Genomic DNA, 62,782 nt, shown 5'->3' with positions numbered 1-62,782 from the left:
CTAGTTTCTCAGCCTTCTTTTTGAAATTGATATCCAGAAGTGATTGCATCAGATTAGGGGTAAGCACTGGGCTATATTTATTTCCTTAGCTATATCTGCACAGCACATCCAATGTATATCAACATAGTGTAGTCTCACATTAGGCATTTTAGCAACTGAGTCACATATTCTCCAGTGAAGAAACAAACAAAAGCCTCTTTCTTTGCTATGTTTTTAATATCTGTTTTTATGAACACCATCCCAAATGCAAATAGGAGGCGTCTGGAGCAGAGATCAAAGTTATTACTTACGTCAATAACTATCGGTTCCCTTGCCCAACACCCCAGGGTGACATGAGGAGAGCCAGATGGCACCCTGCATGTCCTGGGTTCTGGACTGCAGGGAGGAAGTTTCCCCTGCCGTAGCCCCTGGTTCCTGCAAGTTAAGAATCTGAGAGTTTCTGTGTGAGAGGACAGCTCATACAGAGCCTCCCTTCCCTGCCTGCTAAAGGGAGAGAAACCTTTGCTGCCCAGCGCATACTCCTTGTCCCAGGGAAGAGAAGGGAAAGGTCTGAGTTCCTATCTTTTGGAAAGTAAATTTGTCTGGAGGAGAAAGAAAAGAGAAGCCAGCTGTTCCTGGAATGTCACCTGGGTTCCAGGCTGTACCCCCACTTTGAAATGTAAACACACTCCAGGGAGGTAAATGTCTCCAGAGTTCTCTCACTATCCAGCCACAGTCATCATTTAACTTCCCAGGCTTGTTCTTTAACCCAGGTTCCAGGTTCTGATAAAACTTGCAGAGAGTCCTAACTTAGAAACAGGAAAATACTCACTGGGCTTGGGCTTGATCTGCACCTCTTCCGTAGGCACAGTCTCTCAGTTTCCTGTCTCTTTTTGTTTGGTTCATCAGGTTCTAGGGACTCAGCCTGAGTATCTGTCAGCATGCATTTGCCTGCAAGGATCAGAATGCCTGAGTAACAATCGGTTAAGTAATAAAAGCATTTTGTGGTCTCCCTTGACAAAATAGCTGGCAGTAGCAGGTCCTAGTTTGGTTTGCAGGTCAATGGTACCACCAAGGACCTGCTCTGACCCCTTTTCATCCTTCCACACTCTCTCCCCAGTGGGAGGCTTTTATCCGAGGACCTTTCGATCTGTGGTCACAGAATGGCTGTCACAAGTCTAAGAAACAGGTCTGTCTTCAGCAGTACCCAAAACGAGAAGTGAGGGCAGGGGACAGGAATTTCATGACAAGAAAAAAAGCAAGGTTTTGCTTCATAAGCTTCTTTTCCCTCAGGGATAAAAATGTTCCCAGAATCCCTTAGTAGAGTTCCCTGCAGGGGCCACAGCTGGGTTCTGTGCTCACCTCTAGAGCAGTCACTGGCCAAGAAGGCTTGAGTCAGTCATGATTTATTTCCAGACCAAACTAGGGTTCTGAAAGTGTAAATTTTAAAGTTGATTCAGGAATTTCTGGAGAGCATCTCCCTTCATCTCAAATTGAGAGGGGTTGTTTAAAGAGACCACTTAATATGTATCCTTTGAGTGAAGAAGAAAACCCTGAGTTCATGCCCTCTCAGAGTTGGTGGTATCTTTTCCACAACCAGCTGTGAGCCTCATGTGAGAGAAGATCATGGTTCCCGTACCAGATCCTGTGGGTCGGGTCCCTTCGCTCTCACTGCAGGCTCCTGGTGTGTCTTCCTGTGTGAGGCTGGAGAGCTAAGCTGAATCCATGTGTTTCACGGGCTCCCTTAAGCTGAAGTTCTGCCTCACGGGCACTCATATGAGACTTGCATTAGGAGCTGGATGAAGGAAGGAGAGCAGCAAGATATGAGGCATCCTTTTGGCTGGAGTGGGTAGTGGCAGAGGTAGTAGCATCAGGAGCTTCCTGCACATGGGTGGAAGCTCTGACAACAGAGGAGCTGTGACCCTGGGAGTGGGAGCTATTTCTAGATGCTTTGCCTAGGGCCTGTTCTTCTAGCCCTTCCAAACAGTTTTGTAGGCCTCCTACAGCCTAGCTCAGTCTCTTGTTTAAGCTATCTAGAGGGGTTTCTGTGGTCTGCCACTAAAACCTAGCAGAAAAGGATCCTAGCTAAGAAGGCCTCCAGGGAGGACAAGGAGTCTTCCAGAGAGAAGCAGGAGGTAGTGCTGGTTGCAGGGGTGGAGGAAGTGGTGTGAGATCCCTGGAAAGAGAAATACATTTACTCTTGTCAGGTGAGCTGCTAGTGATAGATCCTCAGAGAAGGGAGGGGCATTCCCAAAGCTCCCACAACAAAAGAGAGTCAGGTTTAACCATCTAGCAGGGCAGGAGAGCAGAAGCTCGTTCACTGAGATACTGTTGAGTAAGAACTCTCCTGCCCCTTTCCCTCCTCTCCCTCCCTTTGCAATCTGGGTAGAGGAGGAATGGAAGTTGGGAACTAGAAAAAAGGAGAGCAGTGACAGCTTCCCTTTTCTCTCTGCATGCAGCAGGCCCAACCTAGGGAAGGGTGGGAGCGCTGACCATTTAGCCACATTTAAAGTTTTGGTTATGACAGTGAACTAGACATTTTAATTACTGACCAAAGACTTACTCTATTTCAGAGACCAAAAAGGTCATGGGTTATGCCTGAATTATCATCCAGGGCAAGGAGAAGAAATGGATGTGAGGGGAAAAATGTATATTTTGAGCTATTCTGAGCAAACTATACTCACTATCTAATCCTTGAACATAAATACACTTGGGCCTTTCTCCCCTGCCTTAAAGCAGGGAAAACCACCCAAAGAGAGAGATTCTGATAGACAAATAGAACCTGCTTCACTTCACTCTTCCTAACTCACCAGTGTTGGATGATAACAACCAGAACTTTCAGAAATGTCCTCTGCGGAGACTTCAAACCTCCAGGAGATGGTGCAGGTGTATAGAAATGTTCAAGCAGAGTTGGAGAAACCAGTGGATGCCAAATATGTAATGGGATATTATGGGAAACTGGTGATATTTCAATGAATACTCTTAATTTTCCAGTTGACAAAATGCAAAGTCAAAATCGACGATGCTCCCTCACTCCACCCCTCTGCAGATGTGCCCTGGTTTCACTGGGAAGACCAAATCCTGGGCTGGATTCTCTGTGGGTCTGATCCAACACAGCACTTACTTTTGCTGCGTAGAGCTCCCATAGCACCCTAAGCTTCTTTCCCATCATTTAATACCCTGTATTCTAATTGATTTTTAAATTTATTTAGCACGATCGTGACTGTAACTCACACCACACCTCAGAAGTATGGAGAAATTGTAGTCCTTTTGCTAACTCCTCCAGCCTTCTTCCTCAGTCCTCACCTACTGGTAAGGAAGAAAAATAATTAATGTTTAAATCCTTCCTTATTCAAACTTAATCTGATCCAGTAATTTATTTATTTTTTACATTAATTAATTTTATTTTTAGAGAGAGAGAGGAAGGGAGGGAGAAAGAGAGGGAGAGAAACATCAACATGTGGTTGCCTCTTGCATCCCATACTGGGGACCTGGCCTGCAACCCAGGCATGGGTCCTGACCAGGAATCGAACCAATGACCCTTTGGGTCACAGGCCAGCGCTCAGTCCACTGAGCCACACCAGCCAGGGCTCTGATCCAATAATTTAAACAGTCCTTTTAGGTGATGTTACTCTGTCTAGGAAAACAAAAGCCTCGTTTGTCAGATTTCTTACCCTTTCAGCTCCAAGATGTTAACCGCATGTATGCCTGTGGGGAGGTGCGGGGTTGCCTGACCGTGTGGCCAAAGGGAAGACTGTGGTCCTTGGGAACCTCTTCTACCCTTGTCCACCTGGTTGCTCTTGCTGTTGCTGGCATTGCAGCTGAAGCTTGTGTCTGGTGTGACACAGGAACTTCCTCTCTTTCCCTCTGTCCCTCTCTCTCCTCCCCTGCCCTCCCCTTGGCTCCTCCCACTATTACATACTCATTTGACTCCCTCTGTGACTCTCATTTCATCCTGGCCCATCTTGCAGTTCCTTACCCACCTCACCGGCACAGTAGATCTCCGGCAATATTTTCAAGATATTCTCAGTCACAAGGGCCCCATGTGGTAGATGGAGGTGACTCTAAAGTTAAACCTCCTGACCTTCCTCCACCTGGGCATGCTGGCCCCACTAGGATTGATATGAGGCAGCCTGCAACGAGGCCTCTTCTCAGAGTCTCAGATAGGGGGTCAGGGAGAAGAACCCTCTTCTGCCGTGGTGGCTCCCCCGCTCACCTGGTACACAGGACACTCAGTAACACACCTTTTTATACTGTAGCATAGTTAGACCCCTCTGTGGAGTGTCTTCTCCACCCCAGCAGAGAACTCTCGTCCAAGCTTCGTTCTAATGGACGGAGGATGAAAGTGAATGAAAGAATTCAGAAAATCCCCCCCCAATTCAATAGCCTGGTTTCTGAAACTATTGGTTGGCTGTGCAATCCTATTTTGAGGGTCAGAAGCTGCATATTAATTCTGTCTCTCTTGCATTACAACTCAATTGCTTAGAACAGTGCCTGGCACCCCGTAAACAATCAATGCTCTCTTTTCATATCAAATCTCTTATTCCCCCTCTGAGACTAGTTGGTGTCTTGGGCCAAACAGAAAAAAATCATGTGCTAGGAAAAGCAAAAGAGAAAAATTATGTTAATTTATAAGATATTAACTTTATTAACATTTACATTTTACTATATTTCAAATCTTTCAATGAGTATATACTTATAGAGAAATTTAAACAATATGGAATTATCAAGATTACTGAGTGAAAGTCCCCATTTAACCTCTGATATTTTCCTGGCCCCGATTCTACTCTTTTCCCTAAAAGTTAATGACTGTAAGCATTTCGGTTGGATCTCTTTACTTATTCATCTTTCCCATTATACTGTGAGCTTTTTGAACTGGTCTCCGTAGTCCCATAGGCCATCAATAAATATTTGATGGATGAATAAATGATTAAATAATGAATACTCAACTAACATAGAGCAAATGAAATAGCTTTAAGAAAAAATTCACTGTTACATAAACTTGTTAAGATGTTACTTAATTTTCAGTTTTCTTGGTAGGATTACATCTGAGTAAAATAGAACCAAGATTAAATTAAGAGGACTCATTTTCCTAGGCTCTGGAGATAGAGAGGTGAATCGGAGGCAAGCTCCCTGCTTTCAAAGAGCTCACCGTCTAGCGGCGGGGTGTGGGAGATGGGAAACAAATGAGTAAAGATAAACAAGTGAGTAACTGGCCAGGAGATTATGAGGGCGATGTGAAGGAATGCGATGGGGTAACCTGAAAAGCAATGAGGGAGGAGGAGAGCGGCTCTCAGTTGGGTGGTCAGGAAAGGCTTCTCTGAGGAGCGGCGTGTGAGCTAAGATTTGAACGACAGCAAAGCAGACTTTCAGAGATCGGGGTCAGAGTATTTCAGGGAAAAGAAATGAACTTAGTTTAATGGGTCCATGGAACAGAAAAAAGGCATGGGTGACAGCAAATGAAGGTGAGAGGTAGCAGATGAGTTCAGAGAGGTAGGTGGTGATATCCAGGCTGCGTAGAGCCCTGTGGGCTGTGATAAGGAGATTGACTTTTTCTAAAAGCAACGAGGAGCCACTGAAAGGTATGGCAGATAGGATTTCTAAAGATAGCTACAGAAATATATAATGCCCCCCATGCTCTTCTTAGTTTCAGAGTGACTGGAACTCTGCCGTTGAGAGGTGGGGTCAATGGTTCCTCAGCGTGAGTCTAGGCATGAGGCCTGCCACTTCTCTGACAAATAGCGTACGGCGGGAGTGGAGCTATGTGACTTATAAGTAGATCATAACAAAAATAGTTTTCCCGTTTTTCTCACTCAGCACGTTCCCATGGAACCTAGACACCATGCTGTGACAGAGTCCAAACTAGTCTTCATAGCGAGATTACCTGCAGGGTCTCTACGGAGAGGTGGTGAAGCTCCCAGCCAACAGCCAGCATCACCACCAGCTGTATGAGTTTGGAGATCTGTATAGAATACGTTTATGGACAGTGGCTCTTGGTATGACCATCAGAATAATTTAACTCCCAAGTGTCTTTATTCTACCCAGTGTCACCCAGATCAAGATGCAGGTTTCTGGCGGAGGCAGAGAGTCTGATGGGTCCACCGGTAGTCGTCTGCCTGGTACTTGTGGAGCACGGGGACTGTGATGGATGCTCACCACGGTCCAGAGTGAGTCTACTGGGATCTAGGATGAGCAATAGTTCAGTTCATTTCTGGAGAACTGATAAATTTTATAGCCCCTGATGAGGAACAATGTAGTAAAAAGAAACCATGGTCCAAAGAAATGATCAAGAAGCAGGAAATTATTCACAGACAAGGGACCCTGACAATAAACACAGACATCACAATTCTTAGGATGGTGTCCTAGGGAGAAGCACGTCACTTTGGGCTTCATCAGCAAAAGTCAAAGTACTCTATCTATTATCCTCATTAAATATCCCTACTCTTTCTGTTAACCATGCAAATTTTGTGGTTTGATTAATCTTACAGCAGATTATACCACTTCAATAAGTAAATATGGAGATGAATTTTATGAGCATAGTTTATAAGTAGTATGCTTGTAACTATAGTTAAACTTGTTTTGCAAATTTCAAGTAAAGTTATAATAGTAAATTTTATTTAATTTTATTTTTTAAATTATTTCTTGTATTACTTTTAAATTTTCCCTTTAAATTTTTGTTTATTTTTATTTTTTTAGTTGTTCAAGTAGAGTTATCTCCATTTTCCCCTTGCCATGCCCCCCAACCCCACCCATCCCCACCTCCCACCCTCAACCCTACCCTGCCTTTGTCTTTGTCCATGGGTACTTTATACATGTTTCTTGGCGACCCTTTCTCTTCTTTCCCCCCTTATCTCTTCCCCTTTCCCCTCTGGTCACTGTCAGTTTGTTCTTTATTTCGATGTCTCTGGTTATATTTTGCTTGCTTTTTTTTTAATTTTATTTTTTTATTGTTATTCAATTACAGTTGTGCTTGCTTGTTTTACTGATTAGGTTCCACTTAATAGGTGAGATCATATGGTATTTGTCTTTCACTGGTTGGCTTATTTCACTTAGCATAATGCTCCCCGGTTCCATCCATGCTTTCACGAAAGGTAAGAGTCTTTTTTTCTGTTGCGTAGAATTCCATTGTGTAAATGTACCAGTTTTTTTATTCACTCATTTACTAATAGGCACTGAGGTTGCATCTAGCATTTGGCTATTGTAAATTGTGATGCTGTGAACATTGGGGTGTATAAGTAAATTCTTTTGAATTGGTGTTTCAGAATTCTTAGGGTATAATCCCAGCAGTGGAATTGCCAGGTCAAAAGGCAGTTCCATTTTTAGTTTTTTGTGGAAATTCCATACTGTTTTCCACAGTGGCTGCACCATTCTGCATTCCCACCAACAGTGCACTAGCGTTCCATTTTATCCACAACCTCTCCAACATTAATTGTTTGTTGATTTGTTTATGATGGCCATTCTGACCAGTGTGAAGTGGTATCTCATTGTGATAATAGTAAATTTTAATATAAACCAGTTCAAGAATTTTTCTTCTCCTATTAAATTTTAGAACCTACAAACTTTCTTATGAGAGCATGTGGTATTTTGGATTAAATGTTGTATTCCATTACTTAGAAATTCTTTTAGAAAGTTCTCTTTCTAAGTGCTATAATATTGACTGGTCAATACTGAGCTCAGAGTATTGCAGAGCATCAATATTGGCTTAGTTACAGCTTGGCAAGGCCAAGGGGGTGAGCTAATTAGAGCTACTGGACCAGAAAAACCATCTAAAGATAAAAAGCTCTTTTTAAAAATATAGAGATGCATGACACATTAAACTCTAATGAAACAATACAAAATTTCTTCCAAATTTCTTCAGTCTCCCTGTATATTTTATTTAAATCATCTACAAAACCCTTGATCAGTGATTGTGCTTCTCAAGACTCCAGAATTGTTAAATCACTTGCTTAAAGTTACCCAGGAAATTAGTGTAAAAGTTTGGGCAAAATTTTTTTCAGCATAAATTTAATCCACTGTACAATGAAAGTTAAATATAAAACCTCTGTATGTTACTATGAATCACAGTAACCTCTATATGTTAGAGGGATTTAAACATTTCCCCAGTGATTTGAATATATAGCAGGTTGAATTGCAACGGTTTATGCCAATATTGATTTTTCAGATTAGTCTGAACATGTTACTATTCTACAAAAGTGAGCTGTTAGCAAGGAAGAGTAGGCAGACCCCACATCCCACAGTGTCGACCAGAGGAACTTACAGAAGTAGGCTTAGAGAACCCTCCTCCCAAAGAGAGCATATCTGAGTTCTACAGAAGACATTGTTCTGTGAATTTAATTCATCAAGCATTTGTTGAACTTATACTACTTAAATGTGCAAGACTGCTATTACTATATGTGTATACTGTACAAACTGGCAGCAGAGCACAGTTTTTCTTTAGCCTCTGGGTTAATTCCTTATAACAATTCCTGCATTCAGCACCTGGGAGTATTAGTCTTTAATGTCCAGTTACTGATCACTTAAAGCAAGGCAGCAGATTAGGTACTGGGCTCAAGCCGTGAACAAAGCAGGGAGAGCCTCTGCCCCAATGGAACTTATGTTCAGGAGTACGGTCTGCTCTGGACATTGAAGGGATAGTAAAGAAATATGAGTGATAGTTTCCTCCTTCCATGAATCAACAATTCAGGTTTTACCTGTTCACTTTTTAAGGTCAACATTTATTAAGTACAATGTGCTGTTACACAGTGGTGAACAGAATGGTCTTTATCCTAGTCATAAAGCTTGCAGTCTAAATGGGGGAGACAAGATACCTAGGAAGTAAAAAGACAAATAAATATATTTCAAGTTATGGTAAGTGCCATGAAGAACAAGAACAGGCTCTTCTGAGAGAAGTACAGGGCAGTGTACTATAAATTACAGGAGATCAGGAAAGGCTGTTTAAAATTAAATGGGGGGGCAGTAACTTGGAGATCCTATTTGGAAACATGTTTGCTGCAGGGGTAGTGTACCAACCACAAGGAATGACTTTTCATGGACAAGCTAAATTGGCACTCAAGAGCAAGTGTCCTGGCTACAGTTCAAGATGGCGGAGTAGGAAGATCCTGAGCTCGCCTGCTGTCATTGACACCAAAACTACAACTCCATACAGAACAGCTGTCTCTGAGAACGGCTTGAAGACTAGCGGAACAGATTTTCTACAACTACAGTATAAAGAAAGAGCCACATTGAAATGGGTAGGAGGGGTAGAGACTAAGTCTCATCAGGACTTACCCTACCCCCCAAACCCCATGTGGTGATTCAAAAGTGGGAGGGCTATCAAAACCACAGAGGCCGTCCCCAAAGAACCAGGGATCTAAGCCCTACCCTAGGGAACCTGCACCAGGAAGAAGAGCCTCCATGGCATTTGGCTTTGAAAACCAGTGGGGCTGATGTCTGAGAGAGCCAAAGGGCTATTGGAAACCCAGGTTGTGCTCTTTCTGAGTCCTGGCCCAGACGCAGCAGTTTGAACAACATGTAGATCATATGTGAAGGTGATATATTGACTATTTTAGGGTGTGTGCTGGAGGGACAGGGATCTGTTGGAACCTTCTCTCAAGTCAGAGGGGCTGGGGGGCACTATTCCCCGTCCCCTCCCCGCCCGTTCTTTAATCTAGCTGGTCTGACACTGGCAGGTGCCATTTCTGACACTCTCCATTAACCTTGCTAATACTGCTCACCCCACCCTGGCATTTCCCTGAGGACCCAGCCAGGCTAGCACCCCTCCAAAGCAGCTCCTGACCTGCCACACCAAGTGTGTGGCCTCAATTGGCACCAGAACACAGCAGTGTCTACAACAGCATGGTTGGGCCTCACAGCCAGCCACACCAAAGTGTTGCCTTGCACACCAGTGAGCCTGCAGCAGTTGTGGGCACGCCTCACAGTCAGCAGACTAGGGACCAGCCTCGCCTGCCAATGTGCCCATAGAAGTTGTAGCCCTCCATAACTGGAGACCACACTAGTCCACCCAGGGAGCACCTCCGGAGCACCTGGCTCTGGTGACAAAGGGGGGTTCCACCACTGGCCTCCACAGGACACCTTCTAAATAAGGCCACTTTTTCAAGACCAGGAGATTTAGCTGACTTACCAAATACACAGAAACAAACAGAAGAGGAAAGAATGTGTTTCAAAGAAAAAAATAGGACAAAACCCAGAAAAAGAACTAAATGAAACTGAAGTAAGTTGTCTCCTAGAAAAAGGGTTCAAAGTAGTAGTCATAAAGATGCTCATCAGACCTGTAGACAAGTGGATAAACTCAGTGAGAACTTAAAGAGATAAAAATTTTTAAAAAAGGACTTCCCCGGGCTGGGTGGCTCAGTTGGTTGGAGCATGGCCCATGCACCAACAGGTTTGAGTTTGATCCCTGGTCAGGGCACATACCTAAGTTACAGGTTCGATCCCCAGTCAGGGTGTGTATGGGAGGCAACCAATCAATGTTTCTATCTCAAATCGATGTTTATCTCTCTTCTCCCTCTCTTGCTCTCTCTCCCCCTTCCCCTCTAAAATCAGCATATGTTCTTGGATGAGGATTAAAAATATATAAATAAATAAATATTTTAAAAGGACCTATTGGAACTGAAGACTATAACAACTGAAATGATAAATGCACTGGAGGGAATCAACATAGATCAGATGGCACAGAAAAGTGGGTCAGTAATCAGGAAGGCAGGATAGTGGAAATCACCCAACGGAAGATCAAACAGGAAAAAGAAAAAGAATGAGGATAGCATGAGGGACCTTTGGGACAGCATCAAGTGTACAAATATTCAAATCAGAGGGATCCCAGAGAGAGAAGGGGATAGAAAACCTATTTGAAGAAATAATGGCTGAAAACTTCCCTAACCTGGTGAAGGGAACAGACAACCAAGACCAGGAAGCGCAGAGTCCCAAACAAGATGAACCCAGAGACCCACATCAAAACATATCTTAATTAAATTGTTAAAAGTTAAATATAAAGAATCTTAAATGCAGCAAGTGAAAGACAACTAGTTACGTACAAAAGTCAGACTGTCTTCTGCCTTTTCAACAGAAACTTTGCAGGCCAGAAAGGAGTGGCATGGTATATTCAACGTGATGAAGGGAGAGAAACCTACAGCCAAGTATACTCTACCCAGTAAGGTTATCATTCAGAATTGAAGGAGAGATCTAAATTTCCCCAGAGTGAAGGAGTTTGTCATCACTAAACAAGAAATGTTAAAGGGAATTCTTTAAGTGGAAAAGAAAGACCAAAACTGGAAATAAGAAAATATATGAAAGAAAAAAACAACTCACTATTAAAAGCAAACATATAGTAAAGATAGTAGACCAACCACTTATAAACTTAGTATGCAAACAATTAAAATGGCGATAAGTACATTACCCATCAGCAATTACTTTAAATGTAAGTTGACTAAGTGCTCCATTAAAGAAAAAATGGGCTGACTGAATGGATCAAACACAAGACCCTTGCGCACGCTGCCTGTGTAAGACTCCAGACTGAAAGACAGACAGACGGAAAGTAAAAACGTGGACAAGATGTTTCGTGAAAATGGAAACGGAAAAAAAGGCTCTGGGATAGGGATACTTATATCAGACAAAAGAGACTTTAAAACAAAGGCTATGACAAGATATAAAGAAGTACCCAGCAGTTCTACTTCTAGGCACTTATCTGAACAACCACTGATTCAAAAAGAGGCGCCCTTGTGTTCATTGCATTGTTATCTGCACTCAATAGCCACACTATGAAAGCAACCTAGGTGATCCTCAATAGATGAGTGGATAAAGAAGAAGTAGACACATACACACACCCTGGAATATTACTCAGCCATGAAAAAGAATGAAATCTTGCCATTTGTGACAACATGGATAGACCTAGAAAGTATTATGTTAAGTGAAATAAGTCAGAAAAAGGCAAATACCATATCATTTCATGTGTGTGGAATCTAAAAATCTAAACAAGTGAACAAACAAAACAGGCTCATAAATGCAGAAACACTGATGCTTGCCAGAGGGTTGGGCGGTGGGAATATGAGTAAAAAAAGGTGAAGGAGATTAAAAGGTACAAATTTACAACTAAGTGATTTACAAGTAAGTGATGGGAATATAAAGTACAGCATGGGGGATACAGTCAATAATATTAAAACGACTTGGCATGGTGACAGATGGATAGAGGACTTTTTGTGGTGATCACTTTGTAAGGTGTGTGAATATGAAATCTCACTAAGCTATACACCTGAAACTAATATGATATTGTACATCAACTATACTTTTAAAAAGAGCTTTACATCCAGAATGAGAATTTTTAAAAATTTAAAAGGAGACAAGTATAAAATCCATATTAAAGCACATTCCTTCAATTTCTCAATTTCTTCTTTACTATCCTCTCCTCTGGCCAACTAGACAAAATATTTAACTTCTAGAAAGACCCACCGCCTTGCATAGACAATTTAAATTTATTGAGATGCTGATCTCAGAGAAGCTGCTTTCTCAAGACTGCCGGGCAAGCAATTTGCTCATATTGCTCACAGATTGGTGTCACTTTGTCTTGCTATATTCCCCATTGCTTCTTAGCAGCTGCTTTCCCCACCTTTTAAAAATATTTCTCTCCTGCTTCTCATCTTCCCCACTGCCTTGTGACCACTCCGCAATCCTCTTTTGAAAATATGAATCACTCCTAAATGCACTTAGTACAATACGTATTTAGGAGTTTGGGTAAGTGAGCATTATATGACAGTGCCACCAAGTTTGACACCCTGAGAACTCTTTAAACCACAAGCACTGATGTCAGCCCTGTCCTAAGGGATTGAAGAATAAATCATCCTGACTTGTTTGGGGTAGCAGTGATGGAACTCTACATTGTAAAGCTGTGCGTTTCAAACTGTGGGATACAGGCAGATAGCAGCACTGCTATTAGTTGGGATCCTGTTAGAAATGCAGCATCTTGGACCACACCGAAACCTGTTGAATCAGAATCTGCACTTCAACAAAATCCCCGCTTGTTTCAAATGTACACTAATAAAGTTTGAGAAGCACAGATGTAGAGGGTCCCAAAGGGGACAGTTACGAGAATTTGCAATCTTCTTTGACATCACTCTGATACTACATATTTAACTTTACTGGCATAGCCATTTTTTTTACTGTCGTAGTACTTTTCATCTACAGTTATTCTCTGAATTATCTTCAGTAGTTCAAGTCTTTTATGTTCCTGTTTGCCTATCCCTTCTAACAAACACTGGCATAGATCTTTAAGGTCTAGAAAACTATAGCTGGTGACAGTCATTTTACCTTTTAAGTAAGAGCCACACCACCTATGTGAGTGCAGATATTAGACAGTGTTTGGCCCTTAGATGTGACATACATTCATATCTGCATCATTTCTGCTGCGAGAAGAGGGAAAGGCCGGCGCTTGGAGAGGGACTTTGGTGCTGTGTGGGACATCAGCTCTGTTCATACTTGGTTTGGACCCTGGTCCAGCCACTGGCTTCCTTTGGCCCCAGATTGTCATCTTAAACGTTCAGGTTTTATTATATAGCAATAAAGATATACACACAGAAATATAATTTAAAGCTTTTAAATTAAATATTGAACTGATATAAAATAAGATTTATAGGGTATGTGTAAGGGATTAAAGTACCATGGTTCGGTGAAGTCCATGTGCCCACTGCCCGGTTTAGAAACATCACTCACATGCCTTTAAAACCCTGTGTGTCCCTGCCAGGTACCAACCCTGCCCTTCCGGCCCCCAATCACCCTTCCGGAATTTTGCCATCATTCCCTTGCTTTCTTTTTTGCATATTTGTAACTCTAAACAACATATTGTTTAATTTTGAAGGTTTTTGAACTTTTATATTAATATGCTCCCATTGTATTTACTCTTCTACTGATTTTTTTCATCTGACATTACTTTCCTGGCATTTACCTACACTATAATGTATAGTTAAAATTAATTTTTGATGTACTTGAATAACCAATACTACAATATTGATTACTGTATTCTATTTGTTGCCCTTGTTTTTTGTCCCTATAGTTGACTTCCATTCTTTTTGTCTTTCATGGATTTAACTAATTTTGATTCCATTTTCTCTCCTTTTTTAGCATATCAATTATACTTCTTTAAAAATTTTTTAAAGTGGTTGCCCTAGAGTTTGCAATATACATTTACAACTAATCCAAGTCTTTCAAACTACTCTATACTGCTTCATGAATAGTAAGCATGCTTATAAAAAAACCAAAATAATCCTAACCTCTTCCCTCTCATCTCTTGTTATCACTGCTGCTATTCATTTCACTTCTACGTGAGCATATGTGAATACATGTTTATGCATAAATAACTGAATACATTGTTGCTGTTATTGAGGAAACAGAATCTGCTAGATCAAGTAAGAATAGAGTTTTTATTTTACCTTCACTTACTCCTTCTTCAGTACTCTTCCTTTCTTTATGTAGCTCTGAGTTCCTGACCTGTATCATTTTCCTTCTCCCTAAAGCAGTTCTCTTAACATTTCTTGCAAGGCAGGTCTACTGACAACAAATTCTCTTGGTTTTCGTTTTTCTGAGAAAATATCTCTCATTCACTTCTGAAGGATAATTTCACAGGGTACGGAATTCTAGGTTGGCTGTTGTCTTAATACTATAAATAATTCACTCCACTCTCTTCTCACTTTGCGTAGTTTCTGAGGAGAAGTCAGGTGTATTCTTATCTTTGTTCCTCTACAAGTTAAGGGCTTTTTAAATTCTGGCTTCTTCAGGATTTTTTCTTTGATTTTCTATAGCTTGAAAATGATATGCATGGATGTAGTTTTTCAGGCACTTCTTCTGTTTGCTGTTCTCTAGGCTTCCTGGATCTGTGGTTTGGTGCCAGACATTAACGTGGCAAAATTCTCCATCATTATTGTCTTGAATGTTTCTTCTGTCCTTCTCCCATATTCTCATTACATGCATGTTACACCTTTTGTAGTTGTCCCACAGTCCTTGGATATTCTGGGGTTTTTTGGTGTTTGTCCTGTTTGCTTTTTGCTTTGGGAGGTTTCTGTTGATATACGCTGTACTTCAGAGCTTTTGCCCTCAGCCATGACTGGTGTACTAATAAGCCCATCAAAGGCGTTCTTTATTTGTTAGTGTTTTGATACTTTAGCATTTTCTTCTGGTGCTTTGTAATCTCCATCTCTCTGCTAACATTGCCAATCTGTTCTTACATGCTCTCTATCCATTACGGTGCTTAGAATATTAATCATTGTTATTGTAAATTCATGGTCTGATAATTCCAACATCCTTGCCATATCTGGGTCTTGTTCTAATGCTTGCTCTGTCTCTTCAAACTGTTTTTTTTTCCCCTTTAGTATGTCTTGCAATTTTTTCTGGATAGACATGATGCTGGGTAAAATGCAGTGCTGTAAACTGACCTGTAGTAATGCATTGCTGAAGTTGTTGGGAGAGGGTAGGTATTCTATAGTCCTATAAATAGGTCTGTCTTTCAGTGATGCTGTACCTCCGGACTGTGAACATCAGCAGTGGTTTTCAGTCCCCTTCCCCCCTTGGATGGGAAAGGATAGCTAGAGGGGGCTGAATTTTCCCATCTTCCATGTAGAAGTCCTCCGCCAGCTGGAGCTGGGTATATCCCTTCTCCCAGGTCAGTTAGGCTCTGGTTAAATAGTTTCTCCTGAGGACAGAACTTGTTCAAACCAGAATGCTCTGGCACATTTCAAAAGGGTTCCTTTCCCCTCCCCTGCCAGAGCACAGCTGTTCCTCTTGATACTGTGACACCTGGTAGAACTACAGGAGGTAAAACTCAAACTGTGTGGGGGGCTCCCAATGACTGGGTCCCCCTGGATTTTTTATTTCTCAGACTTATCCACACACAGCCTCCAGCAATTAGTCAATTACAGTTTCTCAGCTTTCCCCACCTCAGCACCGGTTCCTGTGGGTGTTTCAGCTCCATTAAATTGTTTCTCTGTATTCTCCTGCCAGTCTGTCCAGCTGTGGCAGTGGTTTGCCTTGTGACTTCACTTCTCTTGCAGATCTAAGAAGTTGATTTTTCAGTTTATTCAGATTTTATTTAAAAGAGAGGCAACGTTTTTTAAAAGATCTTATTTATTTAGCTTTAGACAGAGGGGAAGGGAGTCAGAGAGGGAGAGAAACATCAGTGTGTGGTTGCCGCTTGCATGCCCCCTACTGGGGATGTGGCCCACAACCCAAACATATGTCCTGACTGGGAATTGAATCAGCAACCTTTTGGTTCACAGGCTGGCATGCAATCCACTGAGCCACACCAGCCAGTGCAGTTTATTCATATTTTTATTTGTTAGGATGGAGAACTGACTTCCAAGCTTCTTACTTGCTGGGCTGGAAACTGGAAATCTGCACTGAATCTTTAAATTTGGAAATAACCACTATATCTACTATGTTCTCTGTTCTTATCCAGAAACATGAAATAGTCCTCCACTTACTTCAGCCTTCCTTAATATCTTTCATTAGTTTTACAATGTTCCCAAAAAGGTCTTATGTATCTTGTATTAGTCAGCTCAGGCTTCCATAACAAAATACCATAGACTAGGTGGCTTCAAAACCAAAAATTTTCTCAGTTTTTGAGACTGAAATTTTGAGATTAGGTGCCAGCATCCTGGGTTCTGCTAAGAACTCTCTTCCTGGCTTGCAGATGGCTGCCTTCTTACCATCTCTTCAAACATCAGAAAGAGGGCTCTGGTGTCTCTTCTCCTAAAGGCATCAATTCTATTGGATCAGAGCGTTACCCTAACAACCTCATTTAACCTTAATCACCTCCTTAAAGGCCCTATTGCTAATACAGTCACGTGGGGGGACTTCCATGTATGAATCTCAGGGAGAGATACAATTTAATCTATAGCAAGTTAGATTTAGCCCTAAATACTAAATATTTTATGCTATTATAAATTATTTTATTTTTCTTATTATACTTTTTTAAGAATTCCTACTTGAGGATATGTTTACTGATTTTTGAGAGAGAAAAATCAACCGGTTGCCTCCTGTACATGCTCCAACCAAGGACTGAACCTGCAACCTAGGTATGTGCCCTGAGTAGAAATCAAACCCGCAACCTTTTGGTGTATGGGATGGTGCTCCAACCAACTGAACCACTGGCCAGGACTTCTTATTATACTTTTAAGTGTTTTATAATAAATGGACATGTATTTTTGTGTATTGATTTTGTAAGAAGTTTTTTGTGTACTGATCTCTTAAACATGTAACAGATCTAATTTTCAACTTTTTTGAAAATTTCTTTATTTCAGAATCATCGCTACATAGTCACATGATCCTCAAAATCCACATTTACAACCGATCATTACAAGATCCCTTATCCATACACACATTAGACAGAGGGAAAAAGTCTGTACAACATTTAGTAGTTATGTGATTCGTAAGCAACAGTAAATTAGTGGAAGCTGAAAAACTCCTGATGCATTAATCACAGAATAACCGCTCACAAATACGAGAAGCTAGGCAATAAAGGAAAATTTCCTGTTCAGTCATAGAAAAATGCTAAAGGCATTTGTAAGATAAATGTTTTATGTTAGTACACAACCTATTGACCAAATAAAACTATTATATAAGTTGGTACTTTGTTGAATATTTGTAGCATGGTATTATCATTTATCTGACATTTAATACTGCATAAAAGTTCAAGTCTGGGATCTCAAAACAGTTGCTGATATTTTTTATAGTGTCTAGTATACTCCGTGTTTTCTTCATGGATCCCTTCTCCTTTTGTAAGGTTCAGTGGGACTGTGCAATGCTGGAGCAATAATCTAGGATGTCCTGAATAGTGAATTCCATGGTAACACCAGATCCAGGGTAACAGCGAGCTATCAAACCTTCAAAGTGCTTGTACTGGCGTATAAATTCATCTTGCATGGAGTGCCACACTACCTATTTTAAAAATGAAAATAAAAGTCATTAAACTATAAATGGAAATAATATATAATCAAATATGCAAAAATGTCAAGACATATGAGGTATGGACCCAAAAAAACCCTAGAATTATCTTCTGGAGGGCAGGCCCGTTGTAGTATAGGCATCCCCTGCTAGGTGACTGTTCTAGGAACTCATCTGTATCAGTGTACCAGCTGGCGTTGTTGTGAGAGGCTGTGTTCAGCTTCAGTGAATTTTTTTCTTAAGACTCTTTCAACGCATTTGCCCATTTCATGATGGGTGATTTACAAGAACACCTGCCCACACCGCACTCAGTATTGAGCATTTTTTGACCAAAAATGGCATGACCCCCAGGCTTCCCCCAATTCACCCTATCTTGCCCTGAGAGACGATTTTTGTTTCCCTGAATGAAAAAATTCCTCAAAGGGAAATGTTTTGCCAATGTGGATGATGTAAAACAAAAAACAGCAGAAGCTCTAAAAGGCATCAGAATTGGCTCTAGCTTGTGTGGCTCAGTGGATTGAGTGCTGGCCTGAGAACGGAAAGGTCACTGATTTGATTCCCAGTCAGGGTACATGCCTGGGTTGCAGGCCAGGTCCCTGGTTTGGGGGCATGCAAGAGGCAACCAATTGATGTTTCTATTGCACATTGATGTTTCTCTCCCTCTCTCTAAAAATAAAATCTTTAAAAAAGTAAGTTATTTCACACACAAAAAAAGGCATCAAAATTGACAAGTTCAAAAACTGTTTTGAGCAGTGGGAAAAACATCTTGATAGGTGTACTGCATCAAATGGAGAGTACTTTGAAGAGGACTGAAGTTTAAACATGAAGAATACACATACAATTTCTTATAAATAAATTCTGGGGGGTTTTGGGTCCCCCCCTCATTCTAAGAATTAAGCAAAGTGTAATAGTTAAAAATATGCATCCTAGCTCCTTCTACTTATAAGATATGTGACCTTGAGTATGCTACACCATCACTCCGTGCCTCAAGTTCTTCATCGGTAAACCGGGATAATAATAATACCTTCCTCACAAGTTTCTTGTGAGGGTTAGATGAGTGAATGTATGTAAAGTCCTTAGAAAAGTGTCTGGCACGGTGAGCACTCATTGTAGTAATGTCTACTATAATAGTAATGTCTACTACAATGACTTCCACTTTTCAAATAAGGAAATTGAGGCTCAGAGAGGTTAACTAACTTGCCCAAAGTCATGTAGCTTACTCTGGACAGATTATGAACTCATTTCTAAGTCCAACCCCCAAGTTCAGAGTTACTCCACTGTTCTGTATTATATTCCATTTACTCCTCCAAAGTATAAAAAAAATCCCCCCAAACCCACAAAAAAGTCCACCCCCAAACAAAAAGAAAAACAACTTAGTGGCTCAAAATAATAAAACATAAATATAAAATAAACAGGAAAAGACATATAAACTTATATAAATATTATTCCTTTTTTCCTCAGAATTCAGTAATCTGGTCTATACTTTATGGAACTTTCTTCCTGAAATTAGAAAATCTATAGCATTTCTAGAGGGATGTTTTGGAGGGAAGCAATGTATATAAGGATGTGCAATCCATGATGGTTAAAAGAACTAACAAGCACACCTGAAGTAGGTTCTCCTCTTCACATAAATGTTTGTCAACCTTCTTGTAGAGGTTATCTAGACCTTTCTTCACTTCCTTTCCAGGATACTCTTTAATAACTTTACGAAGTTCTTGTTTGTTAAATGCAAGTTGATAGCTTACTTCCTCCTCTCTTATGCCTTGTGCTACACGAGCTTCAACGCCTTCAAAGAAATGCTTCAAGGAAATGAAAGAAATAATGGCTAAGAACTGCTTGTATTTTCACTTAAATTTAAAAAAATCTGATTATAAAATAAGTAGTATATATTCACTATGTAAAAAACAGGCAATGTGTACAAGTATACGTGATAAAATAACAATCACCTATTATGTCACCACTCAGAGATAACCACTGTTAACATTTTAGATTTCCTTCTAATCTTCTGATGTGTGGGTATATAAAAGAGATTATAATTTTGCATGTTAAATTTTCCATTTAATATTTTATATTTTCCCCTAAATATAAATTTTAATGGCTGTATTGTATTCCATCCAATGACTGAACTAAAATTTATTTATTCATTCCTCCAGTATTGCATATTTAATAATTTTTACTTTTTTTTTCAGAGTTAGCAATATCAACTCAGATTTACAACAATCTATCATAAATACAATTGTCATAAATATCTTTTGTACATAAGTATTTACCCACATTACTGATTACTTTTGAGCATCAATTTCTAGGACTCTAATTCCTCAGCTGAAGAGTCTACTTGTAAAAGTGTTCTGAAGATTCTTCATTTACACACACTGCTTCTAAGAAAAGTTGAATCGATTTATATTTCTGTCAACAGTATATGAAACTGCTATCTTACCATAATACCATGAGTATTAGCACAATTAAAAGAAATTGTTTCCCACCAATCCAAAAGAACCTGTGCACCCCAATGTTCATAGCAGCACAATTTACAATAGCCAAGTGCTGGAAGCAACCGAAGTGCCCATCAGCAAACGAGCGGATCCAAAAACTATGGTACATTTACACAATGGAATTCTACGCAGCAGAGAGAAAGAAGGAGCTTATACCCTTTGCAACAGCATGGATGAAACTGGAGAGCATTATGCTAAGTGAAATAAGCCAGGCGGTGAGGGACAAATACCATATGATCTCACCTTTAACTGGAACATAATCAACAAAAGAAAAAAGCAAACAAAATATAACCAGAGACATTGAGGGGGGGAACAGTCTAGCAGTGGCCAGGGGGGAGTGGGGTGGGGACAGTGGGAAGAGGGGATTGCAGGAACTATTATAAAAGACACATGGACAAAATCGGGGGGGATGGTGGGGGTGGGGGAGGGAGGTGGGTTCAGCTGGGGTGGGGGGAGGGATGGGGAGAAAAGGCATACAACTGTAATTGAATAACAATAAAAAATAAATTAAAAAAAATTGTTTCCATTTTGATGAGTGAAAAATGTTTATTTGTTGTTTTACTTCACAATTCCTTGTTACCTTGCTTTCCTATGTTTAGTAGTTATATTCAGAATGCTTGCCCATTTATTTATTAGGGTCTTAGTATATTTCTTATTTTAAAAAGATCTTCTATATTAAATATACTGACTATTGTATTGTTATGCATTTCAGGTTGACTTTGCTTTTTTAAATATGTAATTTATATTTCCTTTTTTCTAAATATGTAATTTTATTGATCAGCATGCCTCTATTTGAGCATTATTTTATGATTTAATGCTGACAGGCCAAATCCACTCTCATTACTTTGCTCTAAAATTTTCTTAGCAATTATTGTTTATTCTTCATTAAGTGATTTTTTGATGATAATTTTTTGGCAAGTCTATTCCTGGAGCTTTTAAAATTTAAAATTTTGTTTTTATATAAACTTTTAATTGGTTATTATGACATAAAAAAATAAGTTGTTTTTCAATATACTTAATTTGAATCCTACCACTTTACCAGAGACCAGTCATTTCAGCACATTATGTACAGGTAATTATAATCTTGACTGTCTTGCCTTTGGTTTAAAGATTTTATTTATTTATTTTTAGACAGAGGGGAAGGCAGGGAGAAAGAGAAGGAGAGAAACATCAATGTGTGGTTGCCTGTCATGCACCTCCTACTGGGGACCTGGCCCTCAACCCAGGCATGTGCCCTGACTGGGAATTGAACTGGCGACTCTTAGGTTCACAGGCCAGCACTCAATCCACTAAGCCATACTAGCCAGGGCTTGACTTTCTTTTCTTTATCTTTTATTTATTTCATATCTTACTGCATTGGCTAGAGCTTCCATAATAATGTTAGGATCTAGCAATGCTTCTTCTTTAAATGTGATTTCTAAGGGAATGGTTCTGATGTTACAGTTACGTATCACATAACTGTAAGTCTGAGACAGACCTTTTCCCCTAAAGGAATATTTGTGCTTAACTTTTATAAGGTATTGACTTTGCATTTGGTTAAATGTCTCTTAAATATTTCTTTGAATTGTTGATAACAGATGCAGATTTTATTTGCCTCTAATTTCAAGTTAAAAATATATAGGAGATGACTAATCACACTGTGAACAAAGTTAGAAGGGTCCATTTCAGCTTATACATAGGTCTTAATGGTGTTGGTAAGTTCTATGACTAAATGAAACAATGCATCAACTAAGTGAAACCATGCATAACAAAGCTAATTTTACCATAGGCTAATCAATAGAAACGAGAATTCAGTTCCTGGCACCTCATCAACATTATAAAGAAACAACACTGAAAGAAACAATGTTGGTGGAGGGCCTGCTGTCCTATGTTGCAAAGTTTTCTAAAGTCATCATTTCTTAATTTTAATGATTGAACTTGCTCTGGAGAATGATTCCAGTCAGGAAAGGAAGGAAAAGGAAAAGGTAACACAGAAAACACTTTTTGGATTTTCTTTTACCTTGATGAAGTTTCAAAATCTTCATCTGAACTAGCGATAAAGATTAACCATTTATAAAGCAAGAAATGGCAACGTCTGGTAAGTGAAAAATTCTTACATCTAGGGTTCATCCTCCCACTTTGCTACTTGCCAGTTGTAACTTCAAGCAAATTTACTTTCAGTTTCTTCATTTTAAAATATGGATAAACTACCTTACCCCACATCACTGTCTGTAAGAATTACAAGAAACAATGCAAACAGTATGAACATCTAGCAGTGTCTTGGCAGCTTCAGTAACTGAGTCCCTCCTTCCTTAGCCTCCCGCATCCACACAAGAGCAAGTGTCTGTCGTGCTTTTCATATATAAACGTGTATGTGTTCAAAACCAGGAAAAATATACTAAGTGAAAATACACTTACATTTAGTTTTTCAAGAGGTTGTCCTAAAGAGTAAATGACATAAGACTGAAGGTGATCTGTGTATTTTTGTTTGGCTTCTTTTTTCTCAGCTTCTAGACATGAGATTTTCAAACGAGAAAGTGTTGCAAAAATATGGTGAAAGTTTTCCATCATAACTACATCCCTGGGGGTCTTCTGGCTTTCATTTGCAACCTTCTCCACTAAATAAAAATAGAAAGAAAAACCCATCCTGATATGAATATGACCATATTTAGCTATAAAAATATTAACATGGTGTTTTCATTTGTAATTTTAAGAAAAAGGTGCGTTTCTGGACTGAATAAAATATATTGCATTGAAGGATCTTCAGAGCCACCTAAAACTAATTAAAAAAATCATTCTAAAACAGTCCTATAGGTATTAGTATATAATAGAGGTGGCTTTTCTAATCTGTGGGGAAATGATGAATTATTCAGAACATGCTGGGACAATCAGCTGGTCCTTTTGAATACATTTGATTACTATTTCACATCTGTCAGCCAAATTCTAAATTGCTGAAGTACTTAAAATGTAAAAAGCAAATAAATAAAAATGTAAAAAGTAAATATAAAATCATAAGAACTAAGAAAAAACAAAGCTAATTAAAAAATAATTTTGTGACAGTATTTCCTTTCTAAGATGGCCCCTCAAACCTATAAGTCATGATGGGAGAGGTGGGTAAATTTGACATAAAATTTGAAAGCCCTGGCATGGTAAAAAATACCATAAGCAAAATAAATCTGTAGCTGTTAATCTGACGAAGATTAAAACAACTGATAATACTGTCCCAGTAATCTTCCTCACTAGTGCAGATGTGACAGAAACTCCCGCCAGCTGCTCAAACCAGCACTAAACTGGTGTAGCCTCTCTGGCGGCAGTTTGGTAAGAGCCTTGAGATACTTACAAACCTTTTCATCCAGTAATTACACTTCCAGTAATTTACCCTATGGGAATTATTGGACAAGTATATAAAAATATATGCAAGAAACTGGATACAAAATGCCTATTTACTAAATAATAATTATAAATTATCTGATTTTTAAAATCTGTCTTCTAATTTTGGGGGCTGTGTAATGAACATATGCTACTTTAAAAATCAGACAAAACAAAGCTACTTTGAATTTTAAAAGAAATATCAACCATACATTGAATCATGTAACTTATGTTACCTGTAATCGATGAGATAATCCTACTCCCTGTCAATTGTTTTAGCATTTAAAATTCCTGAATATGTGCAATCAGATCATTTATTCCAAATTAAAGGACATGTCCATGCTGTTTCTCTGTAACTAAATTGTGGGATCTGACACAGGAAGGCAGTGAACTATAGAAGCTTAGCATTAACCTACTTCACGTGACAGACGTGAAAACTGAGGCCTCCCGAAGTGAACTGATTTACTTCAGCTCACACAGACATCACTGTGACTATCTACCATCTAACTAAGACGCAAATGTAATCCGGCAGGTCATTTTTTTAAAAGTTCAATTGTGCATAGTGATAAGGCCATGTGAACTACGAAATCTGTGGTTCCTGACAAATATGAATAGATTTTACATACTGATGTTTTTCAATCTTAAGAAATCTTTAATTTCAGAAAACTTTAAAAAGACTATAGAATATGAAAAATGATGGACATATCCATCCTGCATCTTCTAAGTTACCAGAAATAATAAAAACCAACCCCAAATTCTTCAGAACATAACAAAAGCTTACCGTTAACAAATACTCCTCTGATGAGTTTAGTATATGCTTTATCTAGATCTCCACGACGCTCAGCGTTTTTAAAGATTGACTCTGCAAGTCCAGCAAATTCCTCAAATTCAGCAACAAATGGAAGAATTCCTACTTTACTCTTCTTTGAGATCTTCACTTCTTCCATTTGTCTTATTTGGTTGCTCTAAAGTTAGGCAGAAAGCAATGGAGAGAAATAGCCAAGCAACTTAGAAACATGTAATTATAACCAAATGTATACATCATAGAGGAAGGATATAATTTAGTACCTAGAACAATTTGGATGCTTTCTAATTAAAGATTAACATTTAAATAGGGATAACTAATAAAACTATTTCTATAGATTAAAAAGTACATGTATTTTATTTAAGAAAATAAAGTCAAGGAAAAAAGTCCAAATTATTTAAAGCAAGATGTAATCAAGGCCTATGAACCTCAAGTTCTTTGTTCTAAGGAAAAACAACCAATAACCGTTTTCTACCATTTATGAAAGGTAAGTATAGGCCGTCGCCCACTTTGGGACACAGCTGATACCAGAGCACACACAGGATCTCCTGGTTTCTTCTGGGTGGTGCCCGTGTGGCCAAGTCTGAGAACCACAGTCATTCTCACTCTCATCAGCCCAAAACTTGTCTTTCGATAGACAAGTTCTGTACTTTGGGGGTGTGAAAACAGGGACAACAGGCATTTCTACTACGGATTTAGATTATATGGTTAGTTTCCCATATATGTAATTGTTACTTATTCTAAATTAGTTCAAAAAAGTGCTATGGATGATAGTGACCAAGTACAAAAGGGATGTTTCATATAGACAGAATGTAGACATCTGGATTCATAAAGATCCATGGATTCAATTATGGTTCTGGGTACTTCTCAGGGGATCTAGGAACTATTCACAGGGAGAATCACACTGCCAAATACTGTTGGACCATTTTCAACTTCTACCTAAAATTTCATTGTGTTGAGATTTTGATGGTATAACTTAAAAACCATAGACATGTGGATTAGAAATATAATTATTTAGGCTATGGGCATTAGTATAAGAAAATCCTGATTACTATCAACTGTTCATATTGTCTTTACTACTACGGCACTTCATCAATATAAATAAGTGTGAAGAATAAAAACAGATGCAGTAGAGAATGCAGTATATGATTCCAGGTACTGAAAGTAGACCGTGGGGCATGAATAACAAGTCCATCACTTTTGAACTGTTGACCTTGCGAAAGTTAACAAACATAACCTCTTGGGACAATTACATTATGTGGGAGGGAGGAGGTTGTGAGGATTAGATGAGATAATGTGTAAAAAGTATTAGAACGGTGACTGGTACATATTAAGTACTAACTTGTGATGCTACTCTCTGTCATTATTAAGCTACATGATTTTTGTTGTGTGTGTCATTTAAAGGCACAGAATATAATTATAGATCAAATACACTTGAACATTAATAGGCAATGTTCTAAACAGCTGTCTTCTCTGGCTTTGTAACTGGTAGGAGAGAAACAGTGCATTCATTTAAGAAAAGGGCCATTAATGAACTAAATCTCACAAAAATACCACTTCTGTCAAGCTAAAGATACGCATAACTTCCAGCTGATTGCCCAATCATACACCATCATTAGAATGACACTGAAGTTACTCAGTGTCTAGGCTACAACTTTGATGCTACCCACGTATCGCTGTATTGCTTGTTGATTCTCTGTCCATGGCAATTGAACCAAGTCATACCACTGTTAAAGACTTGACAGTGCACATCCCTGTCAGTATAGTGTGAGGACTCCGGAAAAGCAAATTAAACACAGTGAAGACATGCACTGGACTGCAGAGTCCAGCTTGGGAGTTCTTGATCTATCAGCTGCTTTTTCGTTTTGGCTCTAGCTCAGGCTGGGCTAGCTTTCTTAGTCCCGTTCTCTGAAGAACACCAGATACTTCGGGCATGGCCACCAAATGACAGGCCAGGTGCTATCAGGTGCTATCTCTTCCACCCTCTGCACCCACCGTCTGGTATTCATGCTTTTGGCTCAATACACACAGACCCATTCATTACTTTTCCAAGATATGTTCTAGGTCCTGATCTTGTCCCAAATACCAAAACATATAATTAGTACTGAGCACACACAATCTACCAGACGGTGTGAGAAGATGTGAGTTACAGCAAGAGAAGAGACTGAGATGACAGGCAGCAGAAGGAGCCATTCCTCCTTTACTGACAAAATGTAGATCCTTTAAAAATGCAGGCAATTTAGGAGAAAACATGAGTTTGTACCATTGTCTAGATTAATTTCACTCCACTTCTCCACTGTCCTGTCTTGAGGGTAACATGAAGATTCTTTAAGAAATCATTAGTAATTTCTGCTACTATTACTATTACTGTCACCATCACCACCATCAATCACTACCACAACCACCACCATCATTATGAGCTTATTAGTTAGTAAGCTCTTATTCTGGGCCAGGCAATGTGCTAAGCATTTTATTTGGATTCACATTGACATCTACCTGACGTGACATTCTACGCTTCTAATAGTTATGTCTACTGGGTTGAAAGGTATTCTATAAAGTTATATTTTACTGATAAAAGCAACAAAGCTTTCCTATTCTGGAAATGTAGTGTCCACATGATTTAGTGTTCCAGCGTGTCACATGACTCATCATCTCAGCCTTTGGTGGCTCTTCCTTTTCCTTTTGGCTCTCAGCTTGCAATCAGACTTGCCAGGTTTATCATCACCTCTGGAGGAGGTGAGACAGGGAAGAGGGTAAGTCTTAATTGGTTAAATTTCACAGTATTTCAAACACTAAGTGCAATCATTTGGTATGGAAGTAGGATTAACAAGCTTATTGAGGCAACAGATTCCATAGTGGACATAGATTGCTTTTTATACATTCAAAAACTCAATAAATTTTATTTTTGTAAGGTATGAAGAATTATGTGGATTTTAACTGCCCTTACTATTTTTATCTCCTATTATTATATGAATATTCAAGAGCTGTATATAACCTAAAGATTACATAGCAGAAATATTCATGATATGTATCTATTTTTACAAGTCAAGTACGTTAATATTTTTTTAAAAAAACTTTTTTTTAAGAATCTGGCTCAGCCCAGTTCATACCTATAAGATTACCAAAAACTAACACATAAAAACAAAGTTGTTAATGATTTTTTCTTTCTTGTTAGAAAGAGGAAAAGGATTTCTGGAAGCTATTATAAGAACAAGTGATATGATTATTAACTAAAGCTATTAAACATAAAGTTAAATAATTTATATAATTAATTAAAATAATCTGATTATTAATGTTGTTATTAGAATATATTAGAAGAATAACAATAAATCCAAATGATAGTTTCAATTGTTTCATTAACTCTGTGTCACTACTCGGGTAACTGAGATTTCAGCTACCTAGTGGAACTCTTAAGTAGCTACAGTTTCTATGCCACCTACTCTAGCACTTGCCATGATTCACAGTGAAGAAGAGAAGCTCACTGGCACAGTATCACCCAACTACCTCTGTTCATATATATTGCAGCCAATACCCTGCTTCAAGGTACTGGGGGATGTGAGCTGTAGACCCCCCAAAGGAAAGCGGGAAATCTCTTGATTTAAATACATTTACCTATTTTTTTTTGCAATGACTACAATTCTGAGTTATTTTAAAAAAATACAACTTACAATGCATTTGTCAAAGTTCCTCTTGACAGTCACCAAAACATTTCCCAACGTAGTACTCAAAAAAGAAGCAGGGTCCACATTTTGTGCAGTCCACACATGATGACTCATTTTGACTAGCATGTAAAGGGAGTTAAAGCTATCAATTTTGTCTCCTAATGCAATTAGGTTGTTCAGTTCTGGCTCAATGCAGCGAAATATTTTAGTCATCATTTGGCGGATCATATCTTTCCTGTTCAGAAAACATACAAAATACAGAAAGTTATTACAAGCTTCGGGTGTATTCATCTTTAACACTAACCAACTTGGGTATACACAAAATGACTAAAAGATGATTATTTCCATTAAAAATATCTAAATATGATGAACTAGTTATTCTATAGCAGTTTCCATATAATTTTTTTTTGAAGTTAAGTTTAATCACTCAAAATAACTGCCATTTGCAAAAAAGCTGGGTCCTGAAATGTGCTTTGGGATTTCCAAGAAATACATGGAAATTCACATGCTACTTCCTACCAGCAAATGTCAACATTGATGGCTTTTGTGACTCCTGGAGCAAAGGAGCCACAGAGTCACACGACAGGACTCTGCTCACTCGGTAAGATGTTTAGAAGACCACGGGCACACGTGTGTGTCTCGGAGCTGAGTGCTGTCAGTTATGAGAGCCATCTGGATGCCTCATTGCGCCGCGCTCCTCTATTCTAAATATGGAGTTTACTCTTCTCCAAAATAAACAACAGATAGTAACAAACACATACTCAGATGAAACGGGCAGTGTTGTACCAGAATTATGTTGCCTGGATAACAGTCCTCCATCTAGGTCATCTGCTTCAGTCTGCAAAAATTATTCAGGTACTTTATATAATAAAAGACCAACAATTTGACTAGTTTATATAGCAAAAGCCTGCTCAGTCTTAAAATTCCTAGGAGAGAATACATTATGAAAAATAGTGATTTTTAAAGGTAGCATTACCAATGAAACTATATAATTTAGTATGCTATTTAAGAATGTGCATGAAACTGTTTGTACATCATATCTGAGAATTATGGGGGGAAGTCGTGTTTGTGTGCACATGAGGGGACCCTGGGGAGAAAGAAGGTACAGAAGGCTGGAGGGCAGAGATGGGAATGAGTGGGCAGCTCAACAAAAAAAACAGAAAACATCTAAGGAGAAACAAATTGCGATAGACAATTTTAAAAATTAAAGAAATCTCATCAGTCGTTCTAAAAACTTCGGCATTTAAAAACTTGGTATCAAAAATTCTTAGAGAAGTAAGCAAATTTACTACCACCACCCACATCAAGTCCCTACCCCTTTGAGATAACAATTGCTCATTCATTTTGTAACTGCTTTATATATGTGGGTTCTTTTTAAAGATGACCTTAATTTTAAAATCATTTGCATTGTACTTTTAAGTTCTTCATATTCTAGCAAATATCTCATTTTATTTTCCTAAATTTTTGCCATGTGAGAGGCATACTCAATAGGCATTATTATATCCACTGAACAGAAGAGAGATGAGGGAACTGAGGATTAAATAATTGGTTTAAAGCTCATGGCTAGTTGATAAAAAAAGCCATAGAAAAAAACCAGATTTGAGGCCTCACCTTTCCTTCCTTCCTTCCTTTATTAATTAATTTTGCTAGACCATGGTATGTATACTCTAACATCACACATCTTTTTGGGGGGAAATTACATTTTTTTTTACTTGATGACTACTAAAATAATACTAAAATTACTTTTTAAATAATGTTTTTTGCAAAGTAAATTCAGATATTTTCCTCCTCTATAACTTAGAGAATGTTTAGGCTTAGGACAGTCTGGAATATTAAATTAGCTGCATAAACTCTACTACTGTTTTTATCATCTTATAGTATGACAAAAATTATCTTAAAAGTTCTTACATCATAAATTCTTTCTTCTTCTGTCCTGATACTGAAATTGTGACAACATATTAATTAGGCTAATTATGTTACAGATCATACACTCTATGCAATAAATAAACAGGAGCCATACCACAGTGCCAGGCATACTTTGATGTTGCTGTAGTTTGAAAAATTTACTTATGAAGTCCTGTTCTGCTAGACACAGGGGTTCCAGTTCACTTAGTACCTGTTCAAAAATCTGAAGAAAACCAAAATAAAAGAACTGCACCAGATACTTAAAATAACATTCCACATTTGAATCACTTTTCTGCAGGGACCACAAATGCTTTATCCATATCTCATTAGCATCCCCAAACTCTTCCAGGACTGACAGGATAATGCAGTATATCAAGGTGAAGCAGGACCAGAACGTACCTAAAATGAAACTCACAACAATTATTCACTTGAAATCTGGAAAGAGGAACACAAACTTTTTAAGCTTACTTAATGCAATTGCAGAGAATAGTTCAGCTTCATAAAAGCTATTACTTCCTCTTTGTAGTTGCTCAAAGAACTTAGATTTGAGATGCAAGCACTTTATGATTTGTAACAAAATTTAATAAAGCTATAATGTCATTTAATTGATGATTCACACTTTAGTGGCCATTTGACTAGTATTTTTTCAGATTCAGAATTGGAAAGTAAGAAGTGGTTAACTAGGAGAAACTCAAATCTTTGAACCCACTTCAGGCAATAACAAACTGCTGTTAGAAAACTAATAATATTAATGTTTAGGAAGTACCTGTCATTTTATTTACCTTATCAAACTTGGTTCTGTCAGCAACATCGAGATCAGAGGCAGACATGTTTCCCATATCCAGCAAGGAAGATGACTGAGATCGGCGGTTCCCTGAACTCTGAACACTGAGTTTATTTAGACTAGAAGTAGATCCAGTTAATTTCCCAGAACTTCCATGAAGACCTAAGAAACAATAAAACTTTGAAAGTTGTGACCTTCATGAATAAAAGATCCATAGCATCATTCAGGGCTATCTCCCATCTTGGTCTTCCAGGGCTCGTGCTAGTTAGCGCGCAAGTGTCCCACATGGGACAGGTTGCTGAGTGTCCTCCTCTTTCATTAACATTTGTGTCCCACTCCTGAGCACGTTGCAAAGAGCAGCGGAAACTATACAGATCTAAAGAATAGGAGTGAAAAGATCTTAACGATTACAAAATCTATGCCCTGCCCAGTCTCATCATAAACACAAAGTTCCCTAATGATGTCTCTAAAGTAGATGAGGATTTCTTTCTTTCCCACTCAAAAAAGACATGAATATGGATGGTCACTGACCCCCAGTGTACTAGTTTAACATGACTTTGCTACATTTCCGAAGAAAACTTCCACATCACAGACCCACCCCAAGATAAATCAACATATTAGGCTGAAGCACATGAAACTGCCAGTACTCTACCATTCTTGCCCTTCAAAAAAAGTCAAGTACAGACAAGTCAACTTAATACATCCTGAACCCAGCACCTCTGCTTTTACATTAAGTGAATTGATTAACTGCAGTTCTTTAGAAACAAAACAAGGGGGGGAAAACCACCCTGACAACTTGCATTCAAAATACAACTACAATATAATACATCACTAATTATATTAATATAGGACATCTGTGTTTAGATATGAGCATAGGCATCCATCATAGCCATGGAAAAAAATTAGAACAATATGGCTGGACAGTATCTTACATATATCAAAGAATTAAAGGAGTCCATATTTATAAGAAAATGTGATACTTTTATTCAGAATTACATAAAAATAAATTTCTTTATTCTTCTTTGAGTATCTCTCAGTTAACCTATATTATTTGCTGATGGTCAGAAGGGACAAATGAAAATACAATAAGGACAATTAAAGGCAATTTTTTGTTTCACTATGTAAAATCTGACCATATGTAAAAGAATTTTTATAGTTTCTAACCACAGCCTGAAAACCGAAGTATAATGGCTAAACCTTTTCATATACTTATTACCCACCATATATTTTTAACGATATAGATATTTCTTTGATGTAGCCACACCACTACCACCATGTTGGTTCTCCTTCACCAATGCCTGGCAGCAACTCAGAGCAGTCAATATTTTGTTGTAACTTTTTTCAAGACAAACAACTAATTTCTAGACATTAAACAAACATGCATTGGGAATACCTACTGATACACTAGGCATACTCACTCTCTGTTTCCTGTTTGACAGCACTTTCTTTTCGAGGAAGTGTAGCTGTGATGGATTAGGTTGCAAGCATCAAAGACAAAGACAAGTTAATAAACTGCAATTTGCACAAACCATGCACAAGAGGAAGTTAAGCTCTAGTTAAAAGACACATGCAGAGAACCATGAGCATCAAGTAACAAGAGGTGCAACATGTGTTTAGTTGGTCAGCTACTGTCTGAAAAATCATATGAAAGAAAATCTTTGTCTTTTCATGTATTTAATATTCAGATACAAATATCTATATTTGTAAAATCACCCCCATACTTTTAAATGATTATTTTAAGTTTATGAAGCCAGTATCCTTAAATTTAAAAGACTGTATCTGCAAGATTTGGTTTCTGAAGAAAGTATGGTTCAAGTAAATAATTTAATACAGTGGAAATTTATTACAATGGAGTTGTAGATTTAGACATTAAACGCAGCAACAATTTCAGATTCCCTAAACGCTCCTGAAAGGAACCTCCACTGTACTAAATAATTTTGTATTATATCTGATAAAAATTTATATGACTGGGGTTTAAAAACCATTTCAAATATCAAGCTGCTCTACTTAGTAACTGGCTTTGTGAACACCTAGAATGAAAGGTTTATATCAAAATACTATTTACCAGGAGATGAGTGAATGGAGGAGTAAAGCTGAGGGAACAGGTTTAATATTGGAATTTGAGTTTTTAAAGGGCCATTTGGTTTTACTCTAAAACTTCTTCTGTACATATAAAACTTATTAGATCAGTTGTAGAGATCATCTTGTGAAACACTCTAAACTCAAATTAGAAGTAGATACGAATGGCAAAGAAAGAAATTACAGAATAAAACAGAAAATTAAAGAGCATAACCCAGGAATATTTTAAAAACAAAAAACAAATGTGTCAACCTTCACTGCCAACTTTAAGGCAAATGCCCAAGTAAGTATACGCTACTAACTTGTCACAGCAACAATACGCATATCTTCCCAGCCTTGGCCACCTGAAGCTCAACAATATAGAACAACAGTGCTGCACATTGACACTGCAAGCAAGGACCACGCTGCAGCAGCCAGCTGGCCACTCTGAACAGTACCTTCTGATGGCCTTAAGGTGTCACTATATAAGTTACCAGTTCCAAAGCAAGACCCAATACTTTACATACTTTTTTTTAATAGCCAATAAAGAATACAGACTTAATAGTGGAGTTTATTAACTATAATTTTGGGCTCATAAAAAGTCCATATTATTTATCAGCAATAAGCAACAATCTTCAGGTAAACTTTTAAATATCTTTAAATAATCCCCACTAGACTATAAATATGAGGGGAGGATCTTTAAAATTAATAAGGATTTATTGCATCTTCTTGCCAGCCATGAATTCAGTCTTGTATTCAAGACTTTCTTTGGAATCCATAAGATTTCTTAGTTTAGTGGAGAAACATAAAATGAAAAAATAATTTCGGCATACCATTTTAAAATTTTCTAATATTAAAATAAATGTGAGAGAGGCAGTAATTATGTAAATACATATGGTAATGAACTCAAATAATGTGTGTATCATAACTGTAGAAAGAAAAAACTGGTGATTTACAAAATAATTACTAAACTTCCTGCCTGTCATTTCATTAAGTACTGTTGTAGAATCTAAAACAGAAAAAAAAGCACTAAAATATCAATCTTGGGGAGAAAATTCCACGCCTCTGAGGATGTCAGAGTAAACCTATTAATCAAAAAAGGCAATGACCTATATAAAGCCATGTTCACAAAGAAAAGATAATTTACTGGCATTTTAACATTATTTTGAATTATTTGAACTAAGTGGATGTTAAAGATTTGAGTCCAGAGTGGTTCAAAAAGAGAGTACTCTCCTGAATCTCTATAACTATACTTTATTTTTGCAAAGTACATCCAGTCTGACTTGCTATTCTTATGACCCATCATTTTCAGAGCAAGAAAAAAAATAGAACACATTTAAATATTATGTATTACTACTGAATTTGATTCATTAAAAAGTTATCTAAAATTTCAGGTTTCTATTTTAATTATAATTACTATTAAAGTTGACTTAAACATAATTTGAATCCCTGAACAGATATCTTTTAAAAATTTTATATTACACCGTATTTAGAACTCAGCATTTGTATTTAACTTGAAATTTATTTTTAAATGTTGAGTAACAAGTTAGATCTTCAAAGATGAACCAAACTGTTTTTATCCTCTGAGTTCTGTTTAGTTTATTTTTCTGTTATAGCTGATATCAAATACTGAAATTTTGTAATTTTCTGGTACCATCAACCTCCACAAGGTATCCTCCTATTCCTTATTTAATAGATTACTATTAATCTATTAGAAGAGATGTAATTTTAAGTTTTAAAACTATAAAAGTGCCTTCTATATTTGTATTATTTTAATATAAAAATATTTTCAACAAGATAATTTAAGAACTTTTCAAGGGGTAAGAAATGAAAAAACTTAGGTTTCAGGTTAATGCAATGATACTATTAAGATATTCTTGTACTTGATTTAAATTATATTTTTATTATGTCATTTATCTCAATGTGAATCTTAGGCTTGATAATCTATTGTGATACTGGTATTAATGACCTCCTGAGGAGGTAATTTTATAAAGATTTCCCTTTTACCTCCAGTTTTCATGTACTGTAGAAGAGTACTCTCAAAATAAAATGATTCACTAACAAGTGGTGACAAATATACTAAATGAAAACATCAAACATGTAACTGCATTAATAATATGTGTTTACTTAAAAAAAAGCATAACATATTCACAGTGAAACATTAACAAGGATATAAACACACTGCTGTTTATAACAATTAACCTTTAGGATGAGTTAGCATTTCTGTTTCCAAAAGCCTATTGTCCCATCAGTATCTATACCTAAGTGTAACATATTTGTACACAGATTCAAACCATTCCAAGAGTCTGGACTAGTATAATCAATATATTAGTGTTGTATTTAAAAAAAAAAAACCACTCAGTGAATTTCAAAATAATTACCCACTAGAGACAGTCTTCTCTGTCCTAAAGAAAAGAATGGAAAGATGAGCTATCAATTTCAATCCTGTTTGCTGAATACAAAAGTTGCTTAGGGCATAGGCTCCTTTCAACAAGCAAATGCTAAGCTCATTTTTCTAAAGGGAGCTACAGCAGACACACTGAGGAGTACACATTGTAGCCATTTAAGGCCAGGTTTTGACTTGATAAGCACAGAACTCCATCCAAAAAGGACTCCATTGATGGGTACATGCAAGAGCAGAATGTGGCCTTGGCAAATCACCTTCCTCACAACTTGATACTTTCACTGGTTATCCTTTCAAATCATTGGTTTTTGTTTTTGGGTTTTGGGGGTTTTTTTGGTTCATTTAACATATTTAGAAGCAACAAAAAATAACATACCTCAAAACTACATCTTTGGAAAAATAAGGTATAATTACAGAAGAAATTTTAGTTACATACTTATAAAGCCCCTTAGAAGGAGATAGAACACTTACAAACTTTTTTTTTTTTTTTGATTCAAAATAGCCAGTGAGAAGTAAGAAGCCAGGAATCACTTTCATTTCCCTGTGGAGAGTGATGACTTAAGAAAGAGATCAGTGATTTGCCCACAACTGTTAAATAAATGTCTTTTAGAAAATCAGAAACTGATCTCTCAACACATGTCTCTTAGTCTAATACTCTCTCTACCAGACTGCACTTCGTTTTCTGGCCAACAGCTTTTCCTATGAATATATACCTTTCATCATAGCAGAAATATAAAATTGCTGTCAGATTTACATACTACAGACTTTTAATTAATAAGAAAACATTTTTGCAGATGTAAATATTTCTTCTATGAAATACCTATAAAACCAAACCAATGTATCGGACTTACTCTCTCATTAATTCTACTGTATCTTCTTCCTCCTTGTTTAAAAAGTCTTATAATTAACTGTCATAAATAAAACCATTTTTAATAGAATAGAAAACAATGAACTGAGGTGCCTAAGCTTACCAAACTTCTTGCTTTCTTTAGTTGTGCCAGTCATCTTGATCTTTGCAACTTCAAAGAAATCTTTAATTTCTCTCTCATACAGTCGTGACAAATAATCCATGTAATTCTTAAATAAAAGTAACATGTACTTCTTATTAATAAAACAAATATAACAATTCCCATTTTTTAACCTCCCCAGATACTTTGTGCTTGTTTTAAATTTTGTGGTCTAAAATTGTGATGTACTTCATAGGAAATAAAAAGTAGGCTATATTCTGTCTTTTTTAAAAAACTGAACATTAACAATTTACAAAAACATGAAGTATAACAATAACATTTTCATCTTTATATGTTAACTTTCACATACAGAGATGCAGTGCAGTTGCAACCTTACTGTATTGGAGACTTGAATTACAACAGTCACTTGTCTCCAGGCTCACACCTTTCATGACTGCAAAGTATTACGCTTTGCTGATGCACCACTATTTGTAGCAAAACAATCCCCGACACAGGTAACTTAAGTGGTTTCAATGTTTTGCTGTGATAGACAATATTACAATAAGCTTTTCATCTCCAGTGAATTGTTTCCTTGGGATAATTACCTAAGTGTGGAACTACCAGGCCCAACAACATGAGAATCTTTGTAACTCTCCCTCCATACCGCCATGTTGCTTTAAAAACAATGACACCCATGGACAGTGCCAGTGACAGAGATGGAGTACATTCAGTTTCACTGCACGCTGTTCGCTTGGGGTATTGCCCCCAAATAGGTTATCATCAATATGAATTTAATTAGTACGTCTTACAGTTTTCATAAATAATTTTTTGGAAACAAATTTGATTTACTCTAGCTCAATGAAAACATCTATTATTCAGCACACACACTCATTTCTTCATTATATCTGCTTATCCTCACATACCCTCAGGAAAGCTTCTTCCACAGTGGGAGACCATGTGTGTTTCCAAGTCCTAAGTTAAATGCCATACAGAGTTTGACAAAATTTAAATAAATCCATAGCAGAAAAATTGTACAAAGCTATTCTTTTAAATTGTATCATGGAATCAAGCTTCAATTTCCGTTATTATTTCAAATTAATGTAGTCAGTTTTAGAACATATTTATCTTGCTTTAAACATCAGGTGCACCTTTCAAACATTCTTAGGTATTTTATAGATATATCCTTATAAAACAGTATTTATAGTAAACATAATATAGATTCTGCTTTTTTCAATTTATAGGCCACATTACTCTCTATAAGAAAAGTAAAATGGGCAGTTCTTTCCCATGATCTTTGCATAACTTTAAAAGCAAGTATAAATTAAAATATACCCTGCAATTAATTTGTAGTTCATTGGACTGTCTCCCTTTTTCAGTATCTCATTTTTCAAGTTTAAATTCTCAAAAAAATATTGGTCACTGCAAATCAGTAAATGACTGACAAATGGGAAAGTAGCTTTGCATTACTTGTAAAATCTTCATTAGTGGTTTTCTATGGAAACCAGTCAATATAGGAGACTATATTCCAATACCTAAATTGTGAAAAATGCACATTACCATCCAAGCAATTTAAATGGTTTTGAAATAGCTATTTTGTTATCTAGAAGACAGTGAGTGACTTGAGCAGAAAATTGAAAATCACCCCTCTTCAATGTGACCCAGATGACTGGATACCTTTTGCCCAGGTACTCAACAGAACTCACCGGTGGGCAGGGCCACAGACAGGTGTGACTATCAGTTCATTCATTTACCAAATTTTGAAAGATATCTCTCACTGTATGTGTTTTTCCTCTTAGCACCTTATATATAGCACCTAACTTAAAATCTAACTATCATGAGTTTAAATCTTATCTCAAGCAGTCTTTTCATTTTTATTTGGTGCTAACTGTAGGGTACTGTGGAGACCTCCATGTTTACTTTTCCTTTAAACACAAGGCAAATCCACAGATGGAGAACAGTGGTTAAAGGAAGATGTTTGAGTGATCTTCAAGACTGTCTGCAGCCTCAGGAAGTTATTAGGAAAGGAAAGCTCACTTCCTACCAAGCCAGATGGACCATCTCTATTAATTACCCTCTATGCAAAACACCGAGCCGCAGATAAGGGTCCTAGTTTTGGGGAGGAAGGAATCTGGGCAGCTGAGCCCATTACATAACCAAAGCGCTCCTATTTTCCATAGGCTCTAATTATGTATACCGAAAATCAGGGCTTTTCTTAGATGCAGCCAAAGTAGAGCCGGGGTAGTACCCAGTGATTCTTATCCTGAAAGAATTTGAAACAGGCTTTTCCTATTCCCACCAAAAAAAATGTGAACTGTGTATACCAAACCAAGTGCAAACAGTATCTGGTGTTGTTTTTTTTTTCTTAGTAAAGAAACACTGGTTTGTTTGTTTCCTTCTTTCTTTTCTTCTTTATTCCTTTCCTCCTCCTTCCTTCTTAATACAATTCCTGTTTTTGACAACACTTCAGCAACCAAATTCAATTATGAGGTAAAATACATAGTCTATCAAAAGTTCAAACCACAGGATCAAGTACCATTCTTGGGAAATGAGTCAATTTCATTTAAAAAAACAAATTAATATTGTCAATCAAGAATATGCTGTGAGCAAAGAAAAACTCCATAAATCATCACTAGATTGGCTATAGTCTTGTTTCTTCACTTTCAATTACATTCATGAATACTGCATTGTATATAAGGTAGGGCAGTAATACTCACTGAGAACACAATTAGGCAAAAAGCTTATTGATTACTTATTTGAATATTCACTAGGGGACAAAGCACTTGTTGGCACAAAACTCTTAAGGAGATATAATATTGTTTAATTATTCAAAATATTAATCCTCCTAAAACTTCAAAAGGCAAAGAATTCGAGTAATGTACTTTTTCTTAAGATACCTCCAAATCAGAATTCTGTTGAATGAAAACAAAACAAGAGACGATATAACACAGTAGTAGGGCTGCATGCTTAAACGGCTAACTCTGAGGGACAATAATCTTAACTAAAACGGCTAGCCAGAGATATATATGTAAACACCTCAGAATATAACATGTATTCTTCATAAAAAGCATTTTTAAACTTTAGTCTAAAACTATTTTTACCAAAGTTCATATCCAATTTCTTATGATAACAGTTTAGAAGAGGGAGCCAGACGTGACTTTGAATGGGCAAAGACACTCTGAAGAGAAAACACATGAAGACTGGTAAGAGTGGATGATTCTCATCTTCCCCAACAGCTGACACTCAGTCAGTGACACATACCACTGTTCTAACCTCCCAGCCTAGCAATTTGGCACCAGCCTGTCCCTCCTGTTTCTGGATTCTCTATTTTGGTTTATGTTCTCTCTCTATTGTTACCACCATCTTGCTGGTTCAAGATTTCATTTCTTTTGAATTATTGCGTTACGTTCTTATTTCCTCCATCTAGTGTTTTCTGATGTGTGGGGAGGATGCTGTTAGGTCTCATGGCTCATGTTTTTCAACATAATTTCTCATTACTCCAGAATATGAAATTTCTGTTTGTCAGGTTCCTCGTCGTTGTCCTGGGCAAAGGGCATTTTCCCAGCTTTGTCCAGACATCTTGCTCCTTACCTCTGGAATGCCTTCCTCTTATGTCTGGCTTTTCTAATCCCACTCATTATTTAAAACTCATTTCAAGTCCAATATCTTCCACAAAGATTTTCCCCATAGCTTCAGGTCATAGATTTCCCTTCTCTAAACTGACTTAGATATCCCTTCTCATAGATTTAAACTCATTTCCAGTTTTGAACTTAATTTTTTGCTGATTGTTTTTCTTTCCCAGTCACACTTAAAGCTCTTTAGAAATAGACACCTATTTGTTAGGCCACATGTGCCTAGAACAGTGAAATGCTTGTTCCATAAAGAGGTACTCTGCACTTGTTTAATAGAACAGATTATAAATTCTTAAGGGGTGAATGCCTCACTCACATCTTCACACTTTCTACTTTCTATAGTGCATGTAAAGAAACTCGGGAAATATTCATAGCATTTAATTAAACTAAATGATGCCTCAGACTACATACAGTATGGCCTAATACTATATTACACTGAAATTCAAAATTTATCCAAGTAAATAAAATAAATGTTCTCCCTCATCAATGAGCACTCAGAAACGCAATTATTTTGTGCTTTGTGAAGAATGTACTAGAGTATTTCAAATGTCACTTGGGGAACTAAATACATAACCTCCTGATTCTAAAAGATTATGCTCTGTACTCAGTGATGTCATATTGATATCAAATTCATACCTTTGTTAGTCCCTCATATTTCCCATAATCTGTACTCTTCAGCCACTCCATCAGCTTGGCGTATCGGAGCAGGTCTCTATGAAATGGATGATGATTGGGTAAAGTCAGCTCCACGGAGTGTTGCGCAAGGGTCGAACTCTGGTCGTGCCCCTAGAGTGAGTTAAAGAGTAAATGAGTAAATAAATGTCATCGACAGTAAAAACACTGTTGTAAATGAAAATTATAAACAATGACCAAATGTGACCAAACAAAGCCAACAGAACAGAAAAATAAAAACTGAGGACTTACTTGTCTTCTTCTGTCATCGTGTGTACAACTGAACATACCACCATAAAATAATCATAAACACTCAAGAATGGCACTTTGATAAATCAACTATTTGCTTCACCTTCTGAAGGGGTTGAGAATGAATGTTTTAATCAAGCTTGTCTATCATTTTACAATTTACTAAGCAAATGAACACGATGATACAAACTGTATTAAGAAACACACCAAATAGGGAAGTATTTAAAACAGACTGTCTATATGGCATTTCCACTTGAGTCTATAATATTTAAAACGTAATATATAGGATATTGAATTTTAGAACTAAAAAAGACTATAGATGTCTTTATCTGGGCTTTCCAGGATAACCACTAATGATGATGTAATTTTAATTTTTTTATTACTTTGTTAAATAAACAACTATATTATTCAAAAAATTAAATGATGAGATTAAGTTTCTCATAGAGATGATTGTATTAATTTTAAAAGTCTGAAATTATATTATTCTATTTTAGTGCCAAAACATCATTTTTAAAATAAAAAGATAGTGCAAGTAGATGGCAGTATTTCTATTTAAGGTTTTTGCTTGGAAAAATATAAAATTGGTGACTTGGTCAGTCTCCAAATTTTACTTCTTTTAATTACTGATGTGTGAATTTTAAAGACTTGGAATCGATGTTCATAAATTACTGTTATATTTTGATCAGTAGGTTATTTACACTGGATTCTTTTGAACAGTAGTTGTAAGTGTTATAATATCTAAACAGATATAATATCTGTTTGCTATACACTGCATTGCAGGGACTCTATTCAGGTCTTCCCTGTGGTGTGATGCCATTATCTGACCACTAGGATCCTCAATAAACTCACTCTATTTTTTTTGTATTCCTCATCCAAGAATATGCTTATTGATTTTAGAGAGAGAGGAAGAGGAATGGAGGGAGGGAGGGAGAGAGACCGACAGGTATCAATTGATTGCCTTCTATATGCATCCTGACCGGGGATCAGACCTATAACCTAAATGTGGGCCCTGACCCAGAGATTGAACCCACAACCTTCTGGTGTATGGAATGACATTCCAATCGATGGAGCCACCTGACGAGAGCCTCAGCAAACTCACTTTTAATTAAACCTCATTAGCACTTATATATTGATATATGTATACTATGTATATGTACTTGTACAATTAGCACTTTAATATACACATTGTTGTAGAACTTTAAGAACATTAGCCTCCTTACAAGTGTCTTGAAGGTGGGAGTTATTACTTATTCTTACATATGAACAACAGTGAGTATATAAGAGGCTCACAATGAAAATTTGACAAAGAAATGTACCATAATAAGGTAATCAAATTTTCCCAGCTAGTTTGTCTGACAACCAGGAACGGAAATACCCAGGTTTCCCAACTCTTTTGCTAGCTGACCTGACACACTGAATTCAACACACAGAAAATCTCTTTGCTGTACTTGGGACATCCTCTTCCACCTTCTTCAGCATATCCCAGGGTATTGCAATACTGTGGTTTTTAACATGCACCATTCACATGTAACAATACATATATATTAGATTTTCAGAACTGCGAAGCATTCATTTTAAACAAGCCATTAGTTTATAAGGCAAAGAAGCAAAATCATAAATAACTGCATGTTACAACAAACAATTAAGAGTGAAGAAAGGACTATAGTTTACGAACTAGTATTCTCAATACCATTGACTAGTGTGCATAACATCACTGTCAACAGTGTAATTTTTAAAGACTAAGGAGATGTGTAGAAATAGATATTGAAAAAATTCTGTAAGAACGTGAATTATTATTTCCTATGTAACTTCTAGGTTTACTTTTTTCTTGATACTTTTCAAGTCAAGTGAAATATTAACAGAATGGCTCCTGATTCCCACCCCCCCTCCATGCTTAGTTAGGTCATCTTCTTTTATGCTCCCACATAGCACTATTATGACACTCACCCTCCCTGAGTATGCCTATCTCCCTTCCCTAGACTGGGAGCTACTTGAAGGCAGGATCAGCTGCTCATCTATCCCAAATAAACATCTGGTATGAATTTCAATCGACTGGCAAATATGTCTAAATAAATGAAGGAGTGAGTGAGTAAAAGAATGATAGGAAGAAAGGCAAGCAGAATGAGATTAGATGCCTCTTTGACCAAAATAAACTTTTACTATGGGACATTTAAAAACAGCTACAAATATGGTTAATGGGTAGCTTAAATCAGTAAGTTATAATCTATAAAGATTTTGCTGCTGTTAAGTTTAGCAAACTTTATAGGAAAATAAAAAAAGAATCAGACGCTTGAGCCAAATTTGATGTACTCACAGGCACCGAAAGAAAGTAGGACCTGTTATAGAGTTGAAGGAGGGCCTGAGTAAACTAATCAGAAATAAAATATAGTAAATACACTTGTTTTAGAATACTGCAGAGTGAAAACAAAATAAGAATCCAATGTTCCAGACAGCATTTCTTGATGAACAAAATTTCCCACAATTTTTTTTTGCCCAAAAACCGTAATAAAAGAGATGAAGAACATAAGAAACCTAATTTATTATACCAGATATTAAAATGCCTTCTATTCAAATCCCTCTAATGTAGTGTTAATGTTATCAATATTAACATTATTATCACAACCTTAATTATAACATCTCTTTCCATATAATAATGTAGACAAACAATTCACATAAGATTAAATCAACTGGGATTTACAATTGAGCTGAAGTCATTTTTCTCATGTATGTAAGTACATGGAGCCAAAGAAACATTTCATACACTGGATCAAGTCCTGGTTCTTACCTCAGATGTTGAGAAATATAACAGGCCAAATAATGAACATGTAGAAAAGTTCAGACTTATTTTTATAAATAAGATTATCTTAATAGTATATGCAGTAAGAAAGCATATTTATGTGATTTCTAGAATTAGAGAAGTTTAGCTGAAAGGAACCAAGGTTTACCTACAGAGGCAGTTGAGGCCCAAAATACATCTATGAGGAAATAGGCACATATTTAAAAATCTTAAAATCAAATAAATATGTGAATATGCTGTGATCCCAATGAAATACATTAAAATATTTGTGGGAACGGAAGTTTAAGGTAATACATTGTGTAACAAGCTACAGGAACTTGCCGTTATTAATACTAAAGTTACCTGTTGAACAAAAACATTGTTGAGGTGACTGGCCAGCCTCCGGGCAAAATGCTCTCGCAAATCACTGAAACGCTGCTGCTGCTGCTTGACAGCCAGGAGCAGGTCATGGCCTGAAATCAGAGGATTTCTTGTCTGCTTTAGTGGGTAAAAGGATTTCCCCGATGTGTCATGCGCATATGTATCAGAGCATCCACATTTCAGTTTTGAAGAACCCAAATTTTTACTGATTTGTTTGCTTTTATGAAAGAAAGGTAAGGATAAAAATAGTATGCACAGTAGTTCTCCAAGAGTGGCCCTTCCTCAGCAGCATCTGGGAAATGTTAGAAATGTGGATTCTAAGGCTTCGGCCCAGACATACCGAATCTGGGGGCAGGGTCTGGTAACCTGTACCTTACTTAACAAGCCTTCTGGGTGATTCTGATGCAAAGTCAAGTTTCTGGCCTAGCAAAACCTTATGCTCTCTGATCTAACCAAAGTATCTACTTTGTGCTAGGTTCTGTGGACTCCTGAAGAAAAATCAGTGTTAACTTGGGTCATTGATGGTCAACAGAAGGAAGTGAAATGAAAAATTCTTGGTGCTAACAGAAAAATGTTTGGAAATAAGTGAAACTTGTTTGAGTAGCTAATAATGTGACCCTAACCCACTTGCCCCATGGATTTCTTGTCAAAAGCATCATGCTACGTTACAGGCTCAGTCTCAGGTTCTTGCTCCCATTTTATCACCTCCAACGCACATACCGGGTCGAAGAGCTACATTCATGCACTGCAGGAGGGCATCGGCGGCATTGGTGCACGCCTCGATGCCTCTGGAAGAAGCAAGATCGCCTTCCTGAAGGGCCTTTATATGACCTTTGGCCAGGTCCATGTGGTTCTGGAAAATATGGAAATGTAACATTTTCACATGTAATTTTGGGAAATTCACAGGTAAGTGCTATTCAATCCTATCACTAGGTCAAATCTTGTTCTACAAATGGGTTTTACCTGTTATTAGATTTTGTTTTTTGTTGCGGTTGGTAAGTTATAATCATACTTACCACAAGGAACTCTATCTCAGACAGGAGTTTTACATTATTGGTGTTACTAAGGTGAATTAGGTGGTTGCTTTCAGAGATCTGATTCATTTGTTCTTTGACACTTTGGAGCATTTCCTCATAACTGCTGAGTTTAAATTCAATCTGATCCACCTCCTTTAGAGCCTCATCCAACAGCTTCATCAGGATGTTCACTTGCTTTTCTGAGGCCATGATTGACTGGATGTTAGCCTACAAAGTTAAAAACAGAAGTAACTCTTCATATTATTTCAATGTGTAAAAGAACTATAAAGATGAAATGCTGCCAAATCTCTTTGACAGAAGAGTAACAAAGATTGATACGTGTATCTGCACATCTACTTTAGTTTATCCCTTTATGTTTACATTCCACTTTCCTCACAGTATTTCAGGAAGGTACTACACCTGCCTCTCTTTTGAGGTTAGGGACCAGAACTCAGTATTTTATATTTCCACAGACTGCACAAGTGTGGTTCTGCCCAACTGTGTAATGGTATATTCTCATTTCCGTAAACTGAGGATCATTGGAGTATGTCATTTCCAACATGTCTTCCAATCCTACTGGCTATCGGAATTCTCTGTACTTCTTAACATTAGGTAAAACCCGAAATAAAAGCATAAGAACTTATGCAATCTTAGTCTCAAGCGACTAGCAGTGGTCTATCAGTCTCTGAAGGTTACAGGGAACTAATTTATAACTGTAGCACATTTATACTAATAGGATGTGGGAGACTGTGGTCATAAGACAGCTCTTTTTACGGTCTTCTTTCTTTTCTTTTTGGTTTGTAACTACATTTTTTTCCTAGGCAAAGCAGTAACAAACCACCATTCCCTTACCACTGCTTTTTAAATGCCTCTGACTGCTGATTCTCAATTTTCTGAAATATGGATGTTGCCAAATCCAAAATTAATAGGCAAAGCAATATGATGACTGGGAACATAAATGCAGTATTAATTAGGTTTAATTAGGTGTGGCATAAATGCACTATGCTACATTAAGAAGACAGGTAATATAGTATGAGGAAAAACCTTGGACAAGGAATTAAAAGAATATCATTGTATAGCTGATGGTGTAATTTCACACGTGTTATTTTATGTGATATTCATAAGAACTCAACCGTAAGTGCAGGCCAACAGTAAAGTCCAGAGTGCTCAGAACCATTAACATCTCCTAAGTAGCAGAGCTGGGGCTTGGATTTGCCCAGGACAGTTCCGCTTGAACATCCCGAAGCCTCTTCCATGCTTTACTTCTAGTGAGTCTGTAAACTTGCAAGCTAGGACTCTTCCTTCATGTAATCTCTGAGCCTGAGTTCAACCTCGTAACTTTTGTACCTTTTGTGCATAAAATACCAAAATTCTTTAATTCTTAAATTATTCGTTATTCTCCAAGGGTTTTTCTTAAATGCTTATCTTGTCCAAACCAAACAAAAACCCCCAACTGATCATATCAGATTTTTTCACATTAGTACGCCTCCTCCTAACTCTTTACGTTCTAAAGATGTACATGTAGATACTCAGACACTGTACATACGAATGAAAGGATCTATTCCAACACTTTTCAGCAGAGGAGTCAGACATCCTTTTCCCTTGACTCTCCTGTTCCCCCCACACACATTCTGCTCCCTTTCAATAAACGATTCACTTACTTCAGCCCAATTTCTCTCTTTCTAATTTGCACCTATTTTTTTTTTTCAAACCACAAAAATTCTATTCTTTTATACTGAATTATTCTGAGGTGTTTCAGAGGCTGGAGGAATCAACTCCCAAGTTGGTCTGTGGTTGGCTACTTTTTATTTCCATAATTTCATATCAAAAACCTCTCAAGATCCAGAACCTTAGCCAACTGCTTTCACTGTCCTAACAGGAATGCTTCTTCCATTTGATCAAGAGCATGAAAGACTAAAGGCAGTCACTGATGCACTTGAGGAGAAAGACAGCAAGAATCACACTATGTGGCAGTAAAACGTGATTATCACCAGTCTTCTCAATCCACTACACATCACTATTCAAAGATTACAAGATAGTCTTACCCCATCTAGCACCTGTAGCTCCCTGGACAACTTCTCTGCAAAGGCCTCAGCATTAGAGATTGCACATTCACAGCCTTCCATCATTATTTCAATATCCTGCTCTTCTCTTGCATTTAACTCTTGGTATTCATCTACTGCTTCTTCATCACCTCCCGTCACACTCTGGTTTTCTCCACTTGGAACTGATTCTTAAAGGGGGTAAAAATTAAAAATAAAAAAGTGAAAAAGCAGGACAGTAACATGGTACCTATAGGTAAGGTCAATTATAAGCACGGGTCACATTTAGTGGCTGAAAAATAGGAAAGAATGATTCAGAATATATGGAAAAAACCCTACTTTTATAAAAATGGCATATGTTAATGTTTATTATAATAAAAGCATGCAGTCTAATTCACTGACATGTAAGTGTTAAAGTAGGCTTTAGTCACAATTTCCCAAAACACAATTAAACTAAAAAACAAATACAAAAACAGAAACAAAACACATGAAACAAACCTAACCTTTGTTTCCTACCTGAGTTGATTGTTGCTCTAACAAAACAACAGTTATTAATTCAGGACATATGAAAACAATCTGCTTTCTTTTTTTTCCCCAGGTAGCATTTTTCTTCTGTTATTTTTGTTCTTTTCATCTTTGTAACATTTTTTTCAGTAACTTTTCATTGAAATGAAAAATGCATCTACAATTCACTGTTTATTTGGGGCACTGAAAGTATTAACTGAACTTTTTTTTTGGTTTAAAAAATTTCACATGAATTGATAAAATTTCTAAAGATCAGCTACAGAAGCTTTCTCAACAACTCTATAGTAAAAAGAGCAAAAACAACATAGTTGTTTAAAATTACAAAAATTTACACGGGCCTTCATGTGTGGTACCAAAAGAACAAGAGGTCAAATCTGAGGTACTTTCTAGATAAATGTTTCAGTTCAATTTTTTGAATACACTCAGCATGTGAGAGTTTATATAAAGCTTGAGGTTAAAAGAGGTAAAATGAAAAAAGTAATTTTCATCCTGAATATAAATCTCTAAATAAAGTTACTGATTTTCATAAACTTAATGGGACATGATTTAAATCACAAACTCTGGATGCTTTGAATATTCATTATTTTCTATGAAAATGAATTTACATTCAATGTGACTTGACATACGTTAATTTGTCCTAGAACAAAATCCAGTAATTTCAAAGGAAGAAAGGATTTATTCCTAAGAACTGAATATTAGGCAGATTTAGATAATGTCCCGGAAAGAAAGAAAAAAAAAGGAGGAGACTAAAACTTTAGGCAATTGCAGATCACAGTATATAAATATAAGTTCTTTTGAGCAACATCACCAAGCTCCTTGCCTTCGAATGAGTCCATCTCAGTTCGCTGTGGAAGTGACCCACTTCATGTGTGACAGCTTATTAGCCACTAGGGAGTACGGACTACCCCAAACATTCAGTACAGCTCTTTACACAGGTAGGTGTTTAAAATAAACAAAAAATTTTAAAGTTTACAACTTTAAACTTTAGAAGTTAAACACCTTCAGAAGAAGTGTTTTCTCTCCCATGAAACAATCCTTTGGAAGTTAATAATTAATAGTATCATTAATTTTATTACCATATGGATTTTGTAGTAATAAAGTTGTCCCTAAACACAATTTCATAAAATATGCAACCAACAGTACATAACAATGGCAAGTAATAAAAATATACAGAACAGAATAAGAAGAAAAGGTGTTACGCACCTTCTGTAACTTTAGGCAGTTCTGGAGAGTAAAAAGGTATGAAAAAAGCAGAGGAAAGTAAGCAAAGAATATTAGCTGGGTAGAAAAGTACACAGGTTTAAATTTTTAAAATACTACCCATATTTCATTTACACTTCATGCTAAATCAAGGTGTAAAAGACAATGTCAAAATTAACTACAAAGTGGAAAGATCCATGAGAAGCCAAATTTCCAGAGTTCATTTTTCTTATTCATTTTCTGACATTTACGAAAAATACAACCAATTTTCCTATTTTCTCTCATTCTTTTAAGAAACAGTACCAACTAGCCCTTGGAGGACAAAACTGGGAAACAGATCACTTCCTGGGGATTATTTTTAGGTCAGTTGTGACTAAGCATTTAGTCTAGTTATTTTCACTCAGGGCCCAGAAGCGTTTACCCAGAATAACACACCCTCACAATGGATTAGTCATAAAACACTGTTAAAAAGGACAAAATTGAAGCAATTAGAAAACACACAATATATCAGTTCAAGCTGGCATTTAACTATTCAAGTCAAAGGTTTTTTAAAAATCTAGTTACAAAAATGAAAAAGAAAAGGCCAAATAAAAACTTCATTTCAACTGCTAACAAAGTCCTCTTTTAAAAATCATATTCTGCTGAGGAGCCACAATTATTAGCATGAACATTCAACTGTCACCAGTAAAAACTACTGAAGTCACCACTGCTGACACTCACACTGAACAAATAAAAGGAGATAGCGATAATCTGTTTTCTAACATCACCCAAAGCTTAGAGACACCTATTTTTTTAAATGGGAATTACCAGCCATGAGTTTCAAGTCCAGTAAAACATTAAAACAGGTATGTAAACTGGAAGAAAAGTACTCTCTGAACTCCACTAAACCAAACCAATGGTTATTTGATTTACAGAAAGTAATTTTCAAAATGAGATCCTTAAAGATCTCAGTATTCTTAAAATTGATCTCAATATGGGTTAATATTTATAAAAATGAAAATGTCTACACCTTTGTTTTAGGCCCTGAAAAATTAAATTGTCTTTTTTTAAAGCTAAACACTTCAATCTCAATAGCAGTAACACTCATTGATTTTGGTAATATTTCTTAATGAGGTAAACATAGGTAGGGGATATATTTTCTTCCCATATTGTTGATTTAATAAAATACATTGGTTTAAAATACATTTTAGGCAATAAATAACAACTGGAGACACATAATACTTGAAAATAAGACAGCCTGCTTTTAAATTCACTTAACAATGTTCAACCCTGAAATGGTAAAAATAAGAAAATAAGTAAATAAATAAATAAATGGCACTCAAAAAAAATTAAACCACTATTCAAGGCATGAAAAACTACCTTAAATTTCTTGAAGGTGATTTCCTCCACACCCTCCATCACCGAGACCCTGGGCTCCAATGTTGGCGAGAGGGCAGCCCCCAGGGCTCCTCCACAAGGCCAGCCTCCCCAGCGGAGGAGCGCAGGGCCTGGCAGATGGGACTCGCCCCTGCCAGTTCCAAGCATGAAGCTTGAAACCATTTCAAGCTCACTAATTTATAACTAATGAGAAGGAATACTAAATTTAAGGAGAGAAAGATCCATGACCAAACAAAGGAATAAGTAAAACAACACAGAGAAGACAGAGGCAAGTGACTAAGAAAACAGTTTGAAGCATCTGAAACTACTGGTTTTATAGGTCAGATTGGTTGAATATAGGCAATTTCAGATGTTTCCACCTGAAAGAATAGAAGCTTCTACTTTTAAGTGTTAATATACAACTTAGGACAAATCTAAGTTTTCTTTCTAATATATAATTGAGGACTAATCCAAGGTTTTTCCTCCATTAAGAAGAGCAACAACTCTGTTCTTTCAACTGCTTTCTTTGAGGTGAAGAATACAACACAAATTGCTTCTACAAAGCATACAGAACAATTTTCTCTCCATGTTTATATCTTTATGAAAGAAATTTTAAAAGAATAAAACTTCATATATTTTCAATAATTAACAATAGTTTTTATCTTGCAAAAGAAAATAATCTTTAGTAACATTCCTGAAGATTGACTGATCAAAGTTATCCTAATTAACTTCATGTCTAAGGATTTTATCCTGATAATATAGTAACTAATGCCTATTGAATACTTCACATATGTCTGGCATTGCTCTCCTCATGTTCATATGTTAAGTAATTTAACACTCACGACAGCCCTATGGGATAGATCAGGGGTGTCAAACTCGTTTTCACTGGGGGCCACATCAGTCTCACGGTTGCCTTCAAGGGGCCGAAATAATTTTAGGACTGTATAAATGTAACTACTCCTTAACAGTTAAGGAGATGAAATTATATTCGGCCCTTTGGAGGCAACCCTGAGGCTGATGTGGCCCCTGGTGAAAATGAGTTTGACATTCCTGGGATAGATATTATCATCTCCATTTCTGAGATAAGGAACACTGAAACACAGAATAACCAAAGTCACATAGCTAGGAAGTGACAAAGCCAGGATTTGAACTCAGGGAGTCTCCCTCCAGAGTGGTGTTTGTAACCATAACACCTACACTCTGCACAAAGATACAACCACAAAGATACTAATCTCCGAGTTTTTTAAATTAAGCAAAGATTGGAAAATTAAAATTAAATGATTAATCAACTATAGCATATCCATACAATAGAATACTATGGTGCTATTAAAAACAATGTTGGGTAAGCATTTAATAACATGGAAAATGTTTGATACATTACATGAAAAAGTATGTTAGGAAACAATCTAAATTTCTTTATTTAAATGTGCACAGAGAAAAGACTAGAAGAAATCTAGCAAAATGTTATCTCTGAGCATTAACTTTATATGTGATTATTTATTTAACCTAATGTATCAATTTTCTATAAAGAACAATCATCACTGTTTCAATAAAAATTATTTTTTAATTCCTTTTCAAAAAGTAATTCAGTTTTAATTGCTTTGAATAATGTCAAATTGTATATTCAATTGTAGATACACTTGACTTCGCATGTACATTTTTACTTAACTTTACCTTCCAAAAGCTGTGAACTGACATTGACAAAATCAATTTTCTTCCGGAGATAGCGCTGATTCAATTTCCAAATGCATGAAATAAATGCATTCTTTTCAGCAGTGCTGCTGGCAACCCATTTATATATTTTTTCAAAATGTAAATCAAATTCAGGATTTTCCTGAAATAAAAACACAAGATACGGTTTTGGATCATATCCCATTTTCATTATTGTAATATCTACATTTCGGCAAAAGTAAGCTGAAGCTGTTCTTGAAAAAAACAAATCACCATTAAAAATCAGCTAAGTGACTCACAGAGAATGGCTCAGAAAATTCAATTTATAGCAACAATGTTATTTACCTCCCCAAACAAGCTGGATTAAAAAAAACAACAACATAGAGTTTTGATAATTTTCTTCCCATCCCCCTGAAGCATATGAGTAAAAGTACAGGATGTCTACTTAACAGCTTTGTGTCTCAGCTTCCCAATCTGTAAAATGACAATGGTCTCTAGTTTTGATGTGGACCTAATTTTTCTTTTTCAATCGCCTATTGGGTTTTAGAGTTACATCTCTTCTTTGATAATGTACTATTATTCATAACTGTGATTTGACACTAATTCCTTGATGAAGAATGTATCTTCTCATTATCACATACGAGAAAAAAATACAATCTATATCCTAGTGTGGTTTTAAAGAACATATCTGGTAAAAAGGAGAGACTGCCTTTAACTGTTTTCAATTCTGAAAATAAAGAATGATTAAAGGTGTCTCAAAAGTCAAAAGAAAAGTTCAACCGATGTCAAGAACTGCACTGTGCTCTGTGCACGTCTCCTCAGCCACATCACAGCAATGACGTCATGCCCGCCTAATTCGCCTCTGAATGTGGAACTGCTTGACTGCCATGTCAACAAATGAAAACATACGGACATACACTTTTCTTCACATCTGAAGAATTAAAAAAAAGGCTCCAATGTTCTTAATATTCTACAGAAGGCTAGTAATATATTTAATTAATTTAAAGTGCTATTTAAGGGGGAACAAAATGTGAATAAAGACCTTAAAGGCAAGGGAAGTTATATCAGACTTTTACTGTGAAGACTTGGGATACTTTAGAAATCAAGATTTGACCTTTGTGTGGTATGATCATCTATATCATAGTAGCACAGAACTACTAATTTGTTTAATTTGTAGCTCAATAAGCAGAATTGAGTGTCAAAAGATTAAAAACCTCCATTTACAATGAAAAGGTAGTTGCCTTATTACTTACAAAAAAATCTAAGAGTATTGGCAACTAATATGAAACTTGATGGGAAATGGTCCCTTCCCTGGGAATATTTCCCATAATGCCATAAACCAAGCTGAGTGCTCCAGTGGCAACACTCACACAAATCAATGTGTGATACTAAATGGCTAATGTTAGGCTGTGTATAAAAATTTTATGTTTGATATCCATATATAGCACACACACGTCAGGGTGCCTACATAAAATGAAAAAAATCCATTAAGCAAGTCAGCAATGAGGCATCATCTGTGAGAAAGCATTCAAATAAGCATTCAGCCAAGTTAGCAAATTATGCAACTCAATGGGGTTATGAAGTGCAAAACTATTGAAGGAAAAAGGCTTTAAATAAAGGTGTGTTTCTAAAAAGCCCTTAAAGTATTTTCTCTTAAACAAAAACCTACCAAGAAAGTCTCTACTCTAAATCCTTCTCCATGGTAACAGAAATTTGTTAAATAACTTATTAAAGATGTTTTAAAATCCCATTTTAATTTCCTTTCCAAATACATACACATGTGTATGCTCAAAGCATGTACCAAACACTGGCTCCACATTTTTCTAAAAATTGGGTGCTCCTTAGGGATAAAAGCAAAGGCCCAGTTTGCTTAAAATACTTAAAGCAAAAGCGTTCTCTATATTTGAAGGAAATCTGAATTCTACAGATACGCAGGGCTCTCCTAAAGTGGTTTTTGCTTCATTTAAAAATTCTGCACCTGACTCAGCCATCTGTGATTTTGTCCAGCTTTCAGTTCCTCACAGGTCTGCACCAAAGTCAGAGCAAAACCAGAACTTTGTTATCAGATTGCTCTACAAAGGTGGTTTGTACTTCTTTGTGCCTTTTTAATAAATGCACCAGACTTGAAATCAAAGGGCACCTGTAATGATCTTAACATAAGCCTTGCAATTAGCCTCATCAACAGTACCGCTGGGGTTACAAGCATTCCCTGGAGCTCTGGAGGTGCCTTTGGGCTGTGGAGGAAGGTGAGGGATGGGCTTGGAGAGGATGAGGAGGGGGAAGCACCTAATTTAAACAGAGGAGCTCTACTTAATTTCTTTGAAAAAGGTATTGCTGTGAAAAGCGTTGAATTGTCAGGAATCCTTCAACATGATTACCATTTTATTCAACTTTCTTGGAGTTTGAATATGGCTAAAATGAAAGGTGTAAGATTTATCTCCTTATAGGTTATTCTTTAAATTCATTAAAATAAGGTGTGTAGGTCACTATCATTTTCTTTACTTGCACCACAGTCATCAGACCACGGCCTCAAAAGGCCAGCTTGGCTGCCCCAGCTGGTGAATTGACATTAATTCGTGAGGACTAAGAAAGACTCTCTTTGTTTATATTATATGTGATTTTAAACTAGGTTTTACTGGAACAATGATTTTTAAAAAACCACTCACAACATACTGCTTTAAAATATGTACTAATTTATGGACTTTATGCTAGGTATACCTGACTTAAATACAGAAATGTATAGAGTCAAGATTATTTTGCTCTAGTTTATGTAGCTTCTGCATAAACATAACTGTAGCTCAAGAAAGCAAAAACAGTGAATCAAACATACATATGTACTTATTTTCAGTAGCGTAAGAGTCAGGAGAGGGAGAATGGAAGATTGAATGATACAGTTTAGACGAATTCTTGGTTAGTCGGTGGACCAGAGTCACGAAACAAGATTAGACCATTTTAAAAGACAATATTATTCTATAAAATGAAAGATACCTTTGAACACGGATTGAAAGAAAATTAAATAGACGTACTTTAATAGCATCCTTGGCATCTACCACGGCAAGGTCTCGAAGGGCCCAAGCAATCTGCCTTTTGTAGAAATCTCCTTTATCAGATTTCTTTACTTTGACCACCTTCACCTGCACAGGGCGTTCAGTTGTCACTGTTAAATAAAACACACACTTTCATTAGAAGTATTGTTCACTCAGTCATTTACTCATTGCAAATATAGCTGTCAGGTGCCTGTACACGATACTAAAAAAGGAGTAATATTTCATAACAAATGCTATGAGTGAGCAATGCTCAGAACACTAATGAAAGAGTCTAAATCATACTAGAGGATCAGAGGCAGATCCCTTGAGAATTGAAACTCTTCAAATTCAACAATAAGAAAAAAATCTGATTAAAAAAAGGCCAAAGACCTTAACAGATACCTCACCAAGAAGAGACACAGATCACAAAGAAGCATATGAAAAGATGCTCCACAAATTAAAACAACAATAAGATAACACTACTCACCTATTGGTGTGGCCAAAATCTGAAACAATGACAACACCAAATGCTGACGAGGATGTGAAGCAACAGGAATTCTCATACATTCCTGGTAGGAATGCAAATGGTACAGCCACTTTGGAAAAGTTTATAGGTTTCTCACAAAAGTGAATGTATTCCTACCATACAATCCAGCCATTGTGCTCCTTTGTATCTACTCAAAGGAGCTGAAAACATACGTCTGCCCCAAAACCTGTACACAGATGGTTATAGCTTCTTTATTCACAATTGCCAAAACTTGGAAGCAACCAAGATGTCCTTCAGTAGTGAGCGGATAAACTGTGGGATATCCAGACAATGGACTGTTATTCAGAACTAAAAAGAAATGAAGTATCAAGCCAGAAAAAGACATAGGGGACCCTTAAATGCCGATTACTAAGTGAAAGAAACCAATGTGAGAAGGCTACATACTGTGTGATTCCCGCTATATGACGTTCTAGAAAAGGCAACACTATGGAGACAGTAAAAAGACCAGTGATTGCCAGGGATGAGGGAGAGATGAACAGGCAGAATGCACAGAGGACTCTTAGGGCAGCAAAACTACTCTGTATGATACTTTAATGATGGATATATATCATTATACATTGTCCAAAAGCATAGAAAGTACAATACCAAGAGTGAACCCTATGGACTTTGGTGACTGTGATGTGTCAATGTAGGTTCATTCTTGGTAACGAATGTACCACTGTTGTGAGTGGTATTAATAAAGGGAGAGGCTATGTATGTGTGGGGGCAAGGATGGGGTAGATGGGAAATCTCTACCTCCCTCTCAATTTTGTTGTAAACTTAAAAGTGCTCTAAAAAATAAAGTCTTAAAAAATGCATTACTGCTATTGAGTTATCATTATGATAGTATCAAAAAATCTAGGAATAAAGAAATACCTAGGTATAAATACAACACATGCACAAAGCTTTTAAAACCATAAACCTTGCTGAAAGACATTAAAGAAGACCTAGATAAATGGAGAACTGCACCATGCCCATGGTCAACACTCAATTCAAAATGCACATTCCCTCCAAGGTGAACTACAGATTCAAAACAATTCCAGTCAAAATCCCAACAGAATCTGGAACTTGACAAGTGGATTCTAAAACTTAGGTGAAAGAATAAAGTACCAAAACAAGACAAAATAAAAACCAGATATAAGAAAGAACTCAGAAACAGATACAGTCACATCACTAAAAACATGGATACAGGTAAATTAAAGACTAAAATATGAAAGATAAAATTATAAAACTTTCAGAAGATAACACAGGTGAATACTTTTATTATCCAGGATAGAAAAGGAAATCCTAGGTAAAACACAAAAAAGGGAAGCCATAAAAAATAAGACTGATCAATTTGACCAGGCAGGGGAGAGCAACAGGGAAAAAGGTGGGACAACTGTAACTGAGTAACAGTAAAATTGTGTGTGTGTGTGTGTGTGTGTGTATAAAATATGATCGTGACACTTAAAAAATAACAATAAATTTCATCAAAAGACATCATAAAAATTGAAAGCACAACCCACAAACTGGGATATATATAAACAACAAAAGATTAGTATCCAGATTATATAAAGAATTTTTTAAAAATCAGTAAAAGGACAACCAACACAATAGAAAAATGAGCAAAAGGCCTTAACAGGCAAATTTCTTAGACAAGGAAACTAAATGGCTAATTTGTGAAATGAGGCTCAATCTCATTATTAATTAAGGAGATGCAATTTAAAACCACAACAAAATGCTATTTCACAGCTACCAGACTGAAAATATTAACTACATCAAAATCCAAATATTACACCTTATATGTGAGATAGAAATTGTTTGTATCTATTCAATATTTAATTTTAAACAATTAAAAAAAATGCATTCGCTGGTCCAACAGTTTTTCCAATTATAGAGATAACATTTAAAACAAGGAGGAAAAGTTCACTGAGGAATAAAAGAATGCCGAACAAGAACTTTTTATTACTAAATACCCACCTGTGGCACATAAAAAACAGTTCTTTTTCTTTTTTCCTGCTTTGCAGACGTTGACAATACTCAGCAGGCGCTCATCGTTTGGGGTAAAAATGTCTCTCTGTAATGCATGTTTGATTGCTGTCATCTTCACTCAGCTGAACAGATCGGGAGTATAGATATTAAGCTCATTCTCAAAATCATCCTCTTACATGTTTCCATTTATGATTAAAAATTATCTTATTTATGGGCTAATAAGCCCAGTAAAAAATGCATTACTACACTTATACCATAATATAAAAAGCTGTATATCTGGAAAAGAAACTAGAGAGCTGGTGGTGGTGTCAAACTCTAAAATCTTTGGAGGTGCTCATCAAATATTACAATACAAAAAAAAGATTTAAGAAAAAAATTAAAAACCCATGCTCCATCTTTAAATATGCATTTTCTATATAAAGAGCTTTTACCACTCAATTACAACTTAACAAGAAAAGGACAAATAACTCAAAGACTGAGCAAAGGATTTAAAAAAAAATTTTTTTTAGATTTTATTTATTTATTTTTAGAAAGAGGGGGAGGGAGGGAGAAAGAGAGGGAGAGAAACATCAATGTGTGGTTGCCTCTCGTACACCAACTACTGGAGATCTGGCCCACAACCCAGGTATGTGCCCTGACTGGGAATCGAACCAGCGACCTTAGGTTCACAGGCTGGTACTCAATCCACTGAACCACACCAGCCAGGGCAGAGCAAAGGATTTTAAGCATATGAAATGATGCTCTACATCACTAACATTAGAGAAATGCAAATTAAAACCACAATGAGATTCTTACCACTTTACCCCCACCGGGATGGCTAAAAGTTAAAAGACAATTATTGGTAAAGATGTGGAGAAAAAGGAACTCTCATACTGTGGTTGTAAAATGGTGAACCACCTTGGAAAATAGTTTAGCTATTCCTCAAAAAGCTGAATATGAGTTAACATATGATCCAGCAATTCCACTCCTAGGTATATTCTCAAGAGAACTGAAAACTTATGCCCACACAAAAAACTCACACATGGTCACAGCAGCATCACAACAGTCACAAAGTGGAAACAACTCTAATATCCATCCACTGATAAACTGATATAACAAACTGACATGTAATCCATACAGTGTAATACTATTCAGCCATAAAAAGGAACAATGTAGTGATAGATGCTAAAATGTTGATAAATCCTAAAAACATACTAAGTGAAGGAAGCCAGGTACAATGGGCCACATATTTTATGATTCCACTTATATAAAATGTCAAGTAGACAAATCCATAGAGACAGAATGATTTGTGGTTGCCAGGGGCTGGATCAAAGAGGAATGGGGAGTGATTGCTAATGGGTATGGGTTTTTTTTTGTGCGTGTGATGAAAACTTATCCTTGAATTAGATAGTAGTGGCATATACTAAAAAACAATGAACTATACACTTGAAAAGGGTGAATTTTATGGTATACGAATTCTATCTCAATAGGGCTGTTATAAAAAATAGGTTTCCACTTATCTCCTTTTTTGCATGTAATTCAACATCATTCTAAAATATCGGCTTAAGTTAAATATTTTTCAAAATCTCTTTTCAATCTTATTTTTTGAATATATATAGTGTATTATATATATTACTATTTTCCAATGCAAATGTAGAATTTCATATATGTGAGCATGCTTAGGAAATTAACTTCTAACACCATTTCTATAGAAAAAATGAATTGTGAGTTTTAAATAAATGACTTAGAATGAATTTTTGTAACACAATGACACTTTTGTAAACTAGGTGTCTCCTCTAATTTACTCAATCTGTGAAAACTATTATCTTTGCTCCAACTCAAAAAATTGCTTTTCTCACAAAAATCAGATCTTCCCCCTTTTGCCTCATCTCAGCCTCTACTCTTCTGCCCTCCCTCTACTCCCTGGTTTCTTTGTCCCTCTGACCTCTCTGAGCTTCTTTTTCAACCTGGCCTGAGCAGTGTTCATTTCTCTACACCCACACCACCCCTTCAACGATCTTACTCTGCAGGTCAGTTTACCCTGTTTATAAATCTCCATAAACTGTATTTTTTTGTCCACTTCTCTTGGGCTACTACATGCCACTTAAGAATACCACATGTCCTTGTTCACTGCATTCATTACAAACATCTAGATTTCAACGTTGTTCAGCAACCTCTAACACTTCTTTTGATGATTCCTCTTCCTACTCGGCATCAGCGTTGTTGGAAATCCTTATTTATCTTTTCCAGCCCCCAGCTCTAGCGTCAGCCTCCTCCCTCTCTGCAAATGACTTCACCAACTACTCTGCAGAGAATATAAAAGCCATGAAGTACAACTTTCACCAATTGCTTTCTCTTCCATCTCTGTACATCTTAACCTCCATCCCGCCTATCACTACATGTCCTTGCTACCAATTCCTTAATATGTTCTAGGGCCTACACACTGTGTTAAAAGCTCTACTCCACCCTATCCCCAAGCCACACGGGATACTGGCCAGCTTACTTGTGTTTTGTTAATGCAATTTCTGTTTTCTGGAATGCTCTTCTCCCTGGGAAAGTCCAACTTATCCCTCAAAATCTGTGAAGTAGTCACACACAAAGAATAATCCCTTTCTACTTCTCTAATATTTCCTCTCTACTCTGCTAACACAGCACTTAAAAACCAATTTTCTAGCTAGTTGTAATCTCTGCCCCACTGAAAGTACCTCCTGATAGACAAGGATGGTGTCTTTCTCATCTTTGTATTGCAGAACTTGGCAAGGACCAAAATGATAGCACCAAATAACATGACAACTACAGCTTCCCTAAGCTTAGTTTCCCCTTCCCAACTCTCACACTCAGTTCAAAATCTGTCATATTTGATTCTCCTCTATTGTCAACATGAAATCTGCTACCACATTCTGTTGATTTCCCCTTGTTCTACACAAAATTTATCCATCCATTTTGTTCCCACTGTCAACACACTAAACCAGGTTCATATCAACTATATTTATGTAACAGTACATATCTGATTATCTCTTTGCAAGCTTCCACACCCCCAAAACCCTCAACAAACAAGTCATATTAAAACTCAGCTTTCGTCACAACATGCCCTTGTTGAACGTTTTACTAAGATTCCCAAATACAAACCTTCCACTCCAAGCCCTGTTGTCCACTTTGGTCTTTCAATCTTTGCTTAGGTGTTTTTCCACGCAGGGAGTATCATCTATGCAAACCCTGATTATCCTTCATAGTTTACATAAAGTTAACTCAATAAAGATATTAATCCAAATTGATCTCTCAATTGCTATAGCACTTAACTGTATTTACTAACCAATCGAGCACTTGCTCCAAATCGCTTCATGAGATGGTAAGCTTGTGGCTCTCAGGCACCCTCTCGGAAGAGAGAGACAGGGGGCGGGGGGGAGGTGGAGGGAGAAAGACACACTTTGGCGTAGTTTTGTGTTTTCTTAGTAGGTACTCAAAAAATATCTCTTGAGGTAGCCTGAAGAGCAAAAACAGGTCAAATGAATGACTATTAGTGGCCAATGCTTACATCACAGTCCCTCTTTGATTAACAGCAGTAACCGAGTATTTGGTAAGTGGTAAAAAGAGAGGGACTGGCCATACCTCATAAAGGAGTTAGACATAATGAAAGGCACTCTGTGACCCTCATTCAATCAGCAAATACTGATGTCTACTAAATGCGAGGCGCTGTTCTAGGTTACAGCGGTGACGATGACAGATGCATTCAAGAAGAGCACCAGGGGCTCCATGGCATTTACATTCCACGGGTCAAGTGATCAGTCTTTACGAGGCACTTTTCCGTTAAGACAGCGAATAATACATCAGTAGAGATCCTAAAACTATTTTCCAGATTGATGAATCCATGTCTGACCGCCTTCCAGAGGCAGTCAGACATTGCTTACTCTGTGCTGGTTCTTGTTTCCTTAAATCTAGCCGGACCATTACAATGCGTGACAAACGGCTTGTCAACCTGAGTGTCCGTGTGGGTTGGGCCCCGTGTGCTACGGAAACATCTCAGCGCGTGGAGCATTGTCTTTCAGAGTAGAAAAATGTGCTCGGACACAGGAAAATGTACTCAAGAGATTTAAGGGGGGGGTGTATTTGGACAAAAAGGGAAAGGCATTGTCACGCCCTCCTGTCCTGGTCCATGCCCAAGGGCAAATGATCGGGATCGTTTGCCCAAATGAAATATGGTTCCTATGGGCGGATCCGTTAAGGGATGTGTGAGGATTGCTCTCTCCGTGCCCCCAGGGCAGCAAGGAGCTGGGGGTGCTCCAAGCGGACTCTGCGCCTTACCCAGGGGCAGAGAAAGGAAGGGAGGCCTGACTGGAGCGAGAGGTGCCGAGCCAGCATGGGGCAGAAGAGCCGCCTGAGACTCCGGCGCCCGCCTGTCCGCCGCTGCCGGGGCTACTGGGCAGCCGCCACCCAAGGCTTACCGCAAGGCCGGACCGAGCCCGGCTGTGCCGAGGCGGGTCCTCCAAAACCGAGACGCGATGGGGTGGGAGTGCCACCGCTAGTAAGGAGGAGCCCTCAACAGAGAAGCGAACGGGAGGGCGGTTCAGCCACCACTTCCCATATCCGGGCACGTGACAAGCTGCCACGCCGGAAGTCGATCCGGCGGAGAAAGAGGAGGCGGAGATGGGCGTGGAGAGGCGGGGCCAGGTCTCGTTGGAGAGGCGTGTCAAGGACAAGCATTGGCGGGATTTCTGTGGCTCAGAGATAGACTCGGGACCTGAGGATTTGCTGCTGTATTTATTTATTCAGATATTTTAAGCAATTTATTTAAGAAGAGATCCGATGAAGTGTTAACGAAATGATCCCTGTGCACAGTCAAGTTTGAGAAGCGCAGATGATACTAATGTTGCTGGTTGCAAGGCAAGTGGATGCATTCCCTCTATATTCTTGGTAACTGTTTTATGCCAGGCACTTCGAGGGAAGTGCAAAGGTGATTCAGGCATGAATCCTATCCTGAAGAAGCTCAGAGATGCTACGGCTATACAAGATACACACAAATACTTATAAAATAAGTAAAGTAAGTGACCAAAATTAGGTACAGGACAAAAGTGTGCTGGGAATTAAAAGGAACGATTTCTTTGCTCCTGCACAAAGCAATCCTTTGCAAGGGTTCTGCAGGGATCCGTTCACGACAAATTGTGCCACTTCCAGTGCTGGAGCTACAAAAACAGAGATCCCACTCAGAAGAGGGCACACTCTCATCAGGGAGACAGAAGTAAATAGGTGGATAAATTACAGACTAGTGAAGCAAACCCAACGACCGAGGTAGAAAAAAATAGACTACGTTCCATGGGAATGAAAAAGAGGTAGTAAGTATTGATAACTCACTCTGTCAGGGGTGGATTCACTAGATAGAGACAAATGAGCTGTGTAAAGCTTCTTTCAGAGTTTATCTAAAGATATACTTTGTTGGAAAAATCAACAGAAATAGGGACATGT

General features: G+C 37.2%; 1 protein-coding gene across 9 annotated transcripts; it reads right to left on the bottom strand.

Moving 5' to 3' along the window:
- Window positions 1-17,220: 17,220 nt before the first annotated feature.
- On the bottom strand, window positions 17,221-61,905 carry EXOC1 (exocyst complex component 1). Of its 9 annotated transcripts, XM_045185944.2 has the most exons (22): window positions 61,765-61,905; window positions 60,636-60,806; window positions 57,332-57,465; window positions 54,847-54,977; window positions 51,824-51,983; window positions 48,797-48,817; window positions 47,072-47,259; window positions 45,027-45,254; window positions 44,731-44,863; window positions 43,993-44,102; window positions 43,168-43,221; window positions 40,569-40,718; window positions 36,328-36,433; window positions 32,313-32,357; window positions 30,893-31,056; window positions 30,226-30,333; window positions 28,967-29,043; window positions 28,212-28,440; window positions 24,520-24,703; window positions 22,788-22,987; window positions 19,503-19,697; window positions 17,230-17,892 (listed from the first exon to the last, which is right to left on the bottom strand). In XM_045185944.2, exons 3-22 carry the CDS (start codon window positions 57,453-57,455, stop codon window positions 17,740-17,742), a joined length of 2,760 nt encoding a protein of 919 aa, XP_045041879.1. In that variant the 5' UTR covers window positions 57,456-57,465; window positions 60,636-60,806; window positions 61,765-61,905; the 3' UTR covers window positions 17,230-17,739. The 9 variants fall into 9 exon arrangements, with proteins under 9 accessions (XP_024435751.1, XP_024435760.1, XP_045041879.1 ...); XM_045185938.2 differs by lacking the exon at window positions 60,636-60,806; XM_045185970.2 differs by lacking the exons at window positions 19,503-19,697; window positions 60,636-60,806.
- Window positions 61,906-62,782: the final 877 nt, after the last annotated feature.

This window comes from Desmodus rotundus, chromosome 4 (assembly GCF_022682495.2).
Source record: "Desmodus rotundus isolate HL8 chromosome 4, HLdesRot8A.1, whole genome shotgun sequence".
Taxonomy (NCBI): domain Eukaryota; kingdom Metazoa; phylum Chordata; class Mammalia; order Chiroptera; family Phyllostomidae; genus Desmodus; species Desmodus rotundus.
Note: the sequence above shows the minus strand (reverse complement) of the source record. Positions and strands in the feature narration are given on the sequence as shown.

Bases quoted from the DNA above. Each gene is read 5' to 3' on its own strand.
- EXOC1 (XM_045185944.2), bottom strand. From the start codon at position 57,455: ATGACAGCAATCAAACATGCATTACAGAGAGACATTTTTACCCCAAAC. The intron at 40,719-43,167 runs GTGAGTACATCA...AACTCACTCTAG, and splicing joins CCTACTTTCTTTCGGTGCCT to GGGCACGACCAGAGTTCGAC. The intron at 22,988-24,519 runs GTAAGCTTTTGT...ATTTTTATTTAG, and splicing joins CAGAGGAGTATTTGTTAACG to TGGAGAAGGTTGCAAATGAA.